The sequence below is a fragment of the Dasypus novemcinctus genome, chromosome 21, assembly GCF_030445035.2.
Source record: "Dasypus novemcinctus isolate mDasNov1 chromosome 21, mDasNov1.1.hap2, whole genome shotgun sequence".
NCBI classification, from domain to species: domain Eukaryota; kingdom Metazoa; phylum Chordata; class Mammalia; order Cingulata; family Dasypodidae; genus Dasypus; species Dasypus novemcinctus.
This window is the reverse complement of record NC_080693.1, coordinates 17790320-17858849: the sequence shown is the minus strand read 5'-3', so window position 1 is coordinate 17858849 and position 68530 is coordinate 17790320. Positions and strand designations below refer to the sequence as shown.

Here is a 68530-nt window from a genome sequence, read left to right as displayed (position 1 = left end):
AAAAATGCCCATGATGCTGGCCCACTGTCACCCTTATCTTTCTACCTCTGTATAAAAACTTGTCCTTTTTTCCTCTGGTTGTTTTTTAAGATTTTATCTTTATCCCTGGCTTTGAGCAATTGGAACAGGTTGTACTTTCAGTGTAATTTTCTTCATGTTTCTCATGCTTCAGTTTCATGTAGTTTCTTAGATCTGTGAGTTTAGTGTTTTCATCAAATTAAAAAAAATCAGCCATTATTTCTTCACATATTTGTTCTGTTTTGCCTCCCCCTTCATTCCCTTCTCTTCTTTTTTTCTTTTTAGATTTATTTATTTATTTAATTTCTCCCGTTCCCCCCCCCCCCCAGTTGTCTGTTCTCTGTGTCTATTTGCTGCGTAGTCTTTGTCTGCTTCTGTTGTTGTCAGGGGCATGGAAATCTGTGTTTCTTTTTGTTGCATCGTCTTGTTGTGTCAGCTCTGTGTGTGTGTGTCACCATGCTACCATTCTTGGGCAGGCTGCACTTTCTATTGCTCTGGGCAGCTCTCCTTACGGGGCACACTTCTTGCACATGGGGCTCCTCTACACGGGGGACACCCCTGCGTGGCAGGGCACTCCTTGTGCGCATCAGCACTGCACATGGGCCAGCTCCACACGGGTTGAGGAGGCCTGGGGTTTGAATCGTGGACCTCCCATGTGGTAGACAGATACCCTAACCGCTGGGCCAAGTCTACCACCCTCTTCTCTTCTTTGGAAACTGCAAATACATGTATGTTATGCAATGTGAAGTTCTCTTACAGCTCACTGATGTGCTTTTCATTTGTTAAAATTATTTTATTCTCTGTGTATTTTGTTTGGAAGAGTTTCTGTTGCTATATCTTCTAGTTCACTAATATTTTCTGCTGCCAGGTCTAATCTCATTAATTCCCATCCTAGTCTTTTGTTCTGTTTTGTTTTGTTTTTTTAATCTCAGATGATTTGATTTTCATCTCTATAAGTTTGATGTAATGGGTTTTAAAAATATTTTCCATATCTCTACTTAACTTTTACAATATATGGAATATAGTTGCCAGAACTTTTTTATTGTCCGTGACTATTATTTTTATCTGGGTTTGATTCAATTGATTTATTTTCTTCTCATTATAGGCCACTTTTCCCCCAGTTTCTTTGTATGACTGGTGATATTGATTGGATGATAAACATTGTGACTATAACCATATAGGGTGCTGGATATTTTTATCTTCTTATATATCTTCTTGAGCTTTGTTCTAGAATCCAGTCAAGTTATATTATACTTGGAAACAATTTGATTCTTTCTGGTCTTACTTTGAAGATTTTTTAAGCAGGTGCAATACAGTGTTTACTCTAATGATAATTTTTTCCCATTCCTGTGACAAGACCCTTCTGATTATTCTATTCAATCCCTCACAAGTTTTGAGTTTTTCCAGTTTGGATGGCAGTAACCAGCATTATTCCCAATCCCATGTGGGCACTGAGGACTGTTTCCTCTCATCCCTCTGGGTGGTTCTTTCCCTGGGTCTCAAGTACTTTTCTCACACACATGAGCACTGCAGCTCTCTTCTCTCAGGAAAAGACTAGCCTTTCTGTACTGTCCTGTGAACTCTAGCTACCTAGTCTCCCCAGTCTCTCAGCTCTTTCTTCTCACCTCAGGGAATTTTCTTGGCTCCCCCTCCTTGCATTATGGCCTGGAAACTCTCATTGTAGCAAACTGGAGTTATTATTGGGTCCAGCTCATTTGTTTTCATCTTTTAGGGATCATTGTTCTTTGTTGCCTGATTTCCGGTGTCTTGAAAAATTATTGTTCCACATATTTTTTCTTTTTTTTTTTTCTTTTTTGGGGGGGTTGTTTCTGGTCAAAGGGTAAATTCACTCCCTATTACCCATCTTGAACACAAATGAAGTTGTTTTTAGACCTTTATTTTGCAAATAAGCTAAGGTCTTTCTCTATACTTGGCCTTCATCACATGGTCAGCACATGACATATCTTCCAAGAATCTCCTCCAAGATCACCCTGTGCATGAAGCTTCATGATACCATCCCCTTACACTACACAGTTTACGTAGAATACAGCCTTCCCATTCATGAAGGACACTGTTTTAGTCTGTTGAAGCTGCCAAAAGCAAAATACCAGAAATGGGTTGGTTTTTAACAATGGGGATTTATTAGCTTACAAGCTTTCAGTTCTGAGGCTATGAAAATATCCAAATCATGGCATCCTCAAGTGATACTTTCTCCCCAAAGGATGGTTGCTGGCAATCCTGGAATCTTCTGTCACATGGCATAGAATATGGCTTTGTCTTCTGTGTCTTCCATTCTCTTCCATGTTTTATTGCTTTCATCTTCCTGCTTCTGTGGCTTTCCCTCTCTGAATTATAATTTTTATAAAGGAGTCCTGTAAGAGGACTAAGACCCACCCCGGGCCACACCTTAACTGAAGTAACCTAATCAAAAGGCCCTACTTCTATAGGTTTCCACCCATAGGAATGGGTTAGCTTTAACAATATACATTTCTGGGGTCCATATAGCTTCAAACCATCACAGATACATTCTCAGCACTTCGTGATTTCCCACTTTATGTTCACCAAAACAGCACATCCTTTCAAAATGCTTCTGGTATCTCCTTAGAGATCTTCAACTTCTTTTCCTTTTCATCACTTTGGTGGTAGCCATTCATGGAGAAACAAGCACCCCTGAGACAGGTGATAGGCAGTCAGTCACTTGGTCTCCTTCCAAGTTTGATGCTTCAGCTCACCTGTTCATACTATGCCTCAGCAAAATTAAAATTACTGCATATCACAGGCCTGGGTGATACTTACAGATTTCTGATACCATGAACACCAAATCCTGTTATTAAGGATCTAATGCATGATTTATTGCATTTCTTTCTTTCTTATACGTATAGTATAATATCACATATTATGTTGTTTCTTTATTTGATTCCTATAAGCCTATGGAGGGCTGGAACTTGTCTTGCTGTTTTCTGATTCAGGCACCCAGTTATAATCCCTGGCATAAAATAGGCACTTTATTAATGTTTGTTGAACAAATTAGTTAGAAAAACATACAAATCTCCAACCCTCTCTGTAATGCTAGAATGCTTCTACTGTAGAGACTCCTTGTTTGTTTGCATCAGGCTTTGGCTGTTAAATATTGTTTTGTATTGCTTGAAACATCATTTATTTGTGTTACCTTCAAATATTTTTATTTTCTATCTGCAGGTACAACCTAAATCGCTCACCCTGTGTCCATTCTGTCACTTAGACTTCAAGACTTGTAAAAAAAAAAAGAAAAAAAATGCAGTATCATTTTATAATAGAAGCTCAAGAATGCATGGTGCAGTCATATTGAAGGGCCATCTGGTTCTTATAATTTCACTACCATCCCCTGTGATCTTCCTCAAATGCTTCTGGTGTGCAGGGAACGTGCTGGGCTTTCCTATGGCAAAGCCAAGGTCTTTTAGCTTTTCAATCTGCTTATCAACTTGGGAGCCATTTTTATTATTACTCCCATATAGCAGATGAGGAAAAGCATAAAAGAAACTTCCCTAAATTCATTAGCAAGAAGACCAGAATTGGACCTTGTTTGGGCATACTGCTGCACCAGTAACCTAAAATGTGAACTTTCATCACATAAAAACTTGTGGCATTATTCATAATAGTCAAAAAGTGGAAACAACCCTAACTGCCATCAATTGATAAAAGGATAAATAAAATTTGGTATCTCTATATAATAGAAATATAATATGTAAAAAGAAATATAGAAATATATAAAAAGAAATGAAAGAGTGATATATGCTACAACATGGATAAACTTGAAGACATTATGCAAAATGACAGAAGCCAGCCACAAAAAAACACATGTTGTATGATTCCATTTACACTGAATGTCCAGAATAGGTTAAATCTATAGTTCAGTGAGGGTGGAGAGAAATGGGGAGTGACTACTAATGAGTACGGTGTTTCTTTTTGGTGGGATGAAAATATTCTAACATTGAATGTGATGATGGTTGTAAAACCCTGTGAATATACTAAAAACCATTGAATTGTACATTTGGGTGAATTGCATGTATGTGAATTATATCTCAATAAAACCGACATTTTTTTTAAGTGAACTTTCACACTGGCTCGCTTTATCTCAGAAGAATAAATACTTCACGGTGTTTGATCACTTGAACAGGCGAGCTGATAACTCTTGACCTTCCAGCCACCACCAGGAACAGGGTGAAGATTTAAGGTAAATTATTTGAAGGCCTCTGATGAAGGGCTTTGCACCATGAACGTTTAGTCATGTTCAAAACATCTGGGAGACTGAACTATGTTGATCCAAACCTGGCAGTTCCTGTGTTCAAGACTGATTTCCTGGAACACTCTGGAGGGGTTTGTCTTTGCCAGAGTACGTTCATATAGTTTTTCTCTCCAGTTAGAGGGAAGCACCACCCCTCTTCAGTACGTGCAGACGATGGGACGGAGGGCAGCTGCCTGTTCTTCTGCACTCCCAGGCAGAAGATCAAGGAGGGTTGAAACACGTAGTTTTCATCCAAATGCTTATAAGCACCTCATTCATTTCAAAACACTTCCGACACATGCACGGGGACACCACGGCCATCTGAAATCCTGGGATGGCCAGGCTGGTTTGCAGAGAGGCTCACGGCTCTATGCCTGAGTTCTGTTGCTCCTTGCTTAGTCACAAACTCCAGCCAAAGGCCACTTGTTGTTCTGGGTCCCAATCCCAGGCTCAGCAAATGAGAGCACATAGCTCCATGGTGAAAAACAATCCACTGTCTTACTGTGGGTTGCCTGCTCTGGATGCAAGAGGCAGCTGCAGGAGGAAAAAGTATCAGTCACTGGGCAGATCCTTTTGTGGATGGGACGGGCTTTATGTGAGTTACTGTGATCTAAAACATTTTTGAAGACAAAATTAAGAATTAGAGAAAGAAAAGGATGTAGACACTGAGGAAGAAATGAAAGAAAGTGCCTTGCCACTGTACATACAGGGCAATACCTATTACTGTGATGAAGGGCGGGATGTTTGAAACAAAGCTTTATAACGCTTTTCATTTTATTAATACACCAATTTATTTTTATTTTGTTTTAATGTTTCTGGATTATGATGTATTCTGTTCCTAGACTTTGAACCCATCACTATATTTCAATTTTCTGTTGACTGAATTTGACAATATGTTGGGCTTCATTGTTGGGGAGGTTTTGGGCCACAGAGAGGTTCACCTGTGGCAGGAGAGGAACACTGATGTGGGGTGTTATTGATGGGGGGCACATGACTAGGGGGGGAGTTCTCCAGGGCATGTATATAGGGGACATAAAAATGTTCTGATGTATGTTGAGTATTTTTATAGTAGTTACAGTTGCAAACGTCAACTGAAGGAGTGCTGAGTTCCTACCCAGGGGAGCTCTGTCACATTCCCCAATGGAACAACAATAATCCCCCAAGTGCAACAGCAAAGACCAACAAGGAAGGATGGTCCAATCATGAACCCTTGATACTGATGACTATGCTTATGAGCCTATATGCCTGAAATATGAACTAGGCCTAAGCTGCAGGATGCCTAAGAGTTACCTCCTGAAAGCCTCCGTGTTGCTCAAATGTGGCCACTCTCTAAAATAAACTCAGCATGTAAACGCATTACCTTCCTCCTAGCATGGGACATGACTCCTAGGGATGATCCTCCCTAGCACTGAGGGATTACTACCAATCACCAACTGGTGATGCAACTAGAAAGAGACCTTGAATAAAAGGGTCAACTCAGACCAGCAGAATATCTCAGCCTACATTTTGGATCAAGTGTAAAAAACTGCTTTTTTACCTTGAATAAATCGGGGAAATGGCAAAGACAAATGAGTTTATTTGGCTAAGAGTTTTCCAAAAAGAGTCAGGAGGTCATCAGAGGGGTCACACTTGTGCACACCTCAGCAGGACCCCAGAGAGAGCCAAAGTGGATACAAACCTAAGTGCTGGTTCTCCTGAAGGCTACGGAGACCCACAGGGTATATGGTCATGGCAGATAGATTTGGAGTTCTGTGCCATGTCAGAGGCCCCTACTTTGGAGTTTGTGTTTCTAAGTGTGATGGAGCTGGACTCAGATGTGACCTTTCTACAGATGCCTCTTTTGTCACTTTTAGTGAACCTGTGGTTGATGCTAGTGATGGTCCATACTCAGGTGACTTGAATCTCTGGACTGCTCATGTGCCAGCTGGGTCCTGAGCCTCAGCAGAGTTGCAACTCCTACTCTCTGGTTCATTGGGCTTGCCCAGGTCAGCTAACAGGGAGGTGAAGATAATCAAACACCACACCAGGGAATCAAGAGTGCCAACAACAGCAAGCAGAGGAATTGCATCCATCATCCATGTGGAATCCAAGCCCCCTCTTGATCAAGAGGTGGAGTGGATATCACCATCCCAGGGTCCACAGAATGGAAGAATAAAATATGGACTAGAGTGGACTTACTAATATTCTACTATAGAACTGTTGTGACTGGTAATGGAAGAAATTGTAGCACTGAGGTGGGAGAAAGTAACCACAGTTGTTGCTGAGGGCAGGGAGAGGGAAGAAGAGATGTGATGTGGGGACATTTTTGGGACTTTGAGTTGTCCTAAATGATATTGCAGGGTCAGATGCTGGACTTTATATATCCTGCCATATCCTACTGAATGTACTGGGGGAGAGTGTGAACTACAGGTTAAACTATTATCTATGTAGTGCAGTAGTGCCCCAAAATGTGTTCACTGATTGCGATGGGTGTGCCACAATGATGGAGGAGGTTGGTGTGGGAGAAGTGAGGTGAGGGAGTGGGGGTATACAGGAACCTCTTATATTTTTTAATGTAACATTTTTGTGTGTGTGATGTATATAACTTCAAAAAATACAATTTATTAAAATGATGGGGTGGGGGGTGGGGAATGGGGTATATGGGAACCTCTTATGTTTTTTAATGTAACGTTCTTTGTGATCTATTAATTTTAATTTAAAAAGTGTAAAATAAAAAGTCAGCTATTTCTTACAAGCCCGATGACCTAGGTTTATCTTGTTTTGTTTCAGTTCCTCTGGGCTGTCTCCTACTCTTTATGAAAGCCTACTTTAAATGTTCTCTCTCATTTGTACGATGAAATGTTGGAGGAAGTGTCATCTTCCATGCACCCCTAGCTAGAACAGTGTGGAGGGGATGAGAGCTGCAGCTTCAAATCTGGCCTCCCCTCCCCCAAAAGAAATGGTCCTTCCAGAGTCAGCCTTGGATTCTCTGGGTTTTCTCTTTATTAATGAAGATTATATTTCTTTACAGGTCATCCCATAGCCAAACTCATTTTCTGTAAACTTTATCCCACCCACCACTTGTGCTACTGCCCCCAAACCTTTCCTCCTTCCATAGACCCCACACACCACCGCAAAATCCATCTTCCCAAAACACAGCTCCCTTCATTTGTGTCTGCTCATGGCCCACTTCATAAAGTTCACATTACTCCTTCCCACCCACATCCTCCTCTACACTCATCCCTGACCTTTGGTTCCAACCAACTAGACATGGCACACCCCCTTTCTGTGCGCCTTTATTCATATTATTCCTTATACCATTTCTACTCATCACAATTCCACAGTCCATCCTATTTATCTGTGCCATCCTTTAAATTCCACCTCCTCTATTTAGCTCTCCTTGATTCCAAAAACAAGTGCACTTCTCTTCCTCCCTCTCACTCTTTCTCACTCTCCTCCCTTTTAGTCTTCAGATACCACTTACTCTGCTCTACTTGCATGACACTCATCCTACTTTTTCTCTGATGGAATATCTTTCATGACAAGGGCAGCTCTTTCCTCTTCACAATGTCATGACATGCCTGGCTCATATATATCCAATACATGGTTAAATTAGATGGAGTTGCTGCCCCAGCTCTGTGTGCCCTGCTATCACTTTCAAGTTTTTTTATTGCTGTCATCATCTTCTGAGTCAGTGAACACCAGTGTCTGTTAGAAGGACTATTTTTCTCTCTCTTTTCATATTTTAACCCATAGAAGGAGTAGATTTCACTCTCTGCCCCTCTAAGGGAACGCTAAAGAGAACATGTCCAAGCTTTCTCTCTCTTTGTCCTTCCAGAGAGGACCATGCTTATCTGATGTATCACAACTTGAAATTCATCATGTCCACTTGTGGGCTGGGTCCTTGGGTTAAAGCCAGGACCCATGGCCACATTTTCTTTTTAGGAGTTTCAGACGCTTCCTAAATCAAACCAGTAATCCCCCATCCTGTGGGAGAGTCAATAAGCTGAGTCAGGTATTCTTTTGAGGCTCTAACTTTCTCTCCGTCTATTGTCATCTGAGAATATGGGTCCCCAGACTTCTATTCCAGGATAAGGGTCAGGAAGGAAAAGACTCCCATCTTGTCCCAAGCCTAAGAACTCTTCTGCAGTCCATATAGTACCAGAAGAAGTTTCCTTTGGGATACTGAACTCTTGTTATTCCTGATAGCCCCCATTGACCTTACTCCACCAGAACGAGGGAAAAGTGTTCCCCCAGATCTGTATTTGGGCCATGGCAATTGGTCAGGGGTGAAAGGAGAGCTCACTTAATTGGGGCAGCTAATGTATAAAAGGTAAAAAAAAAAAAAAAAAAAAAAGCACACACAAAAAACTGGTTAGAGGTAGTGAGAGGGACGTCTTTCTGATAACATGGGGAAAAACATGTCCAAATTCTCTGGACATCTCAAATTTTCGCTTTTTCGGTTTGTTTCTCATTTTCTGAAAACCAAAGAGGTAAGGTTCTACACAATATCTGCCTCTGAGTATACAGAGTTCTCCTTGCATTGTTTTCACAAGTTACCCATCTCCAGAGCATATGAGCTACCTCCCATGAAAATTCTTTATTCAGAAATATCATAAACTTAACTTGCTGGTAAATTAGCTTCCTGACCAATTCACTCAATGGGAAAACCTTTCCAGTTGAAGATTGTAGGAAATGGATCATTTGTTTAAGTCAACTTTTATTAAATATATCGGTTCTGTACAATGAGTTCTACCTAATTCATTTAGCAGTTCTTTTTATTTTCTTTGCAAGGTCTTCTTTGTTTTTTTAAAATGTATCCTCTTTTTGCGTCACCATTGTGTTGCATTAAATCCCCAGTTTTCAAAAAAGAATCAGTGACTCACAAGTGGTTTGTTAAAGAATAAAAATATAGTGAAAATAGTAACTTAAATACCTCAGATCAAAATAACATCAAAATATAAATAGGAAGGGGGACTCCAGTCTAGCTCAAATATAGTATATGACCTGCATGTACTAAAACAAGTGGTAGGCAAATATATTGCTTACAAACAACTCCAACTGATAAATTAATTAAAAGGGAAGTCTGACAATGAATTTTTACATCAGATTTCACAAGACCAACTAATTTATTTGTTTCTACTCCTCAACGAATTGTCCACTCAGAAACTGCTAAATTGGGATGTGAAAATTTTTCATCATTTTCCAGCATCAACCCTTTAAATAACTCATTGAGATTTTAGTATGTTTTTTCCCTTAAAACAAGCACAAATGTTGCTTTCTAGTTTGAAATTGAATTAATTTTTATCGAAGGAATCTAAACCTTCAAAGACAACAATCAAAGCCTTCTTCAAAGCATAAACAAGTTTGAGTCAAAATATTTCCCCAAAGTTGATAAAATAATTTCAAAATTTTTGACAACACGTAGGCTCAGAGAGAAAGCAAAATAAACTTGTGGAGGTCAACAGCACTGTTCACATCCTATTTCCGGCTCTTCACCTTCTGTGCATGACGGGATTGCAGTTCTCTGCTGCCTATGAAGTTAGATATGGCCTGTGACCTGTTTCAGTCAATGAAATAAGAATGGAATGACAACTCTTAAGAGCCAGTGTGCACTACACTGTGCTGCCATGGCCATTTAGCAGTGTCACAGTGATGGCTGGTCTATCAGCCTGGGTCCCAGTGTGAGGAATATACACAGTAGAGCCTTCAGCTGACATGCAATAGACATGAAATGACTGAGTGAGATTTGGGGGTTATTTGTTACTGCAGCATAACTTAGTCCATCCTGAGTGATACAGAGTCATTGATGGAATTCATTAATCAGTGGACACACGTGGGCCAAAACAGAGTATTTACAAAATATAATATCAGAGAGCAATGTCGTGTGAGGATGGTAAAACAGCTTTTTTTGGCTTTTGTTTAATGGTTGGATTCAACCACTTTCTACAAACTTAGACATTGTTCTTGCCATTTGAATGACTTACAGGCAAGGAAGGAGTGGCAATGAACTTTTTCTGTTGGAAACTTATGGCTTAGGAGAAGAAGTGTTTATTTTAGCTAAAAATTACTGTGTGAGTCATAGTGAGAACTGGAAAAGGCGTGTTGGGGCCAGGGTACCTGAAGCCCTATCTAAGTGAGCATTCAGTAAAGGAGTTGCCATGAAAATCACTACAAAAAGTTGCCCCTAAATTTCAGTCTTCTTACTACTCTCTCTAAAGAGAACCATTGATATTCAGCAATATGTATCCTAACCATGATCCAGTAATAAAGGAAATACACTTACATTGAAAGTTAAAATCAAGGGATGCCAATCCAATATAAGTCTTTTCAACCGCAGAATGAAGACACTGGCAGACACTACAAGACTTTATTTTTCCACATAGACTATATTGGGTAAAATCCACTCAGGTAAGTATTTGAAATCAGTGACGAATACTTTTTTTTAAGCCTTTCTCCATGGCACTGAAGATTAAGGACACACCAATGATGTCAAATGGTTTGCCCATGTGACATAGGAAATATCTTAGCTATTTATTTAGCAACTTATGAGGATTCTTAAAGAGATGGACTCTTCATGCAAATTACTTAACCACTAAGAATTTGACTCCTTCTGATGCTTTTTTTTTTTTTTTCAGTCTCTGGAAAAAGAAATGCCCTCTTATTAGCTATACTGTACTTTAAAACTGTTACCGTATGATGCTACCAAATTTGAAGAATTTCAAAGCTCAATTCAACCAAAAAGTGTAGTAGGAACCAATTACTACTCAGCATTTAAGTTTAATATGCTCTTGTCATCTTTAAAGATATTTGGATGGATGCAGATAGCATGGAAGAGTTTCTCAGTACAGGTTATTTAGTTCTCCATCAGATGCTTTCTGATACCTAGAAATTGCTTCTTGTCTCAACGGCTAAGTTGGCTTTTATGCTTTTTATACCATGCTTAGATTATTTTAAAATTTACCTATATTTCCTATTACAATGTTCATGGTTTTTGTAATCTGCAATCATCTGGAATTTACGTTAGTATATTACTAAAAACAACCATCTAAATGTATTTTCCAAGTAGCCTATTAATGAATAATCCATTCACTCTCACAGTTATGAGGTGTTGATTTCATTAGATCCACACGCATATGTGGGCTTACTTTTGGATTTCTATTTTCTTGACCTCTCTGCCTATTACTGTGCTAGTTCAACAGTTTTAATTTCTATAGTTTAAAAATATGCTTCTGGAATAATAAATAAGAGTGGCTGAGAAGAATCTTTCAAAGTATAGGGAGGAAAGTCTTACCTTAGCAACACATTAGAATTATTATTAAGAATTTCATCCATCACTAGAACATGCTGTGTGCAGTATGATTCTTCCAAAACGCTGAGTTTCTCTCTTTCCACTGAACACATCTTTTCTACCTTGAAGACACTTGTGTTGACATCATCGTGTTTTTTGGGTTGTTGCATTTCTCTACTTTCTCTCATGGACAGCCAACTCCTGTAGCCTGTTCTTCCATGCAGACCTCATTCCTTTCATTCCTGTGTTATCTGGCTACATTGTGCTCCCCAAAGAGAACTATTAAAAATTATCCATGGCCTCCTTCATGTCCTTCATGTCTATTTTGGGACCTCGACCTCCCACAACCTTTTACACAACGTTCCACCACTTGCTACACTGCCTGGACTTCCTTTTGCCCCATGTTCACTTTCCTATCCTGAACCTCCTCTCACCTCTCTGGGGCCACTTCTCTGCCTCTTTGCTCTCCTGGGAGCTTTCTATATGCACTTCTCTTCCAAGTAGCCAGCACACCCTTGTGCAACTTACTTGACCTCATTCACCCCCAGATCCAAAGAGCATGGAGTTGCTCAGTCAATGTAGCTTAGCTCATGCAGACTGTCTGTGTACACCATGCACTGTTGGGCATTTTTACAGCCTGCTCTACCAGCAGTTAAAATTTCCTGGTCTAAAAATGAACCACTTGTCTTCCTGTGGCCTCCCAGAGAAGTTCCTCTCTTTTACACTTTCTGTGCCAGCCAATGATGCCACCGTTGTTCCCAGCACCTCCACAGTATCTTCTGCGTGTGAGAGGAAGAAGCCCCTACATTGCAGGACCTTCCCTCCTGGTTCCTCTGAAGCCATCCTTCCAATACAACCACAACTTTGTTCTTCCTAAAATTTAATTCAAGGCTTATCTAGCTTCCTGTGGCCAACTGCATCAAATCCAGATTTCTTAGCCTGGCACTCAAGGTGGCCAGACAGAGCACACACTTTGCAGTGTTTGTACCCACTGATGTCCTAATTAATTCTCAGACCAGTAAGACCTAGATTTCCATTTTGGATCCATATCTTAGTAGTTGCATGGACTTGGGCCTATTACTTAGCCTTATTCTCCCCAAGTCCAAAGAGCTTGGGGCTGCTTTACCCATGTGGTTTAGCATATGTAGCCTGTGTGTCAAACACTAAATGACCTCGAGTACTCAGGAGTCCTGCATGGGGAATAGAGAGGCAGCGGGTCACCTGGCTTGGTGCTAACAGTTGTGATAAAGCCCCTGGACTTACAGAGTTGAATGAAGGAACCCTCCTCTCATTCCTCAGAGAGCTAGGTGAACATGGAGACTCTCCCTTCTTTATACAGTGCTTGAGGGGGCAAACACAGGAGCATACCCTACCTTTCTCATTGTTCAAAGAGGTGAACAGAAGGATTCGTTCTTCTTTTCTCAGTGCTCTAGGAAGTAAACACAGAGACTCTCCTTACCTTCCTTAATACTTTAGGAGGTGAACAAAGGGATTCTTCCTTCTTTCTTTATTACTGGTCCACCTTTGACCAGAAGGGGCCATTTTATTTCTTGGCATCCACAAAATACCTGTTACACTTAATACATGCTCAAAAGAACTTTGCAAATAAATGATGTTATGAAATCTCTCTATTGTACTGTAGAGGAATGATCATTGAGAACCAGAAGATGGGTTAAAGCTGGATTTTCCCTTTATTGGCCGCTTGACATTGAGCAACTTAACATTGCTTAACTGTTACTGTGGAGCTAAGGGTCAAAGTGCTGCCCACCTCACAGAGTGTTTTCAGGGTGTGATATGATAATGTTTGTGAAGGCTCCATTAGCTACAAGTGTCATTACCACTCAGAACACCTGGGTTGTTTGACAGAGGTGGTTCTTCCCACAGAGGTCTCTGAGGAAGTCCAGAGCCCTGAGCTCCTCTACCCCCTCTCAGCCCCCTCTTTCCCTCACTCCATCATTCCCCTCCACCCACACCATCCTTTCATATACTCACCTGAATATTCAGATCTCAGACCCCTGGATCCTACACAAGTACAGCAGCAGGAAATCTCCCAGGGTAAAGTTAGAAAATTACTATGGTTTTGTCAAGAGAAAAAAAATGGTTCTGTGGTAGCTTGACTCGCATGCTGCACAAAGGCACGTTCCATTTCCAATCCCAGACCTGTGGGTGTGAATCCATTTGTCAATAGAACTTGTGAAGATTCTATTTAGATGAGGCCAAATTGAATCTGGGTGGACCTTAAGCCAATATAACTAGAGACCTTATAAGGAGAAGAAATCTAGTCAGAGACACAAACAGCTGAGCAGGAGGAGACGGGTGGCTACATAACAGAGGCAGGGATTGATTGCAGGCAAACAACCAACAGGAAGCTACAGACTTTGGAGAAGACATGGCCTGCTTTCTTGATTTTGGACTTTTAGCCTCCCAGACCGTAAGACAAAAATTTGAGTTGTTTAAGCCAACTAGTCTGTGGTATTTTGTTATAGCAGCCATAGCAAACTACACTATTTCAGCCTTTTTTTTTTTTCCTGAAACACTATATACCAAATAAGACTTTTGAGAGGTGTCTCAGACAGGAAGTGGAAAAACCTGCCACGAAGATCGCTTCCATCATGTTCTTCAGGGCAAATACAGTGTCTTGGCAGAAAGAGCATTCTTTTAAGCAAACTAGAACTTGGAAATCTTTCCCCAGTAAACAATGCCTATCCCCGGGAGAGAGCTATTGTGGGCCGCTGCTTTAAATTGTGTATTTCATATGAATGATACTGAGAAATGTTCATCAGAACGGCTCTTCAGATTTTTTAAGGGGGTGCATATTGGGTTGCGGGAAGAGGGAGAGGGTTGAATTTGTATAAAGGTTTGCTGTTTGTTCAGTGCCAGCTTCAGTCACAACAGAAGGTGAGCTTGTGACACCCTCACCCTCCTCTCTGAGGTTCCACATCCAGGCTATTTGCAGATGCCCAGAGTTTACCCCGGTAGTTTGCTTCCAGTCATCACCTCTCATTCCCGTCTTTCTTCATCTTCTACCTGTTTCACTGTGTTTCTCAACTGATCAAAAACTGGAAGGTGGAGGGGAAGCATCATTCCACAGAACTTTTAATGTGCAAATTATTAACTAGAGAACTTGAGAAACAGAAATGGGAGTCATTTGGGAACCAGTATTCCATTGGGGAGAGAGTGAAGTTTCTGGCAAAGCTGGCAAGGGGTTTCATTACATGCAGTCATCTCTGTTCTTTGACATTTCTGCAGATGACGATCTCATTCTTATCAGGCAAGGGCAAGGGCAAGGGCAAGTGCAGGATTTTGACATTACGGTATCAAACAGGTCTCCCTGGAATTGTAGCACAGCATGGTTATAGCTGGGTTGGAGTTCTGGCTGAGAAGAGAATTGGGTTATCAAAGAAAGAGTCTCTTAATTTCTGTCTTAAAATAGGCAGAGCTTCTTACTCTAGGCTTTTAAAGCATTGATGAATAGAGGGAATATTTTGCTTGGCTGAATGTTTCCCCTAGTAGTATGTACTAGATGTATGCCTCAACCACCATTTTCTCTCTTCTCTTTAATAACAGGACAACATGGTCTGAGTCCTAGTTGGAAAGGTTGTTCTCCCAGAAAGTTATCAAATACTTCTGGGTATGCAAAAACTGTAACCTTCATTATTTTCTGTAGTCATGGTATTCTGTTCCTAAACCCCGTTCATGGAGTTCATTTGGGTATCTATGGTACCTAAGATTCTTCCTGTGTAAAGTAGCGTCTTTCAGATGAAACAGGTCTTAGCTCCTGACTTGTATGGCAAATACCACAAAATGGGTTGGTTTAAAGAACAGGAATTTGAATTTACTGTCCCACCGTTTCAGAGTCTGGAAGGCTTATTTCTTCTCAGGGTTAACAGTGTTCTGGAAGGTCAATGGGCTCCCTGACATTTCCATCACATGGCAATGTCCTCTCCTTTCTCTTCTGGGTACTTCATTGACTTTCAGCTTTCTGCTCCTCCCCGTGGTTTTCTCTTAGTATTTCTGAATTTCTTGCGCTAATAACAGACTCCAGTAATCCAGATTAAGACCCAACCTCATTCACTTGGGCTACTCCTTAACTAAAAAAAGTAACTTCTTCAAGAGATCCTATTTATAATGGGTTCACACCAACAGAAATGCAGATTAAGACCAAGAACATGTCTAAATTTGGAACGCACAACTCAAGCCACCACAAGCAGCCTTTTAAATAAATGCTCTGTCTCTGGACATTTCTCAGCTTAGGCAGTTCTGGAGGGTCCCTCTCTCCCTTCTCTTGCCCTTCCACAGGATGTGGGAAAGAGGAGGAGAAAGATCACCCACTCCACTCTTGACACCTAGGGTGGGGTGGCTGATATGCTTCTGATCCTTTCTGGTTTCCATGGTGATGTCCTTCACCCTTTCCTATCAGTGGGCATCATGTGCTACTCTCTCCTGAGCTGTGGCAGGTCTCACCAGGTACTGTGCATCTTGTGCCTGCTGCTGCTGCTGAAGTGACTGGTCCCTGCTACAATCTCCATTTTTAGGGTGCCTGAACTCTGTAGCTTCTTCCTCTTAATCAGAGTTATATACAGGTTATACAGGTCTTTTGGTGCTTCCACTTCCCCTTGAGACCAGGGGATACCCAGCAGCTGGATTTTCATCATGCAAGAGTATACCAGGGTCCACAAAGCTGCCCCCAAGACCTCTAAATAAGTACCATTCAGTGCTCTGGCTAAATGCAAGGTCTCTCTTAGAGGCCTGAACTTTGCCAAGGTCACATCCTGGGAAGTGAAGAAGTGAGAACTAAAGCTGTGGACTTTTCCTAAAGCTCTTGGGAATTTCTAGCACTGAAATTGAAGGTGGCCAGAGATTCCTTCTTCCCACTCTAGGATGGTGAAGTATAACTCTTGTCGGTCGATGCCTCCACCGCTGGGCATTGGACCCCACCAACATTGTAGATCTCTCAATGCTACTGAAGTGTTGGTGCCAAGGATCTGATGATGGTGGCGTTTGGTGCCAAATTGCAGATGATCTGAAGAGGAAGTCTGAACTGATTATTTCTGAAGTTTAGCATCTTTTCCAAGCCTGGCTGCACAGAAATCTCTTTGACTCTATGCATTTCCTGATAGTCCCCCAATAAATCTCCTTGCTGTGTAAATTTCCAGCATCAGTTTTGTTGTTTGCACTAAACACCCTGACTTGTAGATTCACCCTCACCATATCACTTCAAGTTGGATCTTATGAGAGACGGCTAGTTGTATACCTCAACTGCCATAGTCCCTCTTTTCTTTAATCACAGGGAACAGGGTCTGAGTCCTAGTTGGGAAGGTTGTTCTCCCAGAATATATGACTATGTGCCCCAGCTGCCTTGCAGTGGCAATGGAACAAAGACTGTTTAACAAAAGCATTTTCTTTTCTTCCTGGGGACATAGCAAGACTGTTTTCCAGCCTCTCTTGCAGCTAGACAGAGTCAAGGACCTGAATTCTAGTCAATGGAATGTGAGACATAGTGGATGCCTTTTCTCAACCTGGCTTATAAAAGTCTCCCATGTGGCTCTTCCCTGCACTTTTCTCCCTCCATAAAGTTATCTCAATGCAGATGATAAAGCAACCTTGCAAGTCACACGATAAAGATGGCAAAACCACAAGAAGGAAGTAGCCTGGGTTCCTAAATCATTTCTTAAATCGCTCGTCATAAAAGCAATCACTGGTGTGTTAAGCCATTGAGGCCTGGGTGCTTAAAGTACATAGAATTACCTTAAGTAATATATATGGAACTCCTAGAAAGGCTGTTAAAAGGAAATTGCACTGGAAAATAAATTCCTTTTGTCCTTCTGCCTTTCCCCTTTCTTATAGTTGACCAATCCTATGCAGTGTCTGGGGTTCCAGCAACCATGTTGAAAGGAGATGGGCTTAAAAATGGAAAGCTAGACAAGTAGAGAGAGACAAGAACCTGGACCCCTGGTGACACTGTGGCACCATCTGTCTATACTGCCTACTTCTGGACTTCTTTTACATGAGAGAAAACAACTTCTCTATCTGTTGTTTGAACTACAGCTGAATGTTATTTCTAACTGATGCAAAATTGCACAAAATTTCTAACCAGAATTTTAGAATATTTTTAAAGGGTTGGTAGTATTTTGTTAAGGAAAAAATTAAAAGGAACTTGGAATCCTTATTATATTAAGGATAAGTCATCCATTTGGATTAATGTTACATGACTTAATAGAAGACAGCAGGCAAGGTCACAGTAAACAAACTAAGAACTCCCAGAAAGAGCCTGACATCCAGGAATCTATTCAGCAGTATCCAGTTAAACTTCAGACAGGGGGATAATTAGGAAAAATAGTCAACTGCCTCTGAAATAATGAGATCACTATAGTAGGTGGTTCCAGAGTATTTGGACAGATTTGGGGAGGGAGATAGGAAAATCAACACAAATATTTCAGTCATTACTAGATGAATTTCAAGTTAAATTGGTTTTGAACGGTGGGATGTAGTTGTGATTGGGAAATAAGCTTGGGGAGAGCATGAGAAGGGGCAGACTGAAAAGGACCTAGGTAAGACTAAGACTCTGCGGAGTCTCAGCCTTCTTGGGGGATCAGTTCTAAAGCCAAATCATAAGGCAAATATTGAAGCTGGTCTAAATTACCCTCAAAAACTTCTTCAATTTTCCTCCAAGCATAAAATCATAATACAAAATCATTCAATTGTTTTATGTGTCTAGTAGAATGACTTCGATGATATAAGTGAAGATTCCAACTTGCTTCTTAATGTTCATTTTCATTATGTTCATCTTCCTTAGGCTCTTTTATTCATTTCTCTATAGAATGTATCTCCAGGGTCCTCAATTAATCCTTCAATTTCTTCCCAAGTTTGGGGGTTGGGATGGAGGAACCATTATATACTACTTAGCTGGTTTAGGAACAGTGTTCACTATTTTTTAACCAGGTGATCAGGAACACTTTAAAATCATTCACAAATTCTTTTCATGGATGTCTCAGACATGCATTGACTATTTCCCATGTAATTGTACTCACATTTTTAAAAGCATATAGGAACTGATAATGAGAGAACAACAATCCCATCTTCCAACATATACAACTGCTAAGGTTATGTGCTTGTTGATGGACTGGTGGGCAGAATTGCTGATCACATTAAATTGTTCTCTGTCCTTTCCCCCTTCCTCCTCCTACATCTGCCCCACCCCCCTTTCCATCTCTGTCTACGCCAAATACTTGTAGGTAAATTCATATATGTTCAATGCATTCATGACATGGTACCATTTTAGATCCGAGATCGTGGTGGGTAGAAGCATATTTCCCAGGTAGAATGACTCCATTCTAGAAAAATGCAGGTGGACAAGATTTGTGTATGTATTAGGCAGAAAGGAAACTCAGTAACTTTATATTTCTCCCTCTGGGAAAATCCCAAGGCAGAATCTAGAACAGAATATAAGGAAAACAGATGTTTAGGCCTAAGAGAGAACAAAAGGAAAGTCAAGGAAAAAAGAAAGAAAGAAAAAAGAATAGGCACTAAGAAAACTGTGCTAGCCCAATACATGTTGGACAAAGGACAGGTTCAACTTTTAAAAAAGCAGACTCAAATGTTAACAACCCGCCTGAGTCTGCTGAAAAGAGAGGAGAACCACAGGGAGAAATGCATCTAAAGGTCACATCTTTCTACTCAATAAACTGCACATTGTGGAAATGAATATTTCTGCCGCTATTTTTGTGCCAGTGACACAAGGCCTGGCAAAATTCAAAAACTGAGAAAAAGCAAGGTTTCAAGGATGACAAGGCTGAAATTATGTATTTATTCACCGATAGTCTTTAAGCGTCAATAGCAGCTTCAGTTCTGGATTCTGCTGAGGGGTCTCTCCAGGTGAAGCAAATGGAGAGATGGTGGGAAAACCAGGAAACAGGTTTCAGAGGCCTAAAGACTTCTGGAATGAAAGACAGCAGTATCAGCTGCTCTGGCTCAAGCCATTTCCAGTCTCTGTATCTCTTTTGGGGGCAATAGAGCAAGAGAGCGGGCCTCTGTAGAATGCAAAGCCCAGAGCGTTTCCTGCTTTCCGTGTTTCAAAGGTGATAGAGGTCATTGCCGCGCTTTTAAATTCTTTTTATCATGGGAAACTTCGGATTATTCTAAAGTCATCAGAACAGTACAATGAACCCCCATGTACTCATGGCCCATCTTCAACAACCTTCAAATTAAGGTCAATTCCATTTCATCCACACCCCACTCCCTTCTCCCATTGCAGCAAAGACCAGGCATCCTATCATTTCATCCATAACTGTTTCAATGACTATCTCTAAGAGATAAGTTCTCCCTTCCCAAAAAACTTCAATACCATTTCAATCATGAAAGCATTTACAAAAATGTCTTATGTATTCAGTCAGTGTTCGAATTTCCTATTTTCTCATAGATGTCGTGGAGTTGTGTTGGGTTTTTTCTTTCAACTTATTTGATATGGTCTATACCTTCCAACTGGTTGCCCTCTCTCATCTCCTCAAACCTTGCTCTCACTAGGGTTTAAATAACCCCAACAAAATGGTATGGAAACTCAATCTTGCACAGCAATCTTTGGCCAGAGCAGAGAAGCAGCACCCTCTTTCAGAATGGGCAAATACTCCTAGTTTTCTCCAGGATTGCTCTTTACCGTCTAACGCTCTGGTGTTTCTCTGACATAGAAGCTGAATTTCAGCTGTCATTTATTCTCATGATTGCATGGTTTTTCTCATAGCAGAATAATACCAGGAAAGTTACAAAATCTTTATTTACATCTCTGGCTAACCCAGAGTTTGCCATTCCAGCCCTACAGCCTTTGAGAGTTTTGAAACTAAATTTCTTTGGGTTGTCTGGCTTTCACAGACTTGGAACCACCTGCATCGCCTCTGTGCTTGGAAAGTCATGTTGTGTTCTATTTCCAGTCCTAAATAGTAGCCTGGGATGGAGTGGGCACTTAAGCCAATTGCTTAGCCAGCAATTTCAGAGAGGAAAGTGTCCATTCTCCATTTAGTCCCAGCATTTGCATTCAACAGTTTATTTATTTATTTTTTTGCTAGTGGCTGGTGTAACAGTAAGGCTAGGATAAGCTATTCTGCAGTAACAAACACCCCCAAAGAGTCAATAGCTTAAAACCACAAAGATCTCTTTCTGACTCATACTAGAAGAATATCTCAAATGCTGCTGGTTGTCATGTCAAAGGGAAGAGAACTCTGGAGGGCCACACCCTGGCAATTAAATACTCAAGCCTGTAGTGGCTTGCATCCATTCTACTCATAACTCATTGGCTAGAACTAGGCACAAGGATCAACCCATCCACAAGGGGGCCAGAGAGGTGGAAAGCTGGAAATAATTCAGCACTAATGACCACCATGGTTGGTTTCCAATAATAAAGTCTAACTCATGTAGCAGCACTGTCCTCAGTTCTTTTCTTGGTCACAGTTGTTGCCCCAAATGCAGAATAAACCATCATGTGGCTATCTTGTTTCTGTATTATGCCCAATGGGTTCCTTCAAATAGTTTTGTATTTTACAGATAGATCTGTCTTAGCCTGATTCATGTTATAATTCCTTTTTATGTGAACCAATCATTTGTTTTTTAAAACAGTTCTCATTTAAATGGAATGTAGAACAAATCAAATACTTATTTTAGCACAGTAGTATGCTTCTGATGGGTGAATTTCCCTCACTTTTTTCTTCTGTAAAGCAGGGACAAAACTCCTATCAATAATCAATTTCTAATATTGAGACTCCCAAATTAGTGTTATCTGAAGATTTTAAATGAAAAATATTGCAAGATGCATTCTCCTCTATGCCTATCTATGCTTTTAGCAACAGTGTTTTCCTCTCTATGTAATCAGACTGATAATCTCATTTTCTTTAACAATTGCATTCATTCAAAGCCATGATAAATTTCTGGGTGCTCTTTCCCCAAATAATTCTGATCTCTAATTGGTTCAAACCAAACAATATTCCCCCAAGGTGCCATCTTTGCACAATTCCAATTGCAATGGTATGGCTTGGTTCCCCCAATATCCACTCAAATACTCTGAAAGGATGTCTTCCTGTATGCTAAAAGTTGAAAAGCTAAAAGTGACATTTTTCAAACTCTCTTGCAACTTTGGTTCTGCACATGAATTAGGTTGCACTAATCGGGCATGCTTGCGCAAAACTTGAATCTGGAAATGAGCTATGTGGGAAGAGAGGAAGAGTACGAGGCGTGAGTTTGCTTCTATGGATAACAGAGGTTGTGTTTTTGGAGTAGGGAGTTGTTTCTACAGCTTCCTTATTTATAGAGATAGCATTCTGGTCTGGCAGAGGTGGCACAGTTCTGGATCTGGTAGCTGAAGTGGTGGCTTCGCTATTTATTTATTTAAGTATGTATGTATTTATTTTTGAGGTACCAGGACTTTGTATGTGGGAAACTGATGCTCAACCACTGAGCCATATTGGTTCCCCTGAGCTGGCTTTTTCATTTGTTTGCTTGCTGTTTTTTGTTTTCAGGTGGCACCGGGAACCAAATGCAGGACCTCCCATGTGGGAAGCAGGTGCTCAACTGCTTGAGCCACTCCCAGTCTTCCCAATTTAATGGCAGTGCCTCGTCTGTCTGGGTAAGAGGCAGCTTCCCTGGCAGTCTAGTTTAGTCATGAGGCTTTGGAGGTGTTCAGGAAAGTCATGCCAAACTCTGTTTCTTTATCTTTATCAGTGACCGTAGAAGCCATTTAATACCCTCTAATAAATCCCTTTCTGTGTAAACTAAATAGAGGAGAGTCTACTCTCTACAACTGAAACTGAGCAGTTGAGATGGTCATTGTTTTACCGCTGGCGGGACTTTCTCTTCCAGCCCTGAACCTTTGAACTTTCCATTCCTTAAGAGATAAACATTTATCTTTCTATTTTTTAATAGTTGAATATAAAACACATTTCAAAACTTCTCTTCACAATGAAGTTACTCACCATCCTAAATCCCAACCAGCCAGAACGCAAATGATTCTTGAAATTCTCACTAAATGGTTCTGTATCTATAGATTTTTTGGTTTTTCGATGACTCTCAATCTCTACATTTCATAATTGCTCTCCTTTCTATAGTCCCTGACACTGCCACTCCACACTGCTTAGTACTCATCTTGCTAATGGATGACTGTGTGTCCTGAACTCAGAGAAATAAATTGTGAGCTAAGAATTCTTAAACTCAACAAGAGGAGATGAAGACCACCTAAGCCAAGGTGAGAAAGGGAGGGACCCAGTTCTAAATACCCTTTTCTCTCTAGAGGAAGTTAGGTATTTCTGTAGCTGGGACTCCAGCTCTGATGGCAACTCAAGATGCACCCATACAGGAAAAAACCTATTTTTGTTCATTGGAATCAACACGTTGGTATAGTCATCAGTAAACAATCATTTCCCATTTGGGGCTGATTCATCCTTAGGAGAAATATGCTGCCAAGACCCAGGCATGTGGCGGGCAATCCATTACTATTAACAAGCATCCAAGAGGATACTAGAAGAGATTGGGTGAGGAACATTATTTCATTTCTAGAACCAAGTGTGCTCTATCAATTTTTTTCCTATTTGAAAAATAAGAGAGTATATAATTAGATGTTATCCTTAAATTCTACTAAACATAGATTTATAGAAGTTCAGAGCTAGGACTTTGCAAGGTAAAATTAATTTACAATACTGATGATTCTGTGTGTTTTTTAAAAAATATACCTGTTTGAATCTATGTTGGGAGAAATAACATGTTGGTTTTCAGATAATTTTCTTTTGAAAAACTGCAACCTTTTAAAATGTCTAGTTCATTTTAAACAGCTTAGTTTGAGGCCATGTGGTAAGATAGCAATGAGTTTTGGAAACAAACCTGAGTAATCCCTTCCTACCTCTACCCTGACTGAAACTATTTTTAAATTAATTAATTTATTTTTAATGTTACATTAAAAAATATGAGGTCCCCATATACCCCCCACCCCCTCACCCCTCTCCTCCCATAACCACAACCTCCTCCATCATCATGGGACATTCATTGCACTTGGTGAATACATCTCTGAGCATTGCTGCACCACATGGTCAATGGTCCACATTACATTGACTGAAACTTAATAGTGGTTTCACTATGGGTTATTTTACTTCTCCAAATCTCAATTTCCTCATTTTAAAAATGCAAATGTAATTTTAAAAATATACCTTGAAGAATAACTGTGATGATGAAATAATATATGTCTATTTAGCAAAAGTCAACTCTTGTCATCATCATCTGTATCAATCTCAAGATACCATCAATAGCCCAGAGGCAAGCCACTCCTGCCTTAATTTTTTTACAAAATTTCCAAAATTAAAAATACCTTAAATGAGTAGACCCACAACTTCTCTAATAAAGAAAAAAATAAAAATAAAGTAAAAAAATAATCTTAAGTCCCTAAAATGCCCCTGGGCTCAGTGCCAGATCAGTCAACACAATTGTGTTACACATATTTTGTTGTTGTTGTTCCTGAGAAGGGAATAAGGCCCCTTTGGGAAACCAGTTAAGAACTCAGATTCTAGTGTCAGACAAGGGGGCAGAATGATCCAGTTTACCATTGTTCATCATTATTTTGCATATGAGTTACTCTAGGTAAATTTAACTTCCGGGGTTACTTAACCTCTCTGGGCCTCCATTTCCCATTTGCAGCATAGCAATGCTGTCCTTTAGTTGTCATGCTATCTCGGGGGGAAATAGCAAGGAATCCAGTCATGTTAGGTTCCCTTCCTCTCCATGAGCTTGCCATCTGAGAAGCCAAAGAAAACTCGTTCTGGTTATCTATTGCTGAGTCACAAATAGACCTCCAAAACTTAGTCATTTGAAAGAACAATTTATTATTTCCCATGATTCCGTGGGTTGACCGAGGGGTCCTTCGGGTTGGCCTGGTGTCAGAGAGGCATCGGGAAAGGTGAAGGTGTTGAAGAGAAGTCGGGTGTACGTGGTATCGAAGAACAGGACGCGAGAACTCTGAGAGGGAAGTTGATTTATTTCGACCGATTGGACTTGGTGAACTCCTATCCTAATAAAAACCGAGCCCCACGTAGAGTTTTGGGTTCCCTTTTATGCAGAAAAGATATAAGGGTTGGGAGTTAAATGGTGCCTTTTTGAAAGAAAACGACTTTCCTTGTTAGTTAAGTGTTTGTCTGAGTACTAGATAGGTTTTGAATTAAAGTACCCCCCACATTTCAGGTGAGCTTGAATTAAAATCCCCCCTACAGTCCGTCTGGATGCAACTTTGAATACACATTCAGTCTTACATCCTTTCCGAACATTCAAAGACTGTAGGGCCTATATTACTTATTTGGATTTCTAGAGACTAGGTACGCTTGGAAACAACTTTGAATTTATGCACAGGCTATATTAAAGGGTCACAGATGGCCTCCTTCACACGGCTGCCAGTTGGTGCTGCCCTCTGCCGACTCAGTTCTCCTTCATATGAGGCCACGTGGCTGCTTGGGCCTCCTCACAGCATGGTGATCTCAGGGAAGTTAGACTCCTGATATGGTAAGGAGCTTCCAGGAGCATAAAAGCAAAAGCTGCTGGGCCTTCTGGCCTGGAACTGACATAGAGTCGTTCCCACCAAGTTCTGTGAGTTAAAGTGGTCCCAGAGTCAGCCCATACTCAAGGGGAGGGGACAGCACAAGGACACAAGTCTCTGGAAGCGTGGTTATTTTCCCTCGAGAGCCTAGGAAATGGGAGTTTGGTTGCCCCAGCCAGCACTACTTTAAAGTGCCTGTCTTTCCGAAATCTTCCAGTCTGGTGTGTGTGGTACTCTTGGGTCTTGTGTGTGACTCTGAATCATTATTTTCCTCTCAGATTATCTGGTCTCCTCTCTCCTCAGGAACCTCTGTCTTTACCACACACCATGGAGTGGGCTGAGGTTGGGAGGTGAAAACAAGCAGCTTGTTCCAAATAAATAGATAGCACCCAAAACGTAGGTAGACTTGCTATCAATATATACACTGGTTTCCCTAAAAGAACAAGTTCTCATACAAGCTTTCTACTTTCTATGGAAGTAGGGGAAAGCATCTTTAAGTCTGAACTACTACAGGGCTAAACTACCAACTATGAGAAATAACTTTGAAATCTGGTCCAAAGATACTATTTCACCTTCAAGGAAAGACAAAGTAGTTGAGAAATAAAAGTTACTTTTCTAGTTTCCACAGCCCTACCCATGTGCAGTGGGATATCCATTAGAGGACCAGTGAACCATTTCCTGTCCCCAGTGAGCCCCTGCTACTCATGAGGACACCTGAGCTGCATTTTGGGACACAGTGTGGTCTGTGAAAGGTCCTTGCTAAAGGGGAGATGTTGGCAGTCAGAAGGGTCTCCTCTTAGCTCCCACCAAAATTAGCAGACAGCGAAGTACTGAGGGAATGGGGCATAGAACACAAAACAGAAGACTTTTGACCTTGAAAGCTAAAGATCTGAGCTGAGGAAGAATCCAGAACCATTTAGCACAGGAGATAATGGCATTTGTACTGTCACTTTTCTCTCCAGGACCTCGTGCAGACACCACTAAGTGACCTCAAGACTATTACCTGTCTGAGGCCACATGTAGCCTCAGAATCCTTCTCACCCCAACACGCCAGTGGTTTAGAGCTGGCGCTGGTGTCTCCTTTCCACATGGCTACATGAATTCTTATCAGACCATGTATTCTAACCTGGGGCTCAGAAAAGATCATGAGAGAACTTTGGCTCTAGGTCTTGGTTAGGGCAACAATGGTGAACCCACAGCTTCTGGGAAGTTTAAGGAACCAGGGCAAGAGGACTGGGAGCTGAAAGGGAAGATTTCAAGCACAATGAGGAGCAGTCCACCTCCTCCTGTGTGCTTAGGGTTAGCCATGCACACCGAAGGGAAGAAATCCACTTCTGTTTCCAGCGCAGAGCAAAAATGATACCTTCACACCAGACCCCACACATCAGTTATTTACAGCATGAACTCAGGGCTCCGAAGTGCCAGGTGAGATGTTTATGACAACATTCTCCAGAGACATAAATGGAAATTACTAAAATTACAGGTGGCTCGGCTATTTAGGGGGCAGTTACACACATTTCTAAATCGGAATGATGCTTGGTTGTAAATGGAAGCCTTTGGCATTCCAGAAGCCCTTCTGGAAGCCACAGAATGTGAAAGACAGTTTGGACCCGAATATATGAAGCCAGATCACGTGTGGCTATTTGTAGTCCTGTGATTCTTGAGCAGAACCATGCTTTTTAATTCTTAGCAGTTAATGGACTTTGGTATTGTAATATTTGCCCTCACGATATTTTAGACCAGAAACCAAATGTTTACTTGTGGAATCTAACCTTGCCCACAGTTTACCAAAATAACAAGAAAACTAGCCTGTCTCTATGTCTGAACTACACATTCTTTGCATCACTGTCATGTAATGCTGGGAATATTTATTTAAGTAAAAGGACTCCATAGGCATACCTCCCTCAAAAACCAGCAAAATTGTAGTTCATGGAAAAGAAACTGGAAAGATCCCCTAAACACATAACAGATAAAAAGATAAATGGAATTTATGTTTATTCTTGCTGTTGACTAGTGATACTTGTCTTTAGAAATAAAAGGACAAAACCTACTATTTGGTTGCTAAAATGATATACTGTGACCACAAAATAACCTTAGTATTAGCTTATCATCATTATGTCAGTGCTTCTAGCATTTTGCGATGTTTTGTGAAATTGACTAAACAAGATCTTAAAAAATATTTAAGAAATAAACTGAGAGAAATGAGGATTGGAGTTGATTGGCAAGTGGTTAAAGCAAAGACCCTGGAGATGGAGAAATGCTAACAGGACAGAGGAGATACATACAGTGAGAAATATGAGAAAAGAGAGAAAGCCCTTCCTGCTAGTGGTTTTACCTTCCCTTCTAGAGCATCTGGATTGGAAGGATTCAAAGCTAGCATCCTACCTACATCTTATCAAAATGAATTCCAGATGGATTAAATGGAGTTTAAGAGAGCAGAAAGAATTAGAAGGAATTATAAGTAAATAATCTTGGGATGAAGAAATGCTTTCCAAGCATAATTCCAAAGACATAAATCATAAAGGGAACATTTATGAATTTCAATTGCTGCACATGAAATACCATACACAAAATTTAAAGGCAAGTGACATATAAAGAATATATGTTCAATATATATGACAAATTATTCATGTGATGGATGTACAGGGAACTCTTTAAAATAAATGAAGAAGACTCAGGCACAATATGAATATCCCATAATGGGAAATTGGTTATGTAAAACAAGACAAAACAAACTCGGATCCCTCAGCCTAATAGAATACTAAAAAGCCATTAAGAATGAAGCCATGTTCAGATGTTTAATGACATGGAAAGCATATATATTTTGTAAAAAAAAAAAAAGCATAAACAAGTTGATTTAAGGCACTGAGAATGGTGCCTGAAAAATAATAAGTGCATTTTAAGTATTAGCTTCTTTATTCAATATGATCCATTTAAAGTACATATAAAACACAAATAAAAAATATGTCTATAAAAGTGTCTAGTTAGTTTAGGGATATGGAAGATTTTTTTTCTTCTGCTGTTCATCTGTTTTTACTGAAATTTCCACAAACAACATTCACTATTTTTAGAGTTGGAAAGGAAGAATCTTTAAAAACGATATTGTGGGTGAATAACTAATGACATGGGAATCCATTTATAATATTTGAGTAGGGGAAAATGGAAAAGATAAATTGTCAATATGCTTCCAAACATGTTATTAAATATATTTAAATATAAACATTGCTATTTATATTTCTAAGTAAATATAAATTTTAGAAATTATTTCCAGATATAAATGTCATAATTTTATATATAGTTATAAAGAAAAGTCTGAAAAATGTACATCAAAATGTAGATAGGTAGTGATTACTTCTGGGTATTGCAATAATGAATGATTTTCAGTTTTTTGTGCTTTTTTCCTACCTTTTGAAATATGTCATACATCTGATTTTCATTTGTAATTTTTAAAAAAGTTATTTAAAAGATGATACCTGAGATACCACAAGATCTCCCAGAATTTAAGCAGTGCTTCTGTGACATCTCAGACTCCTTAGGACTTCGTGTGTAAAATACCAAGCCCTGTTAATTTGTTATAAAATTTCCCATTTCTTCTGTTTCCACCGCCATCTCTCTAATTCACATTTTTGTTGCTCAAGCGTAGCTTTCAAAAAACCATTTCTCTGCTCAGAGATGCCCATCAGTTCCCCAAACTCCTCCACCTGCAGTTCAAGGCCCTCACCTGCCTTTCCAGGCAGAGCACCCAGAATATATATATCTTCATAAGTATTCTGCATCATGGTCAAGCTGGTTTACTTAGGATTTTTCCAAATGCACTCTATCTTTTTCTACTTTTGTTTTTGCTCAAACTACCCCACCTACCCATATCCAGGAGGACTTTTCCCTTCTTTCTCTGTGTCTTTTAAGGCATAGCCCATAATCCCCTCTCTTTGGGATTCCTGCCCTGGCAGCCTCCGTTCATCTTCATTATTCACAGATTCCATATCTGAAAATTCACAGACTTGCTAAAATTTATTTGTAACCCCCAAACCAATACTTGAGGCACTTCTGTGGTCAGTCATTCTCAAAGTGGTGAAAAATTTGAGTCACCCAATGCGTACCTTCCCAGCTGAGGTCAAACAAGGTGGTGATTTGCCTTCTTGTTCCAGCTCTCATACTATAAACAAGTGTCCTTTTTGAGGTATGTTTAGTGTCACTTTTTTTTTTTTTTTTTTTTTTTTACATTTTTGGGCTTTTTGTTGGTGCTTCTGCTGTCCAACAGTGCTACCCAAGTGTAGGGCTGAAGTGCTCGTCCAGTGTTCCTAAGCTCAAGAACACTATGATATGTGTTAGATCAGCTCCATTCAGGCACAAGTTAGGTACTGATTGCCGCAAGTTCAATGTTAATGAATTAGTGTCATATATGGAATAAGATGACTTTGAACAAAAATTTGCATAAAACAAAGTTACGTGTTGATTGGATGATGAAAAGCCTGTGACCCAAGGCTCTCAGGAACCCAACCTTATATTTCCCCTAGGAGCAGTGGTTCACTGTTCCCTAATTGAGTGACTGCTGGACTTTATTCAGCCTGCTTGTGGCAGTTTGATATTATTGATGAATTCCAAAAAGAAATACTGATTATGTTTGTAAACTGGTCTCTTCCTCTGGGCTAGTGATACCCTGAGATTGTATTGAATTCAGAGGTTTCACTTTTACTTAATTAAATTATGATTAAGGCTTTGATTAGGTCACATCAGTAGGACATTGAGTCCCTGCCCCTTTGGTGGGTGGGGACTCACAGAGAAAACGACATGGCAGAGGAGACAGTGGGAGTTTTAATGCTGGAGTTCCAGGAAGTAAATACACAGAGAAGCAGATAGGTGAGAAAAGAGAGAAGGCTCCACTAGACATGGCAGAAGTCCCAGGAAGAGAGACAAGCCATTCACCTGATAGTTTACAGCTAGCCTTGTGGAGAGAGCAGAGCAGCTGAGCCCAGAGAGAAACGAGTACCGGGAGAGAGAAGAGGCTTATCCCAGCCTACACCTGATATTGGAAGAAGCTGGGACCAAGGAGCCTTAAGAGGAAGAGGAAACCTCAACCCTTGCAGATGTCGGCAGCCATCTTGCTCCAACATGTGGCAATAGACTTTGGTGAGGGAAGTAACTCATGCTTTATATCCTGGTAACTGTAAGCTTCTACCCCAAATAAATACCCTTTATGAAAGCCAACAGATTTCTGGTATTTTGCATCAGTACCCCTTTTGCTGACTAATAACTGTTGCCAAATAACAGAAATGAACCACAATATATTCCTCCTTTCCTGCCAATTCATGTCATACTTATTAAATAATATGAATCATCCTTTTTTTAAGTTTCTCTATTACTTTGATTATATTTCTTTATGTCCTTCACATATCCCCAAACCTAGTAAATATAATTATGCCTTCCACATCAAAGATTAGGCGTGCAGTGCCCCCGCAATCTGGAAAATCCATTAAAATTTTTTGACCCTCCTTTCCTACCAGAGAAGAAGTGTCAATTTTTTCTTTTTCTTTCATAGAGTGTGTAAAATTTGGGTATATTTATGATATTGAAAGATAAAATATGTTAATATTATATAATAATAAACATTTATTTTATGCTTTTTTGAGTTCCTAAACTTTTTTCTTTGTCATCTGCTGGTCTTCATGTGTCCTTTTTGTCTTCCAAAAAACTCCCCCCAAATTCCCATTTAATTTCTTATGCGGACCCACGATATAGCAAAACCACAATGGGGAAAGTCACGATGTGGAAAGGATAACTGTAATAGAATTAAGGCTTGGACACAAATAAAGGCTTTCCAAGACAGGAGATTGGTACATTTCTATCAGTAGGATCCTTTAATAAGTGAATACATTAGCCTTCAGTGTTAAGTGTGAGACAACCTTTCATTACAAGTATCAGGACCATTCTCGTGGAGGGTCCCTAACAATAGCCGACCAGCCGGAGGGTGTTGGGAAAGGTTTTGCGCATGCTCATGCATTTTTCTTGGTCAATGTACAGGGAGTTGGCTTTCACTGCCAGCTCATGTTCCAGGGTGGCTTTGGTGTGGACCAGCGACTGCAGAGTGTCCTCCGCATCCCTCAGGCGTTGCTGCAGGGTCTGGAGGGTGTCGTCCACCTCGTACACCTCGTTAACAAGGCTGCAAGAATGCATCGATATGGGTAAGTTAGCAGACACCCCATTCCCCACAGCTTGGTATTAGATGAATTAAGGGCAGGAGTACTTGTTAAATACCTACTGGAATTGCAGCTGCTATACTGGGTGGCACAGCAAAGGTTCTACCAAGGCAAGAATGACTTTATATAGAAAGGGCAGGAATACTTGTGCATGATTCTAGCATCATACCCCAGGATGTGGATGCCTGGGCCACTGGGATCAACTGTGCCCCATTATCCTGAAGGCAAACTGAGTATGCTTGGGACACCAGCAAATCATATTAATATTGACATTAATATTTATTATTTTCATTTTATATTTATACCCCATAACCCTAAAGGCAAACTGAGCATGCTCCTGGGCACTCATAAGTTTATATTTTGATTTATTCTTTTTATATTTATACCCCATAACCCTAAAGGCAAACTGAGCACGTTCCTGGGGTGCTAGCAAATTTACATTTAGCTTTATACTTATATTGATACACATATATGTATGTTAAATATACCTATCTTAAAAGAAACTGGGAAGACTTTTAAACATTTGATATACTTTTAAATAGCCAAAATAGGAAAAGTCAAAACTTAGCTGGGCTTGCTTACATTCATTTTATCACTGAAAATCGTTTTTATTATGAAGTCAGTAGTTGGGAAGAGGGGATACTAAACATTTTTCAGGGGTTACAGTTGCCAAAGGGCGTATGTCAGCCCCACCTGTTAAAATATCTCAGTAATGCAGGAGAGAGTACCGTTTATAGGGCCCTTCTCAAATGACAACGTGTTCTCTACCTCCCTGCAATGTGTCAAGGTAATGCCTCAATGTCCTAGAATTGTCAAAAACCTAATTGAACATAAATATAATGTGTGAAATTAGCTACACAAACTGCGAAGTCACTAGTTGTGTCATGATGATGAAAAACCTTAGAAGTTTGTCATTAAGACAAAAAGGGAAAAAATGGCATAATTTCTTGGAGAAACTTAGCATTTCCACCCCAAATAAATCTAATCAATATTGTTTTCATTGGCATTTCTTGGCTTATTAGTGACCTTTGTCTTAAAAGTTTATTGATCATTTTGTATTTCCTCTTTGAATTGCCTCTTTGTCGTTTTGCTCATTTTTCTACTAATTTAATTGTAAAGAAATTTTTTTTAAGAGGTACCAGGAATTGAACCCAGGACCTCATACTTGCCAAGCAGGGACTCAACCACTAAGCTACATCTGCTCCTCTGTAAAGAACTCTTTAAATAATAAAGTATACAGATTTTTTGGTCTATTTTGCTCTTGGCAAAAATCTCCCCTCATTTCTTGGGTGCCCTTTAGTTTTGTTCAAGATATTTTGGTTATGCATACGATTTCAATTTCAGTAAGCCAAGTCTGTCTCTTTTCCTTTTTGATTTCTTCTCTTGCATTAACGTTTAGAAGTCTTTTTTTTTCTAGAAGGACAATTAAGCAAGGGCTCATTGTACCCACTGATTTGTGCACCAATAACAGCCAAGTGATATGACCATGAGGTCACTGAAGAGAAAAAAATAGGCAACCACATTTTATAACCAAAAAACCTATTTTTAAAACCAAAAAAATAGAGTTATAAAAGGCACTAATAATGATGATGATAGTGACAATAATCTACTTATTGACCATTTTATCGTAATGCATACTATTCTAAGTGATTTCCAAGATTCAAGTAACTGAATCCTCAGTAATAACACCATGAAGTAGGTACTACGATCATCCGCACTTTACAGATGAAGAAACTGAGGTCCACAGAGTTTAGGTAACTCTCCTTCTGGTTCTGCTTGGAGCTATGTACACATCAGCTGCTCCCCAACTTCCATCAGCTGGAAACACAACTCCAAATCCACCAAATTTTAACCAGTGATCCAAAGCTGAAGTTTGCTTTGGGGTTCGTCTATCGTCACTCTGGGTGCATGCAATTAATTAAAATATACAACAGTATAAAGACAGCAGTGACAGTGGACAAACAGGGACATGGACATCTCCAGAGATGGAAAAGATTTCATGAACATAGAAAAATAGCCAGAGCACATTCATACTATTAAACCGAGGTGATGTTACACCTTCACTGAACGTTGTGGCTAGACGATGAATATTGGAGGTCATCAAATCCTGCTTCCTTGTAGAAAAGACAAGGAAATTTGAGTGCAGGGTGGATGAGCTGCCCTCACCGCAGGCCCACTGCCGACATGTGGTTGTGCACTATGCCCAGTTATCCAGGAAGCCAAGAAGGAAATAAGGAGCCTGGGTGGCCATGGTAAAGAAGTGGCGCTAATTTCCAGTTCCCACCGTCAGTTCTCTGTGATGAGAGAAAAGGGCAAAAGCAGACACCCTGGAAAGCCGACCTCAGACACAGGACGCGATGCTCCCTGGGGTTGGATTTTTTTCATTTCTATTGACAATGCCTACAGCTCAGGGCCACCAGGTAACATACAAGATGCCCCATTAAATTTGGATTTCAGATAAACAAAGAATCATGTCTTAGGATAAGTATGTCCCAAATCATGCACAGAATGCTTGTATTAAATATACTTACACTGAGCAAAAATACTTATAAGTTTGTGAGTATTAACTGGGCTGTATTTTTTTGGTAAGTACTATCAGGGTATACCCTGTTTTTGTTTTTGTTTTGTTTTTAAAGAGGTACGGGGGGATTGAACCCAGGACTTTGTGTGTGGGAAGCAGGCACTCAGCCACTGAACTACATCCACTCTCCAGTGAGAGGTGATTTTTTGTTTGTTTTTAGGAGATATGGGAGATCAAACCTTGTACCTTGTACATGGGAAGCAGGGGCTCAACCACTTGAGCTACATACTGTTTTTTAATTTGCAAAATATGTGTACCATACACAAAGTTAGCTCTCACAGAACTTTATAAGATGGCATATAAAGCAACAAATTCTTCTACTCCAAAACCCTTATGCATTCCTTTCTCTAAAAGACAAATTCTAAGCACACAATGTAATGTTGACTGAAAAACTCAAGATAGGAAACTCTGCGTGTGGCAAGGTCATGGTTTTGTTAATGTACCTTGTGGCAAATACAACAAAATGAGGACATAAGTTATCCCTGGACAGCACAAAGCATTGAGGATAGGTCTGTATTTTTAAATTTATTTTCTGTACTGTCTGAATTTTTCTACCATGAACAGATACAATGCCTCTTGGAGCCAGAAAGAAAACAATAACTATTTTTCAGAAAGCCACATAATTTCAAGGGACATGAACTCCCTCTGCATCCTAGAGAGTTGATCTGAGTGACCCAGCTCACCGACACCACAGTAAGGGAAACCTCTCCACTCTGAGAGGACAACCATCAAATGCAGACGCTTTGGAAACTCCCTGGCCAGCTGGCCTGAGCCCTGCCCTCTGGCACACCCTCCCTGGTGGACTGTTTGTCCATGGCTGACCGGGCGCTCTGAGGCAGGTTAGGGGGCAGGTGAAACGGATGCCTCTCCGGCCCCCCAGATGGCTGACATTTCCTGTCTCAGGCAAAGGTGCCCTTATCCTGGAGGATGCTGAAACTGGAATCCTTCTCAAGATCTTTGGCTCCGCCCTCTTCCTCATGCCTCCCACCTCTCTCAATCATAAAATCCTGTTCTGTCTCCCAGATAGCCTCAACATGAGCCACTGTCCCTCTCTGTTCTCCAGCACACCCCCGAATGTGGTGCCCTCAGCCCAGAAGCTCTTAACCCATTCTCCATCCAGCTAACCTAGGCCATGTTCAAACCTCAGGAGGTCCCCCTTTCATCTAGGACCAATGCTGTGTATTGTTAAGAACAGCAACCTTTTTGTCACAATGGGGACACTCACCATTGTCTGATTACTCCGTCTGCCCTTGCAGCCTAAAATCCCATGCAAGTGGCCTCCACAAGGGTCTGCCTTGCCCAGGGTTGCAAAAATTACTGGGTGGATGGAGACCAACATTGATGTCCCATTTGAAGGAGATGGCTCTGGGAGGCAGGGAGCTGCCCCAAAGTCCAAGCACACAGGGTCTCCCAGAATCAAGAACCAGACTCAGACCAAGCAGGAAGGAGCCCATTGGAACCCCTGGAGTGGGGAGGGCTCTTCTAAAAGCCACCTGCAGCGAGCCCAAGAAGGAAAGGTGCGGGAAAAAGGTCCCCAAGCAGGTCACAGAAGCAACAACAAATGGGGAAAACGCATCCACTCCGTGCATCACCATCTGTCTTAGAAACAGTGGCATTGGGGGGTGGAAGGAAAACAAAGTACCCAAGTTTCTTTCGGTCTGGGGATGGTAAATAGAAAACCTGAGATCTAATCTAAAAGCATATTTTCATGTTGTTGAGATCAAGTTGGATTAACAAGAGAGCCTTTAAAAAAAAAAAAAAAAAAGTCCCAGGCTATAAAGTATCACCAGGGAAGGAACAAATCTTCAGGGAGGTTGCTGCAGATGGATGATAATGGGATTTATGACGGTGGGTTGTTTATTATCATGCTGGTTTTCCTCTGTCTCCAGCCCTGCCCTGTCATGCTTCCCCGGGCTTCAAAAGGAGCCCTGAAAGCACAGGGAAGAAACGTAGCAGGTTGATATATGAGTCTTCAACTCCTCGCAGCCAAATTCTATTCTAGTGGAAAATTTATCTGTGAAGGAACTGTGGAAAGTGTACACATTAAAATATCAATGTTAAAATAAAAAGGAATTAAAGATAAATACGACGCCAGCAGTTAAGGCATTGTTTTCCCCTGCAGAACACAGTTAGGAGGTAACTGCTCAGGCTTCAACTTTAGATTTTAAAAATATATTTGTCATCATCATCACCTTAAATTAATAAATTTTTTTTTAAAACAATGTGTGTTCTTTCAGAGCCACATTTTGCCTCTCAGTTTCCTTGTTCTTGGCAGATTGTAGACAGCAGTTCTCTTGAAGCCGCTGGTTTTTTGGAAATTGCAAAACTGAAAAATATTTTGTGTTCAAATACAAATAAAGCCACTGTATTTTTTTTTTTAATGTATCACAATTATTTGTGTAAAGCAGAGCCTGGTCTGGCCCTCCACCAAAGATGCCAAGAATATTTAGAAGCACTTTTGAAAGAACCTGTTTAGAACATTTTAAATGAAAATATCTCAAAATGAAAACAGCAATTTTTCCCAGTTCTCACTCCCCTTAGTTTATGATCTTTATTTCTTCTTAAATCTGGGCAGCCAAAGGGTTGCTTTCAGAATATATCAGTTTAATAAGGAAAATAATCCCCTCCCCCAATAATAATCCTAAATTCCACTGTTTCTACCCCAGGACCACATTTTTGGCTAGGGTATTTTAACTAGAAGTCTTTACTGAAACAACCTAGGCTTTGTCCTAAAGTCAATAAACTGAGGAAACAGGCATAGTATGAAGGCGACAGGAAGTAAAGAAAAAGCAAATCCTGCTTAACTGTGGAGTGGAAAAAGAGTAAAAATTGTTCTGCGTCATGCTGTGAATGCCTCATTGTTTGATAACTCCGAAGTCAGGCTAGACCCCTGCTCAACACACTTACAAAAAGCACCCCTGTGTTTCTGCCTGATGGCCATCTAAATGATTGATTGGTTTCCATCTCAACTAGAAGAACTTTATTTGTTTTGTTTTGTTTTGTTTTTTTATTGACTTTGTAATAATATTACATTAAAAATATATACTAGAAGAACTTTTGACGCCTCTTTTGAACGTCTCAGAGAACGAAAGTTTAGAGCTCGCTTTCTCCCCAAAACGTTTACACAAAGTCACACTATGTTTCTAATTGTGATCTCACTGCCAGATTCTTCTGAAGCAAATCACCACCTCAGATGGGCTGTCACAGGTCCACCTGGCTTCTCGAGTGGAAGGTGGTTTATCCTAAAGAAGGGGTATATGAGTAGGGGTTCTGTAGAACCCACTTTGAGAAACACTGCAGCAGGTGTGAACTGTTCCCCTACACAACTATCTCCTCCTCTAGGAGAAATGCTGTTCGTCCAAGAAATGAAGGCCATTCGTCTATATTTGTCTATATTCTAAAGTACAACATAAACCTATACATGTGGAGTGTTTTCCAATTTTGTCCTCCCAAATTACCAGAACCTGCTTTGCTGACTCATTTCTGAGGGCAATGAGAAGGTCAAGTGAGACCAGGTACAGCATAGGGCAATGGAAAAGTATCATGCTTTATTGGCAGGAGCCAATCATTACTTCAGTTGAATAAAAAAGATGAGTATTCAAATAGCGACTCTCCTTACCACCAGCTGTAACTAGGGCCAGTCACTCAACCTCACTTTAGCCTCAGTTTCCTCATTGGTGAAATAATTGAGATACAGTAAAGCACTTAGGAGTAAGATCAACAGTGGTAGCAGCTATTATCATTGTTATTATCATCATCATCATGTTTATTATTGTCATCATCATCTTCAATGACCTCACAATTATCTCCCTTTCCTTCCCCTCCAGGAAATCCACTGCCTCAACCCGCCACTTGTTTCTTTTGTAGAGGTCAAAGTAGTTTGATACTTAGGATAAATCCTTCATGAAGATAAGTGAATTCTTTCATGGGACCAACTAGAAGACAGGGCTAGTGGCACCCATGGCACCAGGAAGGATTTTTTTTTTTTTTAGGAGGTACTGGGGATTGAACCCCGGGACCTTGTACACGGGAAGCAGGTGCTCAACCACTGAGCTTCCTGGTTGCTCCCCAACCAGGAAGGATTCTAACATTCACGTGCTGCCCCTTTGTTCCTCCAGTTCCTATAAATTGGATTAACTTGTGCAAGGAAATTTTCAGGACCTAAGAATAGCAATGATAAACTCCGGAAAGAAAAGGCAGATTCGCAGGTACTGGGAAATTGGAAATGAAGCCAGAATTGGGAGGAGTGGGGGGGGGGGGTGATGAAATCTTGGCCAGTTTCTCCTGGGCCCATCCTAAAAGACATCTTCAAAGTTAAAATAACACGAGTAAAATACATCTCGTGTTTAGTAGATAAGCTGTGGAGTTAGAGTCCTCCGTTCATGGACACGTGGGAGTGTGCTTGATGAAGACCAGATGCCTTCTACCTCTCCTGAGAACAGAACAAACTGACATTGACCTAAAGGAGGGCATCAGAGGCTGAGGGGAGACCATGAAGATGGTTTTGATGTCAAGAGCAGAATTAAGAACCAAAAAGAGGGCACTGATTGCAAATAGGTAGATATGGGGTCAATGGAATTGGTACCATAGGTCCCTTTTCCAACGAGTCTCCATAATATGTACTAATGTGAGAAATACACATAGAGCCAGTGGACTCTGCTGGTGTAAGGAAGATGTTCTGGAAATTCCAGAGACTCGAGGCAAGTACAAGGACCCCAAATACCACCCTGGCCTCTCTGGATGACACTGATGTTCTTAATACTTTTAAAGAGGGCGCATACCCAGTGAACACAGCTGTGCCCCTCCCAGATTACCAGGATGTTATCAGAAAGAGCCCCGAGCCAGTCAGGTTGGCAGGGGAGACCCAAGCACTCCCCCTCATTTCCTCCCGCCTTACCGCAACTGAGCCATGTCTCGGCAGAGCTCTATGTTGGGTCTCCTCGTGCGCTCATCCAGTCTGGTTTGTGCCACCTTCAGGAAGGCAGACTTGTCTCTGATGGCCTTCTTGATGGATTCGATGGTCATTTCGGTCTGGAAAATCTCCTGCAGGGTCTGTGATGAAGAGAAGCAAACACCTGAGGCTTTGGCGCTGGCCCCTCAACACCCGGCTTCCCCCTCTTGCCTGTCAGTATGGCGCCCTGCCCCTGCCCACCCTCTCTGATGAGGAGGTCCATTTGGTGGAAACCTCCTCCTCCCCAGCCTGACCCCAGGGAATCTGAGGTGCTGAGTCAGGACCAGCTCACACTTGCAGTGTGGAACCAAGTGTGGTCTTTTGTTCTCTTCTCGGGACGCAGTAATATCGTGATGGGAGTATTTACACCACAGAAATTGGTCAATGCTACAAATCAGGGCTTTTGTTCCGTAGAGTTGTTAATTATATATTGACGAGCAGAAATCTGTGTGTAACTGTCTCAAGTGAGACCGGGGAGTTTGAGCAGCCCTAACTTACGTTCTTGCCTCTCTACCTTCCTGGCTTCTCTTCCTACCAACTTCAAGGAGGTGTATGCCTCCTAGTGGAAGACTTGCCTTGAAGCTAATCAAGTTTAGCTTCAGTATCCCTCATTTGCAAGGGAGGGGCACTGGCAATTTTGTATTCCTAATTTTGTTTTTTGTTTTTTTCCCATAAAGAAGGTGCTAGAAAAGTCCTAAGCTTCAAGCCCCACTCAATCTGAATCCTTCTCTGGTTCTTTCTCCTCCTCCTTTGCAAAATGATCCTCCCTTTTATGCTCTGAAAACTCTCCCTTCTCCTACTTACTGTAGGACCTGATCTCTATAATCCCATTTCTCCACATCCTCTGCATTATTCTCCCTCTTTCTTGGCTCCTTTCTCATGGCCTAGAGACATCCCCAATTTTTTTTTTAAACCTCATGCCTCTACCAGCACTCTCTCATTGGGATACTCTCCAGTCCCTCTCTATTCAATGATTACATTCACTCCCTCGACCTACCACTCACCTGATCTGTCTGCAGCCTCTCTAGTCTATGTCTGGCTCTAGTTGGGATAAGGAAGCTATACTCTCAATGTCAAAGTGAAGGCCTCTCTTCTTGGAATTCTCACCTGGCTCATTTCCTCTGGCCAACTGCTCCTCTGATTCTTTGCCTTTCTCTCTAACTGCTCCTCGTTTGCTTCCTGTGCAAGATTTTGTCCTTGGGCTACTTCTATGCTGGATCTTTTCTCCCTTAAAGCGATTTCATAGAAACACCCAGATTCAATGCTCAGGTAAGCTAGGAATTTTTAAATCTGTCATGGAAGCGTTGACCTCTCTCCCAAGCTTTCAACAACCCACTAAAAGTCATTACATTATTCTTATCCCCAAGACCTACTCCAGACCCTCCTGCCTCTCACCACTGGAAACTTCTCCTGCTAAGCAATCTTAATGCTTTATCTGTATCTCCAAGGCATTCTTTCTGCAACTCTCATAGACTTTATCATTTTCTGCCTTGTGGTTATATATCTCACTCTGAGATACCAGACAACAGGATCAGTGTGAAGTTTATGCGTGTGCACCCTTGTTGTGGATTGATGTATGTCCTCTACCAGACATGTTCGAGCTCTAACCCCCAATCCTGTGGATATGAACCCATTTTTAAGTAGGATCTACAAAAAGTCTATTAGTTAAGGTACGGCCAAACTGAATTAGAGTCAGCCTTAATCCAGTATGATTGGACTCCTTCTACACAGAGGAAATTTAGGCAGAGTTGGTAATATACAAAAGGAGATAGATGGCCATATGACGGAGGCAGAGAGTTACAGATTGCTGCCAAGCCACCCTCAGAATGCTACAGACTTCAGAGAAAGCATGACCCAGCCAATACCTTGATTTCGAACTTCTAGCCTCTAAAACTGCAAGACAACAAATGCCTGTTGCTTATACCAACTCATCTGTGGTATTTGTTATAGCAGCCCTGCCAAACTAAGACAGCTCCAACATGCTTAGCATAGTATCTTGAATTCAGTACATAATATTTTGTTGAACAAATGAATTCTATCACCTCAGTTCTATCAAAGACCTCTAAAATGGCTTCTTGTATCCTGTCAATGTCATCGACAATCCGGCTCCAACCTACCTCTCCGAGCTTCTCTCCCAGGACACAAACCATCTATTCCAGTCAACTGGGCTCTACACAGACTTAAATTCAACCTCTGATTTGCTACCTCTAAGTCTTTGCTCAAGATGTTACCCCACCTGGAAAGTTTAGTTTCCTCCAAGCCCCAGTAATACTTCCTGTATTTGTTATTGGGCAGCCATAATGCATAACTTTGTATTGTTATTAAATTGTACATGAGCTTTGCGTATGCATCTGTGCTCCCCAAATATAAGCTTCCTGGGAACAAACAACTACATTTTATACTTCTCTCTACTCTGTACAGTTTGGAGTACTGCACTCTCTTGCTCAATAATTGCTTATTGCCCAGAGTTAGAGATGGGGATACACAAAGAAGACATCACAAGAAGAAAAGATAAATAACTACAGCCCGAGAAAACACTACCCCTTCAGTTGTGCAATACAACCTTCGAGCAACGTGGTCAACCATTCAAGGTGTTTAAAATCAAAAATTATACACTATCTACAGCCCAATACACAAAAATAACTCCAAGAATGATGCTGAGGACGGGCTCCTTGTTTATCTTGAAATATTTGCATTCTGAACAAATCCTTCATTAGATTGTCATTATCAAACTCTTATCCTTGGAGCACTTAAAACATTTCAATATCAGAAACACTTTGAAACTACAATAGTTTCCTGTCTTTGGTTTTGCATTCCAGAAAAAAAAAAAGTGGGGGGAGGGGCTGAAATAATTTAAGAGAAAACATTCCTGCCTTATATCCTACTAATAAACTCACTTCCTAGTTACATATGGTGGCTCGTTAAACTTTAACAATAATGTTTTTGTTTCTATTAAATGCTAAGAACTTTTCTTTACATAGTGCATTCTTTGTGTTCCAAAAACCAGTGGATTCCAATTTCATTTTGGATACATGGTTAAAATAAATGGGACACTTCATTACTGTTTTTTAACCTGTTTTTTACTCTGAATGGCTGAGAGATCATGTGCTTTAGTGTGTCTCTCTGGAAGGAGTGAAAGATTTGTGGCCCCAGAGTACGTGTCAGCCAAGGGGTGTACCACCAGTGACGGATTTACCTTTGCTAAGTGAATCTGAATCTTATTTTTAGCATCTGCAGTCTCGGCAACGCGATTGGTGAAAGCCAAATTCACTTTGTTGAACTGATTCCACATTTCATTCGCAGTCACAACCAAGAGGTTTTGAATGTCGTCTCTCAGCTTGGCAGAGGCTGCTCGTTCACTCTGAGAGCGGAGAATATTGTCATCAGTAAATTTGGCCCAGGACTCGGGCACTGAGATCCTGAAAATAAAAGGAAGTAGAACCTGACCATGGTGACAATGATGAAATCAGCCTAGACAGTCTATAGAAAACCCTCCACCCTGTGAAAGAAAAAACTCCAAATCACTGATCCCAGTTTTATTGAATAAAATGTAAACATTTAAGCAAAGCTGATTTTAAAACTTTTCTCATTTGATCCTTATTTTACTGCTCACCAAGTTTTATATATCCGAAGGATAAACTAAGTCCTCCACCAGTTTGGGGGAAAATAGTTTAATGTAGGTCCTTTAAAAATGTGTCATGCCAGCACACTAAGCATATGAAAACGTATTCAGTCTCATGAGTCATCAAACAAATAGTAATGCAAAAAACACCATACTGAAAATCCTTTATCAGAATAGTAAATATTAATGAGAATGAGCTTGTTTAGAAAAAGACATTCCTGTTGCCTGAAGTTTTGAATGTTGAAATGGTATATCCACGCTGGAGGATAAGAAGACACCATAAACCAACAGCCTCTAAAATGCATATAACTCAGAAATCCTACCTCCAAGAATTTTTTAAGGAAATAATTTCAGCAATATTTATGCCAATCTCCCCAAAATTGGAAACAGCCTAAATGTCCAAAGGTGAGGAACAGGTTAAGTAAGTTATAGTCCATTTAAAAAACAGTGATCTATATAGCATGCAAACTTGTGCTGTCAAAGAATATTTACTTTTACAGACAATGTTTTTGATACCCCGCTAAGTGAAAAATCAGACAGACTACACATGGACAAATAGTGAAAGGATTCAGGGTCAATAGCTACATTGGGTATCTTTAGCCTTCTAGGGGCCATTTGTTTGCTTGTTGATATAATAAGATATTAAAAGAGATTCTTAACAGTTAGGGGCTTTAGCCCAGGCCAGGGACCAAAGTACCACAGGTGCTCCGTACTTCCGCATTCCAAAGGGAAGTATCTCTTGGGAAAGAAAGGGTGCTAACCTAGGCTGTCACTTGAGGAAATAAAAGAGAAAGTGAAGAATTCCTGTTGGAAGTGGGAAAGGACCTTCCTGGAGGAGGGTTAAGGGGTCCAACTGTGTGATCGATCCCTGCCCGTCCCCCACTCCAAGGAGGAGGGGAAGACGCTTCCCTCTCACCTCAAGCCAAGTGAGAGATGTCTCGTGGGCACCTCTTAGAAGATGAATCTGAACTGGATTCATACCTGAGAACATAGAAGTACAAAGTGGCAACTGGACCACCCATCTCATGGGCAAACCAGGAGAGGGGGCTGCTCTGGGGGGTGAGCAGCCCCAAAAGAGAAAATCCACTGGGGGATCACTTTAAAAGGGGGGTATGAGTGTCTACCTGGGCGTGGTACTGGAGTGTCCCCTGGGAAGGAGCACAAAGGACTTTCTCCCCAAGCAGGTAGCTTTCCCATGATGGCCTTCCTCTATCACATGACACTCTCTCTCTCCTCTCTGGCTTCTACTAATTTCTGGCTTCTCTGACTACCTCCGAATTTCTTCTCTTTATAAGGCCCCTAGTCATACAGACTAAGGCCCACGCTGATTCAGTTTGGCCTCATCTAAAGAGGATCCTATTCACAAACAAGTCCACACCTTCACACCTCTGCAAAGGTCCTATTTACAAATGGGTTCACACCCGCAAAAATGTGGATTGAGACCTGAACGTGTCTTTTGCGGGGAGGACATGGCTCAGTCCCCCCCAGTCTGAAAGCTGTGTCAAGTCATTTTGAAAGGAGGAAGAATGAATTAAATGAAAGCAAAACCACAAAAGCCGCGTGTCTGCCTTACGTTGCATCGACCCGCTCCACTCCTCTGAAGAAGCTGACGCCGTCCGATGTGTTTCGCAGATGGTGGCATTTGTCATCGATGCGGTAAGCCGCCTGCTTATCACTCAGGTCTTTCTCCAGCTCATGCTGGGAAGCTCTGTTGGCTCTACAACACAAAGCGGGGAAAGTGAAACTTAAAGTTTAGGTGGCAATTTAACACTAGGAAGCACACTTGCTCTTCTGTGTTGGGCCCTGCTCATAATTGCTCCCCTGGTTTTTCCTTCACAGTGCTCAGTTTCTCCAAGGAAATGAGCTTCTCTGCAGATGCCAATGCACATGAATGATTAAACCCCTTACTCCTGCCTTGCTCTTACTTCCTTCTCCTTGTGGTAGGAGGTGGGGTGGAGAGAAGAAGTGCAGACAAGCAGTTTTCTGGGGCCCCGGGGCTAAGATAGACTATTCCAGATTGGACACTGATTTGAAATAATCTGTCCACCTCTGCATTTCCCTTCTTCCATTCCCTCTTCTACATCCTAACCTCCTTCCCTCCATTCTTTGAACATAATCCCCAAGAGATTGAGGCGTATACAGCTGAGCCATGGGGAGGCGACCTCAGTATGTCATCATGTGAGGGAGGGCTGAGAGGTTTGCCAGGAGGGTCAAAATTAACCTCCAGGGCAGGAGTTAGAGACTGCTTGGAAATAGGACGAGGGACTGCTGGCCCACACAGTCACCCTGCTGGGGAGGAAGAGAACTTGGTGTGTCCTGAGATGCCCAGTCCTCTCTGCTGTGCCACGAGAGAAGAGGCCTGAGAACCCATTACCAAAGAGAAAGGCCTGGAAAGCAAGAATGCAGGCAAGGTGAGCCACTCTTTATGGGCATTTCATGCAACAGTTATTAACTGTTCTGCAACAGTTATTAACACTGTTCTGAGAACCTGGGATGCATCATTGGACAAAACAAACATCTCTTGCCCAAAGGAGCTTGTATTCTACTAGAAGGAATCAGACAATACACAATGAATATGAAAATCGTGTTTTGTTAGAAAGACAATGCAAAAAACATAGAGCAGGGGGAAAGGGGACCAGGAGTATGAGTTGTCGAGAGCTGTGATTTTAAATAGGTCTCGGGAAGGAAGTGACATTTGAGCAAAAGCTTAAATGTGGGGTTGGGGGAAGCAGATCATGCAGGGTTTCATTGGTCATTGTAAGTGTTCTTGTTTTACTCCAAGTGAAACAGGGGTCATCCAGGCTTTGGAGCAATGACATGATCTGACTTGCAAATTAAAAGGGTCATTTCAGTGCAGGGTTGAAAACAGACTGGAGGACACAGGGAGACCCATCAGGAAACCATTGCAATCATCCTAGCAAGAGACGATGGTGGCTTGAACCAAGGGGGTGAAAAGTATTCATATTCTGGGTATGTTTTAAAGATACAACCCAGAGAATCTCCTATAAGACTGCCCATCGGGGAGAAAAGAGAAGAGTTGAAGTTGCGTCTTTGGAAGGACAGAATTCCATCAATTAAGCTTGGAAAGCTGTGGGTGGGGAGGCTGGGGAAATAAACAGAAGTTCAGTGGACACGTTAAGCTTGAGGTGTTCATTAACATTCAAGTGAAGATACCAAGTAGGTTGCTGGAATTCAGGGATGAGGTCTGGGCTGGAAATAAAAATCGGATGATCATTAGCATGTAGGTAGTATTCATTTCTGCATTCCCAGCATTCCAAATTCATCTTGGTATATAGAAGCCAATCAGCAAAGGCTGTACTGAGTTGAATGAACCAATTCTAGCTGCAGCCTTCCTCTAACCTAGCCTGGACCTCACTTGACTTATCAGAGCTATCTTTTTTCTCTCTCTCTAAAGTGGAAATGTCTGTGCCACACAGGGGTGTCCCCATGTAGGGGAGTCCCACATGCAAGGAGTGCGCCCCGTAAGGAGAGCCGCCCAGCGTGAAAGAAAGTGCAGCCAGCCCAGGAATGGCGCCGCACACACGGAGAGCTGACACAGCAAGATGACGCACCAAAAAGAGACACAGATTCCTGGTGCCACTGACAAGAATAGAAACAGTCACAGAAGAACACACAGCAAATGGACACAGAGAGCAGATGACTGGGGGTGGGGGGAGAGAAATAAATAAAATAAAAAATAAAGTGGAAATGAGGGTAGCAGAACGGGAGTGCTCTGCATTTTGTGAATTCTAAAGAATATGCAAAGGTTGGAAGAGAAAGCTACCTCCCTTGCTACCTCTGTGTTCAATCTCTAGCCTCCGATTATTATATTGAAAGATTTACACTAACTCTGCCAGGAGGAGCTGCCATTAGAAGGCCTTTCTCATTTGTGGCCCAGAACTAAATGCTCTGTCGGCTTCCTCTCTAGCCCTCTGGCCCTAGAGCCTCCATGGGAAGGGGCTAAAGGCAGTAACTCCTTAGGTGGAAAAAACTGTGGCTGCCATGTTGAGGTCTAACGAGATTCTACGGTCAGCTGAGCTTCAAACTGAAGGCTTCATGGACGCTTCCGAAATGAGTGGAGTTGGAAAACCCTCATCCAATCAACTTCCCTGGACAAAGCATAGTGGTCACAGAGATGGCAGACCCCACAGATCTTGGAGAAGCCGTTTCTGCGTGCACACGCAGAGACAGAACTTTGTACAAAGGGCTGTGATAGAGCCAGAAGCGAAACACTTTATAGTAGGGACTGAGATGGAGGCATAACCATTCTGGGGTGGAAGAAGAAGAGCAAAGAACACAACACATGGGCATTAGGTTTTAGATGATACAGGAAAATGAAGGTTAGGAACTGGATCAGAAGGAAACAGAGCAGAAACCACTCCTCTACCACACCAAGCTAAGCATCTCTGCAATTCCTAGGAAGCAGAAACCAGGAATTACTATCAGAATTGCACCACTTTAATATTTATAGTTTTTAAAGTAAACTTAACAGTTAACCAAGCCAAGGATGGTCAGTTGTTCTTAAGACATATTTTGTCTATCCTCATAAAGTTCTGGATTTTTAAAAAAATCCTTCCAAACAAAACTTGAGAATCTCAGTCTTGTAAACCGCTCAGAGCTTTACATGTGTTGATCCTGACCTTCAGGGTAGGGTAGGAAAACTGAGTAAGCAGTGCTGATTATTTTTATGACACATGTTCTCCGGGTATAGTGTGTGTTATCTGTGACAACATTAGTATCAGCACAATCATCTTTTCTTTTGTGTGAGGTATTTGTCACCACTTCTTTCCATAGCCATAAGCAACTGAACAAAGAATGGACCTACTTTTTCATGTTGGGCGCCAGGCTCAGCCAATGCTTTCCCAGCCTCGCAGCTGCTACTATGGCCCAAGACCTTCCCTTGATTATTATTCTTTTCCTCCCATACATATTCAGTGCCTACTATTGCCAAGACAAGATAGTGCACTTGAGGCATTTGTATCCTGGTGGAGAGTAGGATGGGCAAATGATTAACATGCAATGGGAGGAGATGAATTTTGCAATGATGCAATCAGAGTATGAAGAAGTGTGAAGCTATGTCTGCCACTGTGTCAGGGAGGCCAAGTCTTGAAGGAAATATGGAAAGAAGCATGCAAGTGAGCCACAATCTAACCCTTTTTCAGCTGCCCTTCCTTGAAATGAGCATTATCAACGGTTAGAGTTGAACATAGATGAGAAATCAGTCTCTTATTAAAAAAAATAGAGAGTTTCTGGAGTTCAAAGACATCTTGGCCAAACTCTAAGTCCTTTCCATAGCATCTTAAAATTATTTCTTTAAATAAAAATTTAAAGCAAATGAATGCATGTACTCGTTTTAAGCTTTGGATAAAACTGTTTGTGTGTGTGTATCCTTACAATAGCCAGGAGAAGTCTGAAGGGGAGGCATCAGTAATGTATCATTTAATGATAGATTTTAAATTGTATAGACAGGAAAAACTCTTACGCAAGTTGGGCAACAGCCTTATCCAAATGTAGCTTCATTCTTTCTTGACAACACAGAATAACATCAACTTCCTACTCAATTGAAAAAAAGAAAATTAATGTTTTCATTATTGAATACAACATTCAGAGTCAACAACCTAATGAAACATCAATGAGTAAAAAACTTTGTCTCCGACAAGATTGTGATGTAAAACAAGAAACCAATTTTACATCCAGCTATGTATCTATTTATCGGCAATCTTACTGTGAGACTAAGAGTCACTCTTCATTGGGCTGGAAGGAAATTATATTATGGAACAAGTTTTGGCATGGTTAAAATGTAGGGTTTTCTTTCTATCTCTGGGCTTTAATTAAACCAACACAAAGGAAAAAAATAAAAACTCTGGTGATGTGAAAGTTTGAATATAAATGCGCACTTTCTGCTATAGTAACTACTTTTCCGAGACAAAGTAAACTCAAGAAAGGAAAAAAGACAGCCAAAGGGGCTTCCCTCTGGCAATGTATATAACTTCAAAAAGACCTAGTCTCGAAGGAGATACTATATCAGTTCTAGAGACAATAATAGGGGATATAAGAGGGTATGCGATCTTCCCTTTTGGAGTAATGAAAACATTCTAAAATTGACTGAGCTGATGACAGCAAAACTCCATATTGAAAATGAGAGCCACTGAGTGTAGAATGGATTGTACAAAATATGGGACTGTATAACACAGGGAATCCAGTGGTGGAAGATGGACTGTGGTTAACAGAACAAATGTGAGAACATTCTCTCATGAGCTATAACAAATGTATAATACTAATACAGAGTGTATAATAATCAGGCAGGTTGGGGGAAAAATATACCAAATGTAAAATATGCGTTATAGTTAGTAGTAATATTTGGACAACACTCTTTCACAATCTGTAAAACAAACGTTTCACAACAATGCAAGATCTTGGTTAGTGAAGCAATGTCTGGGAGCACCATATAATGATATACATGTTTGTTTTCTAAGTTCACAACTTTTACTATGCACTTACTGTTTATGTATGTTCACGTATGAATGATACATTTCAATAAAATTTTATTTTTAAAAAAAGATCTAGTCTTTGGTCCATATATGGAGGCTGATCTCAAATGGCCAGTTCAGTTCAGCCCTCTCCACTGTCCCCATTGTGTGCTGCAGGTCAGCTCAGCTCCTTGACAGGTGAAAATACCTGTGTTAGCTATACCCCCACATTTGATCGTTTACATAGCATTTTGATGCTGTCAGGATGCATATACTATTAGATAACATGTTGTATCACAGTTTTAAAAATATCATTTATTTCACTCTGAAAGTCATATTCACATTAGAAATCCGGGGAGATCAAAATAGCAACAAGAAAAGAATACAAAGTATATATAATGACTATCATTTTTTAAAGCAAAAAGTCATACTGTATATACTCTTTGGTGGCCTGCTTTTTTCATATGAAGCCTAAACATTTTCCCATGACATTAAACAATCCTACAATGAACAATCACAATAAATATTTTGACACTGCCAAAGAAGGTGTAATTTTATTTCAAAGGTTTTGACAAGTACAGCCAAATTGCCCTTCAGAAAAGTAGTGTGAAGATGGCAGAGTAGAAAGCTCCAGGAATCAGTCCCTCCAGAGAACAACTGTTAAACAGGCAGGAACTGTCTGCATCAACTATTTTGAAACTCCAGAGTGGAGTCTAGTAGAATGCTTTGCGGCATCCAGGGAGGAAGAGACTGGTTAACTGAGGTAAACACCGGTGAATTGCTCTCTGCACAGCAGTTACCATTGCCCAGCCCCCACTCTCATGGCAGGCAGCAGTGGGGTCCAGCCCTTGGTGTGGCTTGCTGGTGCCAGAGACAGACATAAAAACCTAGTTCACCAGGATCTGGGGGGGAAGGGCCATGGAGCTGAATCACTGATCACTGCTTTTGATTAGCTACTTCAGATCACTGAGTGCCGAGCTCTGAGGGCAGTCACTGTTTCAACCCCACCCCAGATGCTTCCTCAGAGATGCCAAGGACAGTTGAAGGGCTGCATTTGTTGGGAAGGTGCTGAGGCAAAAAAATTATAGTTTTGGGGAGCCTTGGAAGAAGCTCCTGATGCCCTTCCTTGCCCTCCCTCTTCCCTTCCCCAGGACAGTTTGGAATGAGCCAGTGCTCTCTTTATGAATCATTGGCCTTGCTCCTTGGAGAAATACTGACTTGGGAAATTCCTCTCAAGTGTGCCTCCTCCCAGAATTTGCCCCTCCAGGCAGAAGCAGCTAGAAATAAGGAAAGCAATATAGGAAACAATTGAGGTGGATGGCCTGGGGCAAAGGCTTATCTGCTTTAAGTCCTGCAACAGAATACCAGGAAAAGGGTAAATATTTACACCAAAGCACAAGCAATCAAAGAAATAAAAGATAAATGGAACCTTATCAAATTAAAACCAATTGTACACCAAATGACTTTATCATGAAAATAAAAGAATAACTTACACAATGGGAGAATGGGAGAATATATTTGGAAACCACCTATCCAATAATGATTTACTATCCAGAATATATAAAGAAACCCTTCAACTCAACAACAAAAAGATAAAAACCCCACAATCTCATTTAAAAATGGGCAAAAGACTTGAATACACATTTCTCCAAAGATACATAATTGCCCAGAAAGCACATGAAAGAATGCTCAACATCATTAGCCGTTAGTGAAATGCAAATCAAAACCACAATGAGATACCATTTCACACCCACTAGAATGGCTACTATTTAAAAAAAATAAAATAAAAAATAAAAAATTAAAAAATAAAAAAATAAAAAAATAAAAATAAATAAAAAATGGAAAATTACAAGGGTTGGAGAGGATGTGGAGAAATAAGAACACTCATTCCTTGTTAGTGGGAATGTAAAATAATGCAGCCACTGTGAAAGATAGTTTGGCAGTTCCTCAGAAAGCTAAGAATAGAACTACCATATGACCTGGCAATTCTACTTCTAGGTATATACCCCAAAGAAATATATGCAGGGATTCTAACAGATATTTGCACACTGATGTTCATAATGGCATCATTCACAATGGCCAAATGATGGAAGCAAGCCAAATGTCCACCAGACCATAAATGGGTAAATAAAATGTGGTATATGCACACAGTGGAATATTACTTAGCTGTAAAATGGGAACGGTGTTCTAATATAATATATATTTATAATTTTTTTATTTCTCTACCCTTCCCCCCCTCCCAGTTGTCTGTTCTCTGTGTCTATTTGCTGCATGTTCTTTCTTTGTCCACTTCTGTTGTTGTCAGCAGCACCGGAATCTGTGTTTCTTTTTGTTGCATCATCTTGTTGTGTCAGCTCTCCATGTGTGCGGCGCCATTCCTGGGTAGGCTGAACTTTCTTTCGCACTGGGCAGTATTCCTTATGGGGCGCACTCCTTGCCCATGGGGCTCCCCTACACAGGGACACCCATACGTGGCACAGCACTCCTTGTGTGCATCAGCACTGCACATGGGCCAGCTCCACACGAGTCAAGGAGGTCCAGGGTTTGAAGCGCGGACCTCCCATGTGATAGGTGGACGCCCTATCCATTGGGCCAAGTCCGCTTCCCCTATAAAGGTTCTTAATATATTTATAACATCAATCCTTTTCCATCATATGTGTTATAAATATTTCTCTTTTCTTACCAGTTTGGCCCTTTCCTCTATATTTTGTGCATGATCTTTTTGATATGTAGATATTTATAGTTTCTATGATGTCAAATTTCTCCTTATAGTTTATGCCTTTCTTATTTTGCTCATAAAGGCCTTGTTCCCACCAATATTAATTACTATTCGTTGTATAGCCTTATCATTCTTTTATCATTTAATTGTTTAACATAAAAATATGCCTACAGTTTATTTAGGTGATACCCCTTGTATCTGATTTTTTCATACTCTGTTATGGAGTAAATGAAAAACTAAACTGCCATCACCCATTGCCCCCAAAGTTCTCCCTGCCTGCCAGATTGCAGAAATTTCTCACACATTCTGATAGCAGGTTGTGCATCAGTCTTAGATTTTAGTGTTGTGAAATTTTCATCTTTTATTTTCTATGCTTCTCCCCCACCTTTTAATTTTTTTTGTTAGTCTATTTTAGTGAGTTGTTGGCAAAGGATGCATGGAATACTGCTTAGAAAAAAATCATTTAAAACCCCAAATCCTACTGTGCAGATACACTGTGGACATACTGCACAGAGCAGGAATTCCTGGGACTTTTACTGGAATGGAAAAAAAGTTAAATTTAATGAGACTCTTAGTATTAAAAAAATCCTTCAACAATACTTAATTCTTGGTATGTGAATCTAAATAATGTCAGATGGTGAATGTCAGATGTTTGGGGGCAGAAGGGTTCATGGGAATAGGAAAAGCTGAAAACCAAAGACCTTTGGGCAATAGAATTCATGAGAAAATATTTCATTGCACCCGCATGTGTGTTTTATTTTTCACAAATAAGCCTTTGGAGCTACACGTGGAGGATACAAGCACTTCTTGAATCAATTAGTCTAAAGCAAGGCACCCCTCAATTGAAAAGCAGCCCTCCTCCTGACCTAAAAAGTCTAAACCTCTAAAACAGTGGTTCTTTTTTTTTTCAGGAGGTACTGGGAATTAAACCTTGGATCTCGTAAATGGGAAGCAGGCACTCAACCACTTGAGCTACATCTGCTCCCCTAAAGCCATGGTTCTTTTTTTAAAAAAAATTTTATTTCTCCCCCACCCCTCATTGTTTGTGCTCACTGTCTCTGTTCATTGTGTGCTCATCTTCTTTTTAGGAGGCTGGGAACTGAACCCGGGACCTCCCAGGTGGGAGGGAGACATCCAATGGCTTGAGCCACCTCCACTCCCACTTGTTGTGCCTCTCATTGTGTTTTCCCGTGGTGTCTCTTTGTTGCATCATCTCGTTGTGCCATCCTGTTGTGTCAGCTCACCACACCAGCCCATCACATCAGCTTGCTGTCTTGCTTGTCTTCTTTAGAAAGCATGGGGAACTGAACCCGGGACCCCCCATATGGTAGCTGGGTGCCCAACTGCTTGAGCTACATCTGCTTCCCAAGCCATGGTTTTAACTCCAGCCATTCATTAAAATTATCCAGAGATATTTTCAAAATACCAGTGTCTGGGCCCTTCTCCAGATTTGCATCAGACTCTCCAGGGGTGGGACCCAGGCAGCCATGTGTTTCAAACCTCCCAGGTGATTCTGATGTGCAGCCGGGTTTGAGAGCCACTTCTAGAACAAGAGGGACATGACCAGTAGTCCAGATTCAAGTCATCTTTCAGAAATACCATAATGTGTTTGTGTGTGGGCAAACTGATGAGGTGAAGCTGTTAAACGTGACTTATAATTTACATCAGGCAGAGCACCTCAGGACTGGTGAGAACAGGAGCCCAAAGGAGAGTTGCTGGTAAATTCCTACCCATTTAGGATGACAATAATTTTAAGACTTGCAAAATTTATCAGGCTAGGGGAAAAGAAAACAGCAAAGCACAGAACCCTCATTGTAAAGGTATTTCACGCAGGACATTCTATTCCTAATCAGTCATGCACAGCAGCAGGAATGGTGGATTTTACCAAGTACAATTATGTAGCCTCTCTGCAGCGCCTAAAGCTTCACCTGTATAAGCATCCTATTGCAATTCGTATTTCTCTCAGAGAACCAGAGAAGTAGAGGAATGAAAGGAGCAAAGAAAAGACTTCTACTTCTCATATGCAATGTTAAAAGGCTCCATTGAGGACTTGTGGTAATAAAGAACACTGATGAGCAGCTTACCAGCCCATCTTATTTCATTTCTTCCTAAGGATTCACTGGGTCTTACCAATCAAACAAAGGCAAAGAGGCAGGACCCTACCCAGCTGGGTCCAGTATGAAGACTGATTTGGGGCAGAAGACGTTCATGTAGAGAAGTTAGGTGGGAGACAACAATGGAAGCCCTTAGAGGATTTACTCCTGAAGAAATCAGGGAGCTGAAGAAGGGTTTTAAGCATAAGGAAGAAAGTGATGATGTGTAGTATAGATCCAAGTGAAGCTGGGGGAAGGGAAAATGTTTATCGATTTCACATGAACCTGCTCTGAAGGGGGAAAGGAAGAAGTAGAATGATTGTGTTATGGATGGAAGGGAAAGCGACCAGAAGCAGATCAGAGGAACAAGTTATGAGAGCTGGGAATGGATTACAAGGAGTGGAGGAGATGATGGTCAAAGCCAAACCATGACCAGAGAATGTTGACACTATCAAGAGAAAGAGGAAGGCAGAAGAATGAGCCTGCCAACAGGGGAGAAGAAAAGTTTGCTTTAATTGTTATGACTGTGTCTCCCCGGAAATTGAGTGACAAAAGTAAAAATATCTGGCAGGCTGTTTGAGATGCAGAATGAATGCTTTATAGAGTGCTAAAGTTGAAGCAAGAGACTGAAGGGCCCTATCCAGGTGATAGCCGAAATCTTAGGAATGGCAGACATCTGGCCGGAGCAAGTTTAGGAAGTGAAAGACAGAGAATGTAGAACTAAATCATATTTACTTGGTGGAAGGTAGAGGAGAGTGTAATAGGAGACTCAGCTTAGTACAGTAGAAAGATCACAAACTTCTGGATGGCAATTTGGCTGTAAATCAAAAGCTTTCCAAATGCATTTACTTACCCCTTGACCCATCAATTCCATTTCCTGAAATGTACTCTAAGGAAATAACCAGAGATGCATACAGTTATCAATAACATTTTTGTACACTGCAGTGTTATGAAGATAGAATAAAGAAAATAAAAGGAGGGCAGCAGGGAAACCATTTGACTATTCAATGGGAGAGGATCGATTTTTTTCTTAATGATAGGAAGTTGTGAAACACTATGCAGCCATTCAAAAATGTGAAATATGGGGAAATGACCCTAACATAATTTTAAATGAATAAAGCAGGATTTGCTGTCGTATATAAAGTATGATTCTAATCTTAAAGACATGTTTAAGTTGGGTGGTGTCTGTCTAAGAATGATTAGCTAAAGAATCTGAAATACTCCAAAGTGAAGAGGGACTTTTCTGTTTAATAACAGTTCAGATGGTTTTTCCCTTTCTTTATCACTTTCTGTATTTTTCAAATTCTTTCAATAAACATATATTACTCTTATAACCAAGAAAAGTGCATCCTTCTAAAAGCTATGTACATCTGATATAATAACTCCTTATTACAAGTGGCTTTATGTAACATCATTTTTTGTCTCTACATGTGAAACTGAGCTTCTTGCCATTGAAGCTTTGCCCCCATATTTACCATCAGCAGTTGTGCTTCCACTTCGTCGTGGACTAGATCGATGCCCATTCTCTTCTCTCGATGAAATAGACATTCTCGGGCTACCTACAGATACACACATTAACACAAATGACTATATTCGGGGACTAGCAGTTCTAATGACTTGTTTCTAAAACAAGTCAGTAGATACTCCCAGTACCATCTCTTTAAACTTTTTTCTTGGAAATTTGGCATGAAATAGACTGTGAGAGAAGGGTAAACCCCTGCTGCTATTTAAAATTAAAGAGTGAGCTCTTCAAACAAGTTTGAAAAAGTTCCTAATTTGGAAAGTTGAGAGAGGAAAGCAGCAGATGACATCCATTCATGCCCCACAAATTAGTTGGCATTAATTTCTTCCAAAGAAATAATTCAACAACCTGCAATGTAGTTTTTACGCTATTATTCGCAAACATTTTCTACTGAGAAAAATGTAACGGAAATGAAGGATTATCCCTAAAGAAACCAAAATATTTGTATAGCCCAAAATCCAAGGGATGAATTTAAGTACTATTTATTGTTTTCCTAATTATAAAAATAACATCCTAATCCACTGAAGAGAAAACATATAGAATTAAAAATATGACTTAACCAAAATCCCATCATGGTTTCATTTGTTTGTCTGCTTGTTTTTAACAAAATGGAGGTTATAATGGCTTTACAATTTTACATTATGCTTTTTAGGATTAGCAGTTAACAGTAGGCCCAAGTCATGAAATATTCTTTAAGTCAAAATTTGTTAATGACTCCAATGGAAAACAGCTTAGATTGCTAACAATAAATGATGTATGAAAGAGCATTATGTAGCTGTTATAACACTTTTGTCAAAGACTATTCATGACATGAGACAATTGTATAATGTTAACTTTTAAAAAGCTTAAAATATAATAGTATGTACACCATAATCTGGATAAAATATTATCGAAAAAAACCTTTGAATCTCTTTTTTTAATTGTATATTTTACATTTACTAAATGAGGGATTAATGAGTCGAGGGGAATTCTGATTATTTTATATATATCTAAATTGCTTTCTAGGAAGTTCTACCAATTGACAGTCTCAACAGCAATATACGAAAGGACCTATTTTCTGCACTTTTGCCACTCTAGATGTGACCAATTGTCACGTTTGCAAATGTGATAAGCCAAAGATGGCTACTCCATTGATTTAATTTGCATTTTCATTAAGTTTAACATTTTTCCTTATTTAGTTGATCATCTGTATTTCCTCTTTTGAGATTTATCTTTTCATGTGATTAACTCTTTCAAATTTTAATCATGACCTTCTGATACTGAGTTGACAGTAAATGTTCAAATACAGAAGAGTATCTGGATGAAAATAGCAAAAAAAAAAAGTCAAATTAGATCCAACCCAATCAGGAGAGCAGTCATCACTGAAAGAAGTGCTAGGGGAAGAAACAGAATCTCGTCTAGATATTATGTAATGGATAAGTGACTATCATTTAAGGGATTCTTCAGCGGGGGGCAGGAAGTGGTGCAGAATGGACTGGTAATCCTCAAAATGAGGTGAGGTTGAGGTTGGGGGAAGCATTGAAGGGCTTCTCAACCTAAATATCACGATGAATTAATTTAAAAAGATATCACAAATGTACCATCAACCTTTCTCAAAATTTCTAGAAGTGTGGGTATTTGTATGTGTTTGTTAATGGGAACAGAGTACAGTAAAAAGTAAGCCTATGGAATTGACCAATGAACTCTTCAAACCACTAGACTTCCAGCTCCTTGATTTTCCTAAACTCTTTTACCACCTTTGCTGTGACGTAGACCTACTGCTGATGGACATCACATGGACTAGCATTAACAGCAAAAACAACAGAACATGGTTAGATTTTTGCATTAAAATATCTACAACTTCCAAGATAATTTCTATAATTTGCACCACTTCAAAATCAGAATGTCTTCTTTCAATGGTGGTGGGAAGAGTGAGGTTGGAGGAATCATGATGGGCTCAGAGGGTTTGAGGGTATTTAAACCCACTCAGAAGCCTGGTCAGAGGCAACCAGCTTGCCCCCACCCCATGATCAAGGTCACCGATCTACCCTCAATCCTCTTTCTCCACGTAATTAAACTCATTCCTGAAATGGTCTAATTTGACATTTTCATCACGCTCTGAAATAGAATCATAAAGTATGCACAGGAGGTATTTCATAACACAGACTAAGAAAATAGAATAGAATAAAAATAAAAAATATAACAAAAGAATAAATCTCAAACATTTGAGGGGCAGCAGTGATCAATCAACCTATTTAAAAGATAAGAAGATGGCATTTTCACCATAGAACATCTTAATGGTACCCCTTTAATAAGCCTTCTTAGTTTTGCATTCAGAATTCTTTTGTCATGTGGTTGCTCTGTATAGTGTGCAAAATGGCAATGGTTTTAGCATTGCTGAAACCAGCTACAGATTTATTGACAAAGGGTTGGCTCCTACAGATGAAATGAAACATAATTCAACATATAAATAGCCTCAGGAAATCAACCAGTGGATTGCAATCATGAAAATGCAATGTCTTTTAACCTGAGTTCTCATATTTACCTGAAGTGGGGCTTCCGTCTCCACCAAAGCCCTCTCCAGACTTTTCTTCATATCAGTAAGTGCATTCGTCTCACCAATCATTTCATCCAACTCATGAATGATTTCAGATTTCCAAAACCCGATGTCATTGACTCGTTCTCCCAAGTTTTGGGTGGAGTCTGCCTGAGTTTTTCTTGTTTGTTGGTATTTGTCTTGAATCAGACGAGATGTATCTACCCTTAGCTTCTCTGCATTGTGTCGGGAAGTGTTGGACTCCTGATAATTGGTTAGATTGGACCGGTACCAGTCATCAGGGGTATACCTGGTGAAGAGGGTGGTTCTGTTGGAAACAAAAGGAAGCATGGTGCTCTCAGACACCCTCTGGGATCTGGTGCAGTATGGGGCCAATTCTGGCGAATTGGAGGCTACTCGGTAGTATGTGTTCGGTCTCCAAGGAAGGCTCAAGCTATGAGTCAAATTGTTGTGGGGGAACCGGTCCCTGTAGGTTGATGCCACAGTGCTGATGGCTGGAAGAAAACTGGTTGGTGTCGGTCTTGGGTGGGCATAAGCTGCCGTCAAGGTAGAACCTAAAAGCTCCATGATGCTCAAATAATGCCTGTAAATCTCTCCTGTTAAGAAAAAAACAAGAACAAAAAAAGCAAAAATCAATAGTCACATAAATTAATCTCTGATGGAAACTTACAGATAAAAGGCCACATCTGACTTAGTAACATTGCTCCCTCACACATTAGAGGTTTGTTGTAATATCTATCTTTCCCAATGATAATATATTCCTACATACATATATTCTTTTCATCTCTGTCTCACATTTTTTTAGATTGTCCATTGAAATTTTTAATTTTTTTTAATTATGAGAGTAAAAGTATCTCCTTGTAACAAATGCAAAGTAAGAGCCCAAACTCTGCATTTTAACAGATAAGGATTCAACTCTTGTGTTTGCGTTTAATTAGTGGTGTGACACTGGACAAGTCACTTAACCTCTCCGTGCCTCAGTTTCCTCATCTATAACTTGGTAATAACAATAGTATTTACATCTTTTGATTGTCATGAGCAATAATAGCAGTAAGGGGCTCTTAGAGGAGTAACCCCCTCTCCCTCCTTCATCAGCACTCCCTACCCCTTACCAAACCATCCTAAATAAACACACAATCTTAAGAAAAATGACATGCCTGGTAAACAAAACAGCTCAAGGTGAGCATCCAGATCCCTTTTTCTGGAAGTTTGACACCTCTAACCACCTCCAAAACAGAAATTCTAAGGCAGCCACAGGGCTATGAGAATTGAATAAGACAATGCTAAGTACTTGGAATGTTTAGCACAGTCCTGGGCACATAGTAAGTGCTGAATAAATGTTAGGGTTTTTAAATTACAAATACAGAGGAGTACATAACGTAAAAAATAAATCTTTTCTGCCCCACCAAAAGAGAACTCCTCGAAAGTAGACACTGAAGAGGTCATTAATCATTGTATCTTTCCCATTTTTTTTCTATTCATATACCAGCATATATATTATTTATATAACTATATATACGTTTTATACTTCCGCAGGGCTTTTTAATATGAAAATAGATTTTTTCCTAATCTCCATACATATAATTCAAGGTCGTAATTTTTTTTAACCTAAATATATATTTTGGACCTATCCCCATTTTAGAAATTATAGCCCCACTTTATCCTTTCTACCAGCTACAAAATATTCCATTGTCTGGAATTTTGAATCATTATTAGTCCAGAAATCCAAGAAAGCCATACACTATGACATACTTTTCAGCATCTAAATATCACTCTGCTTTGGAGTTAATGACTATGGAATTGTTTACGAAAAAGAAAAAAAAATCAGATCTAATTATACAGCCTGCTCAGAAAAAAGGAAAAATCCTTTAGTGATAATTTCAATTGCTCTGTCTTGAGGCCTTTGGTACTCAGACCACAAAATAATCTATTTGTGGAATTGTGGTCAAGTCAAAAGCCATTCAGATGTCCCACTGCCAGTGGTGGCATCTCACACTACCAGAGCTCCCTGATTTTTCCCAAATTCTTCCTTCCCATATTCCCTAAACACCTTCCACTGGCCAAGCCTAGAGAATGAAGGTGAAATAAAGCTTTAATAACCACTTGCACTTCTTCACTTCAGTGTGAAAGTTAAACACTGCTCTTGGAAAAGGAAGTACAAAGTAACCTGAGGCTTTCGGTCCTTATGGTTGCCATTGGTTCTAACCCTTTCCCCATGTCAAATCCAGAAATAACCCAGTTGGTTTCTTCCAGCAAGACATTCCAAATGGGGTAGGGCCACTCCGGCTAGCCTTGGCTTAACTCTTGATAATAAAGGATCTAAAAATGAATGCTCACTTGGCCCTTCAACCCTGGAATTCCAAGTATAGAATTACCCCAGGCTTTTCCCAACACCTGTTAAATTGACGTCTTGAGGTATCTCGACCCATGTTTGTCAAATATTGAAATACGAGTCATCTATCCCAAGGGGTGATGTGTGAAGACATGTTCATAACCCAGATGAGAAATGCAGATTGAGAAAAATCAATGTGGCATTATTGGTCAAGGAAGCTGAAAATGTGGCTTTATTAATCTTGAAAACTCAAAATTACTATTTCTTCCCTCAACCACAACAGAATAGTAACTGGACTTGGTTTCTTAATGTAAACATCTAAAAAACTGAACAAAATAAATGAAACAACTATTTTCTGATGTTGTACAAAAGGCAGCACAGAACTCTGATCCCTGAGAGAAGAGAAACAAGTTAGGTGAGTGCCCTGATCATTCCAACATTCTGCCTAGAGACAATTACCAAACCATGGGCAGAGATGAAAACCAAACAGAGCCTAGCAGCCTTTGTGAGTTGTGGAGGAAATTGAAATTAAGGGAGGATAAGGAAGCTGGAAGCTGTGAAGCAAGAATCTGGAATAAAGAAAGCTATGCAGAAAAATAGCTGCAGAAAGCTGCATAGCGGTCCCATGAGTCTTTGCTGAGTCCTGGGCTGCAAACGCAGTAAGGGATACTCACAAAACCTGGGCAAAGAAAGAGGTCAGAGTGGCTAGTTAAAGAATTCCAAGAGTTCACAGAGGGTGGAGAGATATAAAATGAAACCAACCACAGTGGAGAGTCATCAATGATCACCTGGAACATTCAGGGAGACTCCAGAGGCAGGTCTCAACTACTCCTGGAGAGAAGGTACTGAAAAGTCACTTTACCAAAAATTGGAAAAAAGCCTCATTTGGAAATGGTAACTACCTGAGCTACTATACAAAATTCTTTTCTAGTCATTACATTTCTTTAACGATAATGGCTTAAATACCAAATTCAGCATGTAAATGCATTACCTTCCCCCCAGTGTGGGACATGACTCCTGGGGATGAGCCTCCCTGGTGCTGAGGGATTACTACCAATCACTAACTGGTGATGCAACTAGAAAGAGACCTTGCATAAAAGGGAGAATGATAAAGACAAATGAGCTTATATGACTGAGAGTCTTCAAAAAAGAGTCAGGAGGTCATCAGAGGTGTCGTGCTTACGCATGCCTCAGCAGGATCCCAGAGACAGGCAAAGTAGACACAATCTCAGGTACTGGTGCTCCTGAGGGCTATGGAGATACACAGGTTCTACGATCATGGTGGTTCACTCTGGAGTTCAGTGCTTTGTCAGTGGACCCTACTTGGGAATTTGTGTTCCTGAGTGTGATGGAGTTGGACTCAGATGTGGACCTTCTACACATGCCTCTTCTATCAGTTTTACTGAACCTGTGGTTGGTGCTGGGGTTGTTGTATACCCAGGAGACTTGAATCACTGGACTGGCCATGTGCCAGCTGGGCCCTGAGCCTCAGCAGAGCTGCAGCTCCTACTCTCTGGTTTGTTGGACTTGCACAGGTCGGCTAACAGGAAGGTGAAAATGGTAAACCACTACACCAGGGAACTGGGAGTGCCTACCAATCCAAGCAGGAGAACCATATCTATCAACCACATGGGATCCAAGTCCCCTCTCAATATAGAGGTGGAGCAGACATCACCTATCCAGGGTCCACAGGATGGAGGAATAAAATATGGATTAGAATGAACTTACTGGTATTCTACTATAGAACTATTGTGACTAGTAATGAAAGAAACTGCAGCATTGATCTGGAGAAAGTGGCCAAGGTAGTTGCTGAGGGCAGGGAGAGGGAAGTAGAGATGAGATATGGAGGCATTTTCAGGACTTGGAGTTGTCCTAAATAATATTACAAGGGCAGATGCTGAACATTATATATCCTGCCATAACCCACTGAATGTACTGGGGGAGAGTGTAAACTATAATGTGAACTGTAATCCATGCAGTGCAGCAGTGCTCCAAAATGTATTCACCAAATGTAATGAATGGGCCACAGTGATGAAAGAGGTTGTTGATGTGGGAGGAGTGGGGGTGGGAAGTGGGGTATGTGGGAACCTCTTACATTTTGTAATGTAACATTGTGATTTATGTATCTTCAAATGAAGACACTTTATTATTAAAATAAATAAATAAATAAAAATTTTTACAAGATAATGGCTTAAAAAAAATAAAAATTTATTGTGGAGTTTACAATAAAAACAGAAAGTAGATTATATGTTAACAACAGCACAAATGATGGGATTGCCAAAATGGAAATTTAAGGGTCTTATAACTGACATGAAATAATGTTATGTAAACATTTACTATGATGAGTTAAAAATGTGTATTATGGGGGTGGGGTGTAGCTCAGTAGTTAGCACCTGCTTCCCATGCACAAGGTCCTGGGTTCAATACCCAGTACCTCCTAAAATAGATAGATAGATATTTAGATAGATAGAGAGAGAGAGAGAGAGAGAAAGAGAGAGAGAGAGAGAGAGATAGATAAAATAAACTTTATAGCAGCAGTTCCCAAAGTGTAATCTGGAGCCTAAGACCCTTTCACAATTAATAAGGTCAAAATTATTTTCGTAGTAAATATTGAGATGCTATTTGCCTTTTTGATCTCCTGCAAATCTACAATGGAGTTTCCAAGAGGTGACATGATATGTAATATCACAACAGACTGAATGCAGAAGTAGATATTAAAGTCCTGCCATTGAGCTAAAATTAAAGAACTTTACCAAAAATATAAAATAATACCACTCTTGCCACTAAGTTTTTCTTGTTTTAGAAAATATATTTTTTAAACGTTATTTATGTTTGTAATGGGTAATTACTGTTATCTTTGAAGCAATACTTTTAAATTTCTCAATTATAATTTCCGGTATAATATCATAGGGGTCTGCTTCATATATAATTCACATAAACTGAGGCTCTTTAAAGTCCTCAGTATTTTGTAATCTTGTAAAGGGGTTCTCGGACCAAAAAGCTTTCGAACTGCTGATCTAGAGCAATCTCTAAGAAAAAAATAAAAGAGAGTAATAGCCAATGAGCTAATAGTGGAGGAAAAAAGAGAATACTAAAAGAAAGACATAGAATTAATCCAAAGAAAAAAAGAGAAACACAGATAAGACAAAGAGAAACAAACTGTACTTACTATAAATGGTCTAAGCAATCCAATTAAAAGGCACAGATTGTTGGACCGATTTTTTTTAAGAGAATTGGGTTTACAGACAATCATGCATAAAATACAGGATTCCCATACAACACTCTATGGTAAACATTTGTTACAATTGATGCCAGCACATTTTTATAATTGTACTACTAATTAAAGTCCATGGCTTAACTTAAAGTCCACTGTGTAGTGTAGTTCCATGAATTAGAAAAATTTTTTTATTCTATTACCTTATACACAATCTAACGTTTCCCCTTTTAATCATATTCATATATATATTTCAGTACTATTAATTGTGTTCACAATATTGTGCTACCATCACCACTACCAATTATCAAAACATTTTCATCATTCCAAATAGGAACCTTGTACATTTTAAGTCTTAACATCTCATTCCCTAGATCAATTTTGAAAGAATCAGTACTGAATTGTATGCCATCTATAAAAGGATCCCATTTTAAATATAAAGCACAGATAAGTTAAAATTTTAAAAGTATGGAAAATGACATGCCATATAGACATTAAGCAAAAGAAAACTGAATTGGCTATATTAATATCATACCAATCAGAATAAGAAATACTATCAAGGATAGAAAGAAATAATGATAATGGGACCAAACCATCAAGAAGACATCACAATCTTAAATGTCTAGTTACCCATTAGCAGAATTTTAAACACATGCACAAAAACTGACAGAACTAAAATGAGAAATAGACAATTCCACAGTTGTAGCTAGATATTTCAACACTGTCAGTAACTCATAGAACAAATAGAAAGAAAAATAGTTAATGCATAGAATGTTTTGCCCAAAACTACAATCAGCTGGGCCTAATATACATCTGTGGAGCAATCCATCCACAACAGCAAATTACACACTCTTTCCAATTGCACAGAAAACATTTACCAAGGTAGATCATATTCTGAACTATCAAGCAAGTCTCAATAAGTTTAAAAGAATGAACTCATACTGAGTATGTTCTCTGATCTTATCAGAATTAAATTAGAAATAAATAAAAGAACGATATCTGGGAAATCCCCCAATATAAGAAATATAAGCTTCTAAATAATCTATGGTTCAAAGAGGAAATCACATGAGAAATTAGAAATTATTTTTAACTGAATGAAAATGAGAACACAACATATCAAACTTTGTGAAATGCAGTTAAAATAGTGTTTTGAGAGAAGTTTGTAACTTTAAATGCTTATATTAGAAAACAAAATTGAGCTAAAAATCAATGCATTAAGTTTCATCTTAAGAGACTAGGGAAAAAAGCAAAGTAAACCCAAAGTAAGTAGAAGGAAGGAATAACAAAGAGAGGAAATCAATGAAGTATAAAATCGACAAATAGCAGAAACAATAGCAATGAAATCTAGCAGTAAAACTGATAACTTTCTTGTCAAACTGATCAAGGAAAAAAGAGAAATTACTAATATTAGGATGGAATAGAAAGGGCTATTACTGCAGGCACTGAAAATGTTAGAAAGATAATAAAGCAATATTAACATGTTTATGCCAAGAAATTTGACAAGATAGATAACATGAAAAAAACCCTCAAAATATAGAGTCAGTCAAAACTGACTCAAGAAGAAATAGATAACCTGAAAGTCCTACAGCAATTTTAAAAAATTGAATCTATAGTTTAAAACCTTCCCTCAAAGAAAAATCCAGTCCTAGATGGGCTCATTGGTGAAGTCTAGAAAACTTTTGAGAAAAATTAATGCCCGGGTTTTTTATAGCCTGTGTCTTACTTTCATGATGTGCCTCTTTACAGTGTTTGAGCTATTCTCTAAATCCTAACTCATTCACTGCCTCAAGAGCCACGTGCAGTACATACTGAGATCATTAACTGATGCTATAAATATCTCATTTTTACAAGTAAACTGAACAAATTCTTTGGGGAAAATGACTATAAATAGCTATGGAAAAATCCATCCCGTAAATTATGTGATGCTTTCTATTATACTTTTAGTCATGACCAAAGGCATTTTAAGAAATGAGAAAACATGTATTACAAAGTCAAATACAATATTTGATTGTGTCCATTTAATGTGGGGTTGATAGTTATTTACATTCTGGAAAAAATGCAGTAAGAGACTTGTATAAACATCAAAACGCTAATTTTATATAGTGAATTGCACAGAGATTTTAAGTACTGGAATGATACAAAAGGGTCTCAGCCTGGATAAACATTATTTTTTGGACCATTTAGGCAAGGCTTCATGATAAATATTTACATAAACATATAGATCTTTTTCTGCAGAAGACCTCACTAGAGAAAGATTAGGTGACTTGCTCCACACCTTGCCACAGATCAGTGGCAAGCAAAGCCTTGAAATGTTCACATAGAAACCCTGTTAGTTCCTTTGGTCCCATTCATTTAATTATTCGCAATTTCAAATCAGAGTATAAATAATATACTGCCTCAATAGATTAATAAATAGCAAAATTAGTAAGAAATTACATCAGATTTGAATGTTTAAATAATTTCTCCTTATACGTATATTAAATAAGATGCAAGAAAAGTCGGAGATTTCTCTTCTTCAAAAAAAAAGTTTGAAAAGGAATTCTATTCATTAATGGTGGAATTGCAAATTACTACACATTGGAAAGCTGTGTGGCAATATCTAGCAAAGTTGAAAAGGCACGTTTCCTGTGACTCAGCAATTCAACTCCTTGAAACATATCTAGAGAAACTCAAATACGCATATAAGGAGAACATATAAGAATATTCAATTCAGCAATATTTTATTATTTTTTAAAAGAGAGCACCCTAACAGTCCATTGACAGGAAGATGCTACACAATCTGACGTAAATTCGTTAAAAAAAAAAACAAAAAACTTCAGAGTTAAAGAGTATATAACTCTTTTTTTAGAAGAGTGTCTAAAAGAGTTAGAGTTATATACCATTAAATAAACTTTAAAAATAACACTATGTATTAGTTTTGGATAAATACGTAAGTAATAAAAGCATAAAAACACGTAGACTAAATTCTGGTAAGTGGGTATCAGTGGGGAAGACTGAGGAGAATGGAATTCGAGTGGGGTATGTGGGAGGCTTCAACTGTCCCTGTAACCTTTTTCTTTCTTTTACGATAGAAATGGGTATATGAGATATCACCCTTATTCTGTGAAATATTTCATTTTTAAAAAGAATGTTTTATCAGACACTTCAAAATCCTTTATTAGTAAAAATATGTGCTTGCTTGTTCCAAAGGACCAAATGAGGAATTTTACCTATTTCTAAAATGTGTATTTGCAACACCGTAGGTATCCAGGGAGAAAATATAAAGAAGCTTGCACAACCCAACAAAATAGAAGTGCCAGCTCCACAGACAGAGGTCAAGAGAAAAGGCCTTGGGCGGTAAGCGATCCCCAGCGCTTCCAGGAATTTCAAGGAATGCTCTTTGAATCGCCAGGTAACTGAATTGCTCTCTCCAGAGCCGCCGCTTGGAATACAGGCTAACGAAACGGGGAGAACAAGGAACAGGGAGTGGAGCAACAAGGGAAGGCACAGCCCTGCTAACGAGTCAGTGGATGGGGTGGGCAGGTGGGGGGCACACGCCCCTTTCCTCGTTCCGCGTTTAGAAATGACTTCTCCACACTGAAAAGCCTTAGAAAACAGCTCACCCACGAAAGCATGGGGGACTGGGAATTTCTATGGTTTTTATTTTGGGGGGTAGGGGAAGAGAAGGGAATTCCAGGGATTTTGCGACCTCACCCCAGATTCTGAAACCAGACGTTGGAGTGCCCCGGGTCTCCGATTATGGAAAGGGGATTTTCTAGGGGGCCGTCCCCGCGGGCAGGCAGGAGCCAAGGAGACCACTCACCTGTCGGGAGGTGTCGGGCGAGGGGAAGGGGAGGGGTCGGATGACGAGGAAGGGGGAGGTCACAGCCCCACCACCTGCGGCGGGCGGAGGCCTGGACCCAGGCGGACTCCCCCGCCCCGCCTCCCTCTGTGACGTCATGGCCCATGGACCACTCAACGGCCGTCCTGGACGGCTCCCCCTGAGCCGATTGGCCGGCCCGAGGAGAGGCGGGCGGCGGGAGCTGTGCTGCTGGGAGCGCGGCTGTTGCTATGGACGCTCTCGCGCTTAGTAACCGCGGCCCCCGGAAGAGAATTGCTCTGTCGGGAGGTGAGCGGGGTGAAGGGCTGGGTAACCCAGGCGAGAGTCCGCAGTGATTCTCCCTGCTACTCCTGCGGCACCTAACTTGGGTCTCTTCCAGCTGCGAAGAGCCTGCTGGTCTAGGCTAAGGCGCACCAGGGCACCAGGGCTGCCTGCTCAGATTTCGAATTAAATGGCCCAGGACAGGTCATTGACACCTGTCCTACGACGCTGACAAACCCCCACATGTACGCCTGTTCTCTCTCCAGCATTTCTTCTCCGATGATAGGGTTATCTAGGGATTTCCCCCTCCCTCCTTCCTCACTCACCAGAAAAGTTGGGGGGCATTTCCTCTCTCTGTTTATTTCTGTACCTTTATTATTTGCCCAGATATGGGCCCATTTGTTTTACATGCATCTTTACCCTGCCGTGCAATTTCCTTATGAACCTGTAGTAAGACTTGACAATTTACAGTTGAGGAAACTGAGGCTGGCCAAAGTGACCCAAATAATAAGTGGCAGAGCTAAGAATCCAGTCAGATCTGTCGGACTTCAAAAGGTGCTCTTTCCACGAGGCAGCAGCCCAAATGTGTGAGCAGAAGAACCCACTAAGTTATTTTTGTAACTATTAATGCTAAAGAAAATAAAGCTCAAGGTTAATCATTCTGGGTTTGTCTGGGAGCCCCTGTGTGACACTCCGCCAACGGGATCTTACCACACAGTGTTGTGTAGGTGCAGACACTGCAGCCTGGGAGCTGGTGCTCAGCTTTGCCGATTCAGAAACTCAGTTCCCTCCATTTCTCGGGTTTATTAGAAGCTAACTCAACCTAACTGAACTTACAGAAACCCAAAATAGAAAAGCTAGAATTGTACCACAAGCATTTTCAATAAGCAATATGACACCTCTGACAATGGAGAGAAGCCCAGAATGTTTCCTCCAAGCAGGAAAACTTCAGAAAACACCCGCAGTCAGAAGCTACTCATTAGCTTGGCCACAGGACTAGACAAGCCAAGTCTCAGGTCTCGTACACCATACAAAGTCACTGCCAACCCTGTCCTTTTGTTTTTCTTTGTTCCTTACCAGAAACTCCTCACCAAAATTTTCTACTCAC

At 40.4% G+C, this 68530-nt stretch overlaps 1 protein-coding gene across 1 annotated transcript; it reads right to left on the bottom strand.

Moving 5' to 3' along the window:
• Window positions 1-30939: 30939 nt before the first annotated feature.
• TEKT3 (tektin 3) lies at window positions 30940-67239 on the bottom strand. The gene is made up of 8 exons (XM_004469021.4): window positions 67144-67239; window positions 57784-58391; window positions 55213-55296; window positions 47938-48008; window positions 44029-44172; window positions 42030-42252; window positions 38780-38934; window positions 30940-31264 (listed from the first exon to the last, which is right to left on the bottom strand). The coding sequence occupies exons 2-8, from the start codon at window positions 58360-58362 to the stop codon at window positions 31048-31050; spliced, it is 1473 nt and encodes a 490-aa protein (XP_004469078.1). The 5' UTR covers window positions 58363-58391; window positions 67144-67239; the 3' UTR covers window positions 30940-31047.
• Between the last annotated feature and the right edge of the window lie 1291 nt (window positions 67240-68530).

Excerpts from the sequence above, each read along its gene's own strand:
- TEKT3 (XM_004469021.4), bottom strand. The coding sequence starts at position 58,362 with ATGGAGCTTTTAGGTTCTACCTTGACGGCAGCTTATGCCCACCCAAGA. Across the intron at positions 48,009-55,212 it reads TGGAAGCACAACTGCTGATG|GAAGTTGATGTTATTCTGTG; the intron begins GTAAATATGGGG and ends TCAATTGAGTAG. Across the intron at positions 31,265-38,779 it reads CGAGACATGGCTCAGTTGCG|CCTTGTTAACGAGGTGTACG; the intron begins GTAAGGCGGGAG and ends GCATTCTTGCAG.